Below are 72,089 nucleotides of genomic sequence, written 5' to 3' on the forward strand. Positions count from 1 at the left end.
TTGTAGAGGAAGGGGGTACAATGAACTGGGGCAATCAATTGTACAAAATTTTTTATGCTAAGGTTTATTTGTTAGATAAAAGAAAGACTCAAAATGGTAGCAGATTATGTGCATATCTGGCTGCTTTGTTTACATTTTCCCAGAACATGCCAATTGAGGAGAGTGCTGCAAAGGAGAAAGGATTACTTGGGTCTTCTAGCAAAGCAGTAGCGGTGAAGAAAGATGAGCCTTCAACTCAGAAAGTGGACTTACCAGCAATATTCAAAGATGATCAAGAGAAATTGAAGTCCTTTAAGTTTTTGGTGTAGGCAAGGTATTCAGAGGAAGAAGCCCTCAAGTGTGTGCAGACTCTAGAGATGGTGGATTCCTTGAATAATCTAGACGTATCCATTCCTAATCCTGAGTTGAAGGTGCAAACACCAACCAAATTGGGTGAGTTGTTTACTTTGTCTAAAAAGAGGAGGTAAAGCACTGAAGTGGTCAATGTGGTTAAACAGTTAGATTTTGAGGGTTCATTTGTTAAGGGAAGTGCATCAAATTGGGTGAGGTGTTTACTTTGTCTAAAAAGAGGAGGTAAAGCACTGAAGTGGTCAATGTGGTTAAACAATTAGATTTTGAGGGTCCAACTGTTAAGGAAAGTGCATCCATTGAAGATTCAAGTATGACTGTTGTAGTATCTTAGAAGAAATCCAATTTTTTTTAGAAAGCAGAAAATGCATTTGGAGAACTAGATGCAGCTAGTGGTAGGAGTAGGCGTAGCACAAGTGCTATTGTAGGAACAAATTGAAATGGCACAGAGTTTGAAGTTGCAAATGGAGGACTTGAAGACTAGCTATAAGGAAGAGGTGCAGGAGCTTTTAGTGCAGCATCAGAGTGAGGTAGCCAGGGTTAAAATGTCATTGGGGATGTTTAAGGAGTGGACTCAGACACTGGAGGAGAAGGTAAACTATGAGCTAGAGCAATTGGCTAGTAGGAATTTAGAATTGTAGGTTCAAAACCATATGCTTGACCAGAGGTTAAAGCCTTTGTTGGACTCGGAGAGGAAAGTATTGGGACATGAGGAATTGGATGTAAATGGGGTGCTTATGTATGAGGGAGATGTTCATGTTCTCAGACAGCAGTTGATCGATAGCATGCAGGATGCATGGAAATCTACGAGGGAAAGAGTGTCTATTGTGCTTAAGCATCCATATGAGTTGGTCAAAACAGGTTTGTCACTGCTTATGAATCTTATCTACTTATGCAGGTTGACCAATTAAAAAAGTAAAGGGAGTATTGGATAAAGTAAGTTCAAGAGAATATGGCAAAGAAAAAGGGGAGGAAAGTAGTGGAAGAGCAGGAGCAAGGTATAGAGCAAGTGCAGCATTGTTCAGTGCAAGGAGAGTCTTCAGAGAGATCAGTATAGGAGAAGGAAAAATAGTTGCTAGATAAAAAATAGCAGGATGTGGAGCAGGTGAAGCAGGTTTCTATATATGGAGATGGATTAGAGGAAGCTATAGTGGATGAGGCAAAGCATGAAGCTAAAAAGGATAAACATGCAAATACAATTATGAAAGTATCTAAGAAAATGGTGGATGACTTTGAAGTAAAAATTGACCATATTGTTGTTGATTCTGACGTACTGGTTACTATTCTTGTGTAAGGTTTCCAGTTTCTGAAACCTTAGAGATTGTACAAAGCCTGATCAAATTAACTTGGTTGTTAAGAAAACATTGTAGAATGATCCAACTATGGTAAATATTGATATTTTTTGGAACCGTAACCAAAGCTTTACTAGGGTTAGAATTTTTCATAACCGAATTTCGATAAAATCTGGAAAAGTTACGGGCTCTGAAAGGTTACAGTATGAATTTAATTAGTTAAGCAAAACTGAATGGTTTCAGTAATTATTACTGCTAAAGACTTTTTATCCTAAGGTTCTAGAAGTTGCAAATAATTCCAAAATTAATCATTAAAAGTCAACAAACTAGCAAAAAATCGATTATGTGTATCTGGGGGGCTGTGTGGGGTAATGATGAACTTTCTCAGACTAGATTTAGCAACAGGGGGCGTTTTTGGAGCTGTAGGGCTGTTTGGGATGCAAGTTACTGCCATTTTCCAGCCTGTGAGTGCCCAGAAACCTATAAATATGACCCTTGCTTCACAATTTCGGACAGACTCGAAGCCTTAGTACATTCTCTCTCATCTAGAGAGACCTCTACATAGAAATCACTAGAGAGCAAAGCTCTAGTTGGTTAATCAACGGTAATAATTTTTTGAAATTTCAAAAAATTGCATCAAATCTCAAGAAGAATATAAGTGCTCAAGTGATCGAGTTACGAGTCTCGATCTCTATAAACGCTATCGAAGCGCCACAAGAAATTGAAAGAAGTCAAGCGTAAGTATCTGGTCAATCAACGGCAAGCACGAAGGTAGTAAATTTTTTTTTTTTATCTGGTTTTTCGCAGTCAGTAACATGGTCATTTCCGAGACAGGCATGTGAAAATCAACAAAGTTAGCAATTGGATAACAATTCCCACGATTCAACATCAACATCAATGATTCTCTGCAGCTTCACGATATTGAAATTACCAAGGCTGATTATTTTTTATTATGTGGTTCCGATCTGTTTCCAATTGGCAACACTTTCTTTAAGATACATCTTTTCTCTTGCTAGGACAACACAAAACTGCCACGGATTTGGACATTGACATGCAGCATACGTTTGATTTTGAAAATCCTACACAAGTTTCACCTACCAATGCCCCACAGTCAGCTACTCTTACGAAGGGTACCCATGCAGCACCAGGGCCGGATGATAGCTACAAATTGCTTGGCATCCAAGAGTTTAGAGAAAATGTAAACACGCATGATTGTTTTAGAGTCTAATTTTGCAAAGCTGAATGAGAATGTCACCAAACTATCTGATATGCTTGTCCAATCCATGCAACAATCATCCAAGGTCCCAGTCAATGAGCAGAGTCAAGTTTCTACATCCCCCAACTCCGGTGGGAGCACACCTTGTTTGCATGAGCAAGGCTCCAATCTAGAGGATTTGCACCTTCTCTCCCAAAATGACTTATTGAAGAATACCAAGCCACCGATTTTTAGGTGAGAGGAGAGGGAATGCAACAAAGATACGATGAATATATTCATGAGCAAATGGGATGGGACTCACGATCTTAGACGCACTCTAGATACAATTAAGGAACTGCAAACGAATCTAACACTAGAAGGGAAGGCTTACAAACAGTGGATGTCTCTCAAGGAGAATGGCATCATAGCACAGACTTGGGAAGTCTTTGAGATTGTGCTCAAAAAATAATTTCTACCCACGAATGAAGCGAGGATAGAAATTGGTCTGCTTGGGGTAAGTGTGTTAGCATAAGATAGTGTTGGAGTATATCTCATATCATCGTGATGTAATTCTCAAGTTGGAGGGGTTAGATACCTTTCAGCAAGTGTGTGGGTTTATTTGTGGAGTGACACCATAGCTTAAGAAGCATGTCAAAGCCCAAGACCCCAAGACACTAGAGGAGTCCATAGTGCAAGTGCATATACACAACAATCCCGATGAGAAAGCATTGATGCACACGTACAGTATGGGCACGATAAAAGAAATTTTATAGTAGTTGCATCTAAGGTATCCAAGAAACCCAGGGGGTCTAGAGGCCCTCTATCTAGTGACGAGTTTGAGAAGGCTAAAAAGGAAAATTTATGTTTTACATGTTTAGGGAGCAAAAATGGCAAAAAGGATTGTCCCAAGGGAAAATTTGATGCCTAAGTTAAGGAGAAAGCAGTGCACATGGTGCAGTTGTTGCCTCTTGAGTCCTCCTCTCATTTCTCAAATGTGGAGGTAACACATATCGAAGCAGTGAACAAGTGCTATATAACAGGCGCAATGTGGCAGCCGACCTTTGGTACACATGAGTTTGTACGTATGCATGAGTTTATCCAGGTGGACGATGGTGCTTTGCACAATTTTATCAACTATAAGTTAAAAAAGCATCTCAAGTTTCCCCAAACTCCGAGTTTCCATTTTTAGAAGGTAGCAATGATGAACGATCATAACGCCTAGGTGTGGGGTACTCAAGTGAAAGATGTACCGTTGAATAATCAAGAGCATCACATATCCGTGAATTTTCAAGTCATGAATACGAAACGGGTAGATGTGGTCCTTAGTCAAGAGTGGTTACATAGTCTAGGATCATCTCTTAAATGTAATGAGTACAACAGTTTGATGTTCAAATCAAATGGCGTGCACGTGTTGTTCTTGGGAGAGAAGGATTGCCTTCTTTTCCACTCATTTGTCCATCCGAGCTTATGGAGCTCTCTTCTTAAGATAAAATAGAAGACTCTTTTTGTGTTACCCCATGTGTCATTTTCTTTCAAATATTGATAATGTTTTGAATGACAATTCCTCAATGTCACATTCTTCTATGTCTTCTCTTCTACCTATGGCTACTACTCTCTCTCTCTCTCTTGAACAAGCAAATATTGCTAATAAGTTAAAAGATTTATTAATGGAATACAAAGACGTATTACTAGATGATTTTCCACCAGGGTTATCGTTGGACACGGGTTGTGCAGCATGGCATAGACGTAGTTGCAGGCATCAAGTAAACCAGCTGTAAAGTGTGAGCTTTGTCCTAAGGTGTGAGTCAAGGAGAGGAGAGTGGATTTTTCCCACATACTGTGGAGCAATGTTGTAGAGCTACTTAAAGCTCATTTCATGAATGAATAAACAACTCTATTTTGCACTACATGCTTGTCTATGGTGAGCTTGTGCTAAGCTAAGTCAATACTCAAGATTGTGTTTATGAGTCCAAGCTAATTCTATCTTGGAACCTAATTCACTTGAGTGATAACCTTGCTGACACACACACTCACGCATTGACGCTATGTTTCTCTTTCATCCACCATAGCTAGCACGATCCAATTCCTAACATTTGATATCAGAGCCATGGTGTGCTAGCTAGGATTTTCATTATGCATTAGTGTGTGTTAATTATTAGCATCTCCATTAGACCGGTTAGCATTTCATTGTCACGGCCCATTAACATTTTTCATAACTAGTTGCATCTCACTAATTAGGCCCTAATCTAGTTATGTGTGGACATGTCCTTGGCACACCCAAGAGGCCACTACCCTCCATGGCTAGATAGGCTTGATTAGGGAGAAGATTAGCATCCAATTTTTTCTTTTCTAGTCATTTTTGTGTCAATATCCTAGTGGTTTGCACCTCCAATTAATCTCTCCACCTTTGCAATTGCCTAACAACATTGACCTCATCTCGAAGTGCTCGACGCAAGCTCTCCGTAGAGCCTTCAAGCTCTACAATCCGAGCTCAAAAGCATCTCAAACTCCATCCTCAAAATTGCCTATATTTAGGTGTGTGTGTGTGTGTGGAAAGCCTACTGAGCTTTGCTTGAGAATCAAATTTTCAGAGGGGCCTTCACAAGGAAGCCCGTGGGCTTGCTGGCTAGCCCAATTTAAACATACTATTCTTGGCATTAAGGTCGTGGGCTCAATTCGTTGTGCCTATTTTCGGAGGGCTTACTAGACGGACCTGAAGGTTGCATTCAAATCAATTTTTTGTGGAGGCGCGTCCGCAAGGAGGGAGTCACACCCCGGCCGCCCACAAGCGGACTTGAGCTGTGCGGTGAGCTGCAATTTAATCCCGCTGGCGGGTCCGCTGGGGTAGATACCCACATGCGCACGCGCCTTGACTTTTTGCCCGCTGCCCAGCACACCTGCCCGCGCCTGCCCGGCCGTGCCCACTTTGCTCTTTTCTGCCCGGCTTACCCGACCTTGTAAGAAGTCCATCCCGCGCATTACTTATCTCAGCCATCACCCATCTTGGGTCCCCCCTTCCCACGCTGCTGAGGCTTGACCAAGCCACTGCTTAGGACCCCTTTCCGCGCTGCCTCAAGGGCTTCAAGTGGCCTTGCCCACTGGCATTAGCACCAATTCCCGCGGACTAGCACCTCCAAAAGCTTTCAAAGCCTCAAAGGCATCAAAGAACTCCGAGTGGAAGAGATAAAGCAACCAAAGGCTTTGATATCAACAATTCTTGTGCGAAGAATTTCAAAAGGCTTCATCAAAATTCTCCAAAGCACTCAAAGAAAATCTTCAAAGCATCACCAAGCATCCAAAGGAGCATTACCTCATTTTGAAGAGAGGCTTCACCGACAGTGAAGAGGAGCTTCACATTGAAGCAAAAATCCAAAGTACGAATTGAAATCTTGCAGCCAAGCACAACAACTTCTTGCAATGTATGTAATTGTATTTGTCTACATGGATGACATTATGTGATTTTGTGATGGGATAGACATTGGCATTGGAGAGTCTCCAAATTGCTAAAATCTCTCCATGAGTGGAGACTTTGTGACAAATTGTATGAGAAACTCCGCATGCTTGGGCTCTCGGAGTATAACCAAGATGGAAGAGAGCATTAATTTTTGCATAAACCTTTTCATAGGATATTTTAGCATATTGTTGCATGTCATTATGACGCATGGAATAAAGCCTGATTGCACAACAAAAAGGGGGACAGAAGCACTCGTTCGAGTGGAGGATACGAAGTCAGACCATGAAGCAGTTAAAAGCAACAGCAACGAAGGCAAGAGACCTGACAGAGGATCTGCTCAGATAGTAGAAGACAAAAAGGATGAAGACAAGAGCAACGTTGTCTTTTATGAAGACCCATTTTGAAGATGCAGACTCTCTACTTGTAGGGGAGGACTTTTTCCTGTGTGGATACCAACTTATCATCCTGTGTGGACATCACCATCCTTTATTGATTTTTCTTGTGTGGATTTTACCATCCTATGTGGATATCACCATCCTTTGTGGACTTTATTTTCCTGTGTGGATATCACCATCCTATGTGGATTTTGTTAGCCTGTGTGGATCATGCATCTTCAGTATCTTGTCTTAGTCCAAACCTCAAGGGGAGGATTGTAAAGTGTGAGCTTTGTCCTAAGGTGTGAGTCAAGGAGAGGAGAGTGGATTTTTCCCACATACTGTGGAGCAAGGCTGTAGAGCTACTTAAAGCTCATTTCATGAATGAATAAACAACTCTATTTTGCACTACATGCTTGTCTATGGTGAGCATGTGCTAAGCTAAGTCAATACTCAAGATTGTGTTTATGAGTCCAAGCTAATTCTATCTTGGAACCTAATTCACTTGAGTGATAACATTGCTTACACACACACTCACGCATTGACTCTATGTTTCTCTTTCATCCACCATAGCTAGCACGATCCAATTCCTAACACCAGCCTACAGAATGAGCCATTCTAGGGCTCCAATCCAGTTCTTCGCCATGGGCCTCTCTCTCATGTTATTGGTGAAGAAAAAAATATAGTAGTATACACGTGTGTAGACTATCGGGAGTTTAATGCGGTTACTTTTAAGAACAAGTATCCATTGTCGTGAGTGGAAGAGTTATTTGATAAGATCACCCATGCTCGTAGCTTTATGAAGATTGATTTACGATCAGGGTATCATCAGGTACGCATTAGGCATGCGGATAAACCCAAGACTGCATTTCAAACACGGTTTGGACACTAAGTTTTTGGTTATGCCCTTTGGGTTAATCAATACGCCCGCAACTTTCATGACGCTTATGGAAAGTTTCTGGAAACCATATTTGGGCAAGTTTGTTATCGTTTTTCTCGATGACATTCTTGTGTATATTGTCTTTGAAGAAGAGTACTTACAACACCTAAAACAGGTATTGAATTGTTATGAGAAAATAAGTTCTATGTCATAGAAGCAAAATGTGATTTTCTTAAGGAGGAAATTCATTACTTAGGGCATGTTATTTCAATTGATGGGCTACACATGGATCAATCCAAAGTAGATGTCATTCGGAGATCATTCTGAGGTGGCCTTCTCCTAGAAACCTGAAAGAGTTACACATTTCTTGGGATTTGCAGGTTTTTATCGAAGGTTCGTTAAAAAATATGCTCATATTTTTATTTCAATAATGGACATTGATAATGCATGAAATAAAAGCCAAGGGGAAAACCTTTCAGTGGGACAAAGCTCAACAATAAAATTTTGATGCTCTTAAGGACGCATTAGCTATTGTGGATCCTTTGAATTCATTCATTTTAGAAATGGATGCTAGTAATCGTGCTATTGAAGCAGACCTTCTGTAGGAGGGAAGGCCAAGTGCATTTCAAAGCAATAAGCTTGATTCCTTCTACTTACAAAAGAGAACTCTATGCAATAGTGTGTGCTCTGAAGACATGGCCAAAAAATTAGTATGGAGCTCAGTTTGAGATTGTGTTTGATCATGACACAAAAAACAAACTTGAAGGGTCGAAAGGCCAAGTGGGTTGAAATTCTTCAAGAGTATGATGCAAAGCTTCGGTATCGTAAAGGACGATACAATATAGTAGCTGATGCTCTTAATCGTATGCCTGAGATCAACTCTCTTCTCTTTATCGAGCTTCGAAGTGAGTTTCTAGGATCTCTCAACGGCATGTGTGATCATAATAAAGCATACTCCAAAGTGTGGAGCCATGTGCAAATGAGGGATCCTTCTCACTCCAATGTTGGTAGTGTGTCTTTAACATCAACAACCAGTTCTCCTCTTTTGAGTGATGAGCTGCAGAGATGAGAGAATTTTTTCATAGATGATGGGTATCTACTCCACAAGGGGAGAGTGTGTGCACGACGGATGCAGACATTCAACGATAAATTCTTTATGAGTTTCGCAACAGATTAAGTGCAAGGCACCCATGCATTAAGAAAACTTATGCTCTTGTAAGACAACAGTTTTATATGCCAGGTTTACACGGCCATGTTCAAGACTATGTCTTGCATTGTCAAGTAAATAAAGCAGATTTCTTGAAGGTAGGAGGTCTCTTGCATCCATTGGAGATTCCTAATGGTAAATGGGAAAGTATCTCTATAGATTTTATTGTGGATTTACCAACTACTATACAAGGTCATGACTTTGTATGAGTGGTCATAGACTGATTGAGTAAACTTTAAAAGTTTATTCTAACCAAATTCACAATTAAGACATCAAAGTTAGCTAAGTTATTTGTGGACAATCTGTATAGGTTGCACCAAGTAACATTATGAGTGATCATGACCCCAAGTTTAACAGTCATTTTTGGAGGGCGGTGTTTAAACGATTGGGTACACAACTCAATATAAATACTGCAAATCATCCTTAAACGAATGGTCAAATTGAATGAGTTATCCAAGTGCTAGAGGATATGTTAGGAGCATACGCTAGCAAGAAGCAATAGGATTAGGAAGATTATCTTCCTATTCTCGAGTTTGCGTACAACAATGATAAGCATGTCACGACTAGTTCTAATCCTTCCATGGTCATGTATAGTTTTCAGCATAGGTTACCAGTTACGGTGGGGTTGGCGACTGAAAAGCTTCAATAGATCAAGGATTTCCTCCAAAACCATGTGGAAATGTTGAGACAAGCTCGTCAAAAAGTTTGACAAGCACAAGATTGGTATAAAAAGTATGCTGATGAGAAATGTTGGTAAGTTACCTTCACGGAAGAGGGAAGAGGTATTTTTGCGTGTGTCAGAGCATTCAAAAAGTATGAAGAATGAGCCAACACAAAATTGTCTTTGAGGTATTATGGGCCTTTTAAGATACTCAAGCGAGTTAGTGATATGGCCTATAGACTCTCATTTGCACACTCTTGCATTCATTCGGTGTTCATGTAAGTCGTTTACGTAAACGCTTACATAAGGACGACAATGTTATTGATTAGCAGATTCTGGTTGATTGCATTGAACCTCCAACTTAGCCGCATGAACCCGAGCACATTCTCGAGTATCATGATTTACATACCCGTCATCATGTGCATCTTCCATGTGGACTCATACTGGCGCTCGTTGGTTGTGTGATGGGGAAGAATCTCCGGTTTGAGACATCAAGTCGGTTAGTGTTAGGTGGGGCAAGCATCGAGGTGGGCCACATCACTTGCATGAAACTTTGAAAATATGATCCAAAGTTGGGCACCATTACTCTCCACACTTTACTATTAAAAAATCCCCAAATTCATGTACCCTTATTTTCATCCAAATTATAAAACCTATTGATATCCCTCCATCTTGAGGCAATTGGTGGTACCAAAAAGTGTAAAAAATGGTACCACCAATACTTGCCTTGACCCACCTACAAATTAGTACTTCCACCACACGTGTACACCCGATATTTCATGTAAGTCTTCTACGACAATGCTTATATTAGAAGAACAATGTTGTTGACCAAGATTTCTTAGTTGACTTCATTAAACCTTCGATTCTATTGCATGAACTTGAAAAGAATAATGAATTCTCATGACTTCAAACACGGCATCATGTTTGTCATCAAGTATTAGTGGAAAGACACTTGGGAAACATGGGCGTTCTTCAGAAGAAATTCTCCACTTTTTTCCCAACGGAAAAAATCTCCAAAGGGGGAATAATGTCAAGATAAGGGTCCTAAGATATGCTGAAGTCTATGCTTTAGGGCAAGGCCCGTTGGCAAAGTGCACATGGCATGCACGGGGCTTCTTGAAGATGGGTAGAACCTATAAGAGGGGATAGGTTTTTTGGAGTGCATGAGCCACCCTCTAGTTGCCTAGAGGCCTTATAGTTGCACTCATTATTGCACACTCATGTCTAAGGTTCATCACACGCGATGTCACATGAAATGCTCTAAGGTGAGGTTCACACAATCGTAGGACATAGCCCCGTTCCAACACCTACGTGTAGAATGAAGGATCTATTTGATCAGCTTCACAAGGCTAAAATCATCATAAAAATCAAAGGGAGACCATGATATATAAGATTTGAATCAAGACTCAGATGTCACATTCTAAACAAAATAAGAAATAATAATTTATGGTGTCGTCATTTGGTCTAACTAATGTAAATTATTTAATTAGCATTCAATAGTCCTATCTTTGACACTTTGTCGTAGTTAATTTGAATAATAACATCATCTTAAAAAAATCCCAAGAAAAAATTTCTACCAATCGAAAGAATACAAGTAGCCCTTCTGCATAATTATAGGTAGTAGACAATGTAGTAGATGTCTCTACTGCTTGCTCTACTTTTAAAGAAACAATCAATTAGCAATATTCCTTAAACTCCCCTCTTTCACCGCCTTCCTACCTCCTTGACCCCTAACCCCCCCCCCCCCCCCCCCCCCCCCCCCCCCCCCCAGCGCACACACACATAAGCCCCCCTTCCTCCTACACTAGTTTCTCGTCGAGAAGGTCATCACCAACCTCCTTCTGTGTTTTTGGGATGAGGCTCCACAAGCGACGCCAAGCCCAACAACCCTGCCTAGCAGTCTCATCATGAATCCCCACGCACATGCCAACTTCTCGTGCAACACCACACTCCTTCAAGGGCCATCGCTTGGAAGGGTGATCAAGTGCTCCAGAAAACTAACCGTTGCGAAAATTGCAGATGATGTCGCATGGATATGCTCCTGCAATGTCAAAACGCTTGAAAGTAAGATTATCCATGTAGTTAACTGCAACGGCAATGATTTTTTCTCATTAAGGCCGAATTTTGCTTGGAAAATTATCCACGAGCAAGAAAACCTACCAACAATCTACACCGTGCTTTCCAATTGTGGGAGCTCCAGGGAAATCTATGCAAACTCAAGGACCACCCTTCTAGTTTTAGCTAGCATTCATCAACAGTGATCCTCTGTATTGATGCTAGTTGTTGCAAGTTGTGAGAATCTCCATAGATTCCCTTGTAATTTTTATTTTCTAAAATCGTGGTGACATACATCTCATACATAGTCGATATTACCCTCAACAATAAAATTTCATATTCGATTGACTACCTTCACTATTCGTAAAAATGAATGTGCTAACATACATGTATGTAATCATCCAACCAATGGCTGATTACCAAAAGATAATTGTACCAATCTATTTTGCATCAAATCTTACACTATCATTGCTCACCCAAGCAATACTATTTTTCTTTATGCATTGATAGAACTTGTGAACACTTCGATGCATGTGCATGTGTGTGCTGTTGTTTTAAATAGGCTTCTTAAACACAAAAGAACACTTTCTTTCTAAGACAACTGGCTCTAAACAAAGAAGAAAGCGTATGCATTAAAACTTTTTTGTATTCGAAGCATTTTTATTCATTTTAGTCTGATGCAAGGGCCTATCAATGTCAACACTTAAACATGATTAGATTGACTAATGTATTATTTAGCACAAGTGTATAAAAACAAAAAGTGATTGACAAAGCAATGAATGTATGAATGCACGCGCGAGTGTGTGCGCCCATTCTAGGCATCAACGAGTCTTGACCAATTACATTAGTCTTGTAGGACACCATTGTCATTTTGAAAATGAATGTAACAGCAAAAACACAGCTTTCCTTGTGCAAGATTTGTGCCATACAACATAGTTTAAAAAAACATCTTTTCAATAGAATGTACACTAATCCCTGCAAATCCCAAGTTCATTCTATTCCTTATATATTCACACCATTTTGTGAAGTATCCCTAATACATTACTTTGACAAGCATATGCAACCTAAACCTTAACCTCAATTTTCTTTAAAAGATGTCGAGCAATTCAATCATGCAAAATAAATCCATTTGTACCGACATCTCCATCTACAATCCCTGCAACAGAGTGAAAGCTATCCAAGCCCGACTTTTCTTCTTATTCACATCAGCCAATAAACAAATTCCAGCATGCATAAATTGAAATATAGAATTTCCATGATGCTTTGATAGAACCCACAAATGCTTCCTTTCGTAGCGCTGTGGCAGTAATGATGAAAAACTTGATGCTTTATTTCACTTTACATAATAATTTGTGAGGCCCATTGGACCATTAGCAGAATAACTCCAGCAAAATGAGCTTCTACCAGCCTTCCTTGAGAGCTTTTCCAAGACTTCAGCTGCCTTGTCAAGGGGGTTATCAGGTCCAACAAATAACATGCTTGCTTGGGATCTTCTGCACACCTACATCAATACACATAATTTAAGGAAATTGACTTTCATTGTATACAACAACCAACTGGTATAACCTAGTCTAAGTGATCCTGAGGTTTGTGTGAGCTAAACATTGCTGCATAGAATCGCAAGCGATCACATTCCGACTCTGATCGAGCTAGCGGTGAGATTGTTGAAGCAGTGAGATCTATTGATGGGAGGTCCATGGCTTCATCAGCAGGAAGCTTGGCTTTCCTAGCTCGATACCGTCTCCAAGCAAGCTGAATTGTTACTACTGCCCACGTCCTCCATCCAGAGGAGTAATACCTTGCTGTTCTCTTTAGCTTCTCATTGACAAACTTATACCGAAAGTGCTCTGTTACAAACTTGAGATCTTGGGCCTCAAGGCCAAAAGCTTCTGTGGAATCCATCGATGTAAGTGTTGCGAATGATGGGGGCAGGCGCTCCACAAATGGCCTCTTAAGGCACCATGTCAAGAGCTCATCTCCACAGAAGTTTCCAGGCCCAAGACAGCAAATGCTTGACCTTCCATTGCTTAAATCATGACTGCTGAGAAGATGCCCTCGTACAATGAAAAGCATATGCTGAACAGGATCGCCCTCTCTGATAACCTAAGAAAGATGAAAATAGGAATAAGAAGGCAAAGCAATAGAAGTAAACGACTACAGATTTTCTCGTTTTCAGGTTCCCCTTTTTTAAGCTACAGAATGAAAGATATTGTAAACGCTTATATAGCTTGTGTCCATATGAAACGGCAAGAATAATTTTCATTTCCACATCTCCATCCTGTCAGATGCCCCCATCACTTAAGAAAGCAAACAATATAACATCCTCTATGACCGCTTTAGAAAGATATGGAAACCTTAACTTCTGTACTTGATGTGAATCTCCCCCCCCCCCCCCAATACATTCCAAAAGCCACTTTCAAACAGCAAGCTGCAATTTTCATATTAATTGTGCCCGATGATGAAACAAGTCTCTAAGTAACAAATGAATCATCAAGATCATCACAAACTTGGGGCGCACTATTTCGTTCGTGCATGACACTAACAAAAGATTGGGTTCTTTCTTAGGTAATTCCTTAGAACAATCTCTTGTCACTTTAATGTGAAGTTTAAAACATCTTCCTTCCTTTCCATACCTAGTTCTTTCTTCAAGAATTAACCATCCTAAAACTATTCCCTTAGCAGATTTTTCATTACGAGTCCGCAGTGTAAGGTGTGAGCATTGTCCTAGAGTCACTTGAGTATGAGTCAAGGAGAGAAAAGGTGGAATTTTATCCCACATGTAGTAGTGCAAGGCTATAGAGCTACTTAAAGCTCACTTCATGAATAAACAAAATCCATTCCATGTTTGCATTACATCTCTCTTGTTTATGGTGAGCTTGTGATGGGTTAGCAAACTACTCACGATCGTCTAATGAGTCCAAGTTAATCAATCTTGGAACCTAATTCGCTTGAGTAACAATCTAGCCTACACACACTCACTTGTGTTCATTATGTTTGTCTTCCATCCACCCTAGCTAACTTGATCCCATTCCCATCAAGTGGTATCAGAGCTGTGAAGGGATTAGTATCTCCTAATCTCACCAATTCGATCATTAGCATCTCTCTTCTACTCTCCTATTGCATATCTCATGCCTAATTAGTATTCCATTGGCTAGCATGAGCATGTTCTTGAGTTATAGATGATGAGCGCGCGGCGGTGTGTGCAAGTGAAAGAGCACCCGAGGAAGTGCAGTGTGTGCGCAGAGAGGGGAGGCGAAGAGCAGCAGGAGAGGAAGCGCTAGCAGAAGAAGAGGGAGAGAGAGAGAGCTCACGTTTTTTGGGAAAACTCAATAAGTGAGTTTTAGGTTTTCCCACTTTTATTATAAGTGACCTTTAAAAAATGTGTCCAAGTTCAATATGAACCTGGACAAAGTATAAAAATGTACAAAAAGGGGTTATTTAGGCCTTTAACCCAACAACCTCCCACTTGAAGGCATAAATGGCGCCTTTAAGCTACGTGACTCCCGCCATCTCTATGCATAGATGATGTTGTGCTTTGGGTAAGCACTTAGTGAAAGCATCGGCTGGATTTTGTGATGTATGGACCTTAACCAATGTAATAAGGCTATCCTCAAGCACTTCTCGTATGAAGTGATACCGCACATCAATATGCTTTGTGCGTGCATGAAACATGGCGTTCTTTGCCAGACATATGGCACTCTGGCTATCACAACCAAGCATAGGTGCCTTGGCAGGCAAACCAAACTCACTGCATAGGCGTGCTAACCAAATAGCTTCTTTGGAAGCTTCAGTGGTGGCTGAAATATATTCAGCCTCTGTCGTAGACAATGCAACAATCTTTTGCAATCTAGAACACCATGAAACAACACCTCCCGCAAGAGTAAATACATAGCCACTTGTGGACTTCCGTGTATCCACATCACCAGCCATGTCAGAGTCACAAAATCCCTTCAACTCCATTGGTCCTTTACCATAGCAGAGGCATTTGTTTTTAGTCCCTTTCAAGTACCTCATAATGGACTTTACTGCATCCCAATGCAACCTGCCTGGATTAGCCATAAATCAGCTCACAACTCCCTCTGCATGGGCTATGTCAGGCCTAGTAGCAACCATAGCATACATAAGTGAACCACAAGTTGAAGCATAAGGCACACTTTGCATGTCATTGGCTTCTTCCTTTGACTTGGAACAATCATCCTTGGAAATTTTAACATATGGCTGTAATGGCACACCAAGAGGCTTTGCTTCAGCCATGTTAAATCTGTCCAGCACCTTTTCAATGTACTTTTCTTCCGACAAATGCAATAGGCACTTGTGTCTTTGCCGTGTAACACGCACTCCAAGTATATGTTCAGCTATCCCAAGGTCTTTCATTGAAAACGCAGATTTCAGCTGCCCTTTAAGAGCATCTACAATGCTTCTTTTCTTTGCAGCTATCAACCTATCGTCTACATAGAGCACAAGAATGATCGGGCTGCCATCCTCATCACGTTTGGTATACAAACAATGGTCTGCATGGCTTCTTTTGTAACCATGTTTAAGCATGAAGCGATCAAACTTCTTGTACCACTGTCTACATGATTGTTTCAGTCCATACAAGCTTCTATTGAGCATACATACCAAATGTTCCTTGCCAGAGATGACAAAATCCTCGGGTTGCTTCATGTAAAGCTCTTCTTCCACATCACCATGCAAGAAAGCGGTATGCACATCCATTTGGTCCATTTCCAAATCAAGAGCAGCCACAATGGCAAACAATACACGCAAAGTGGTCATCTTCACAACATGAGAGAACACTTCCTGGAAGTCTATGCCCTTGGTTTGAACATATCCCTTTGCCACAAGCCTTGCCTTATACTTGGGTTTTGTATCAACAGTTTTGATTTTATACACCCATTTGTTAGGTATTAATAGCCTTCCTTCCTTTGGGCAATTCAACCAAATCCCAAGTATGATTAGCATGCAAAGCTTTAATCTCTTCCTGCATAGCAAGCTCCCAATTGTCGTTGTGCTCACATGTCTTTGCCTCTTTATACGTAAGAGACTCTCCCTCATCTGTCAACATAATGTAATGCAAAGAGGGGTCGTATCGACTCACAGGCCGTCTTTGACGAGTAGAACGCCTCACCCAATGATCCACATTATCCGGCAATGGGTTTACATCAGGTGGCACTACAAAATCATCAACAATGGGCTGTTGTACATCATTTTCAGCATTGTTTCTTGGCTGCAAATGCCCTTTAGGAGCCTCAATTTGCTGTCCAACATCATCTGGCTCAAACACCACTGGATCATCTACATTTTCAGCCATTTGTGGTGCATCCTGAGGGTCAAAAATAGGCCTAACAAGTGGCTGGTCATGCTGAAATTTCACCCTTTTATGGTCATGCTTTGAGGCACAATTGTTTTGAAGCACCCTTGCCTCATTAAAAACAACATCCCGGCTGTGTACAACCCTTTTGAGCTGAGGTAACCAAATCCTGTAACCCATTTCGCCTTCTTCACCATATCCCATGAAGAGGCCTTTAATGGACTTCGCATCTAGTTTACTCCTCAACTCAGGTCTAACATGCACAAAAGCTTCGCAACCAAAAATGCGTAAGTGATCATATGAAGCAGGCTTGCCAGACCAAACCTCTTCAGGGATGTCACCTTTCAAAGACATGTGAGGGGATCGATTGCATATATGCACTGCAGTTTTCAAAGCTTCTCCCTAAAATCCATGAGAGAGATTAGCTGTGGACAGCATGCATCTCACCCTCTCACAAAGTGTCCTATTGAATCTTTCAGCCACACCATTAGAAGAGGGGCTGTATGGCACAGTAAGCTCCCTCTTAATGCCCAAATTTTCACAAAACTTGTTAAATTCAACACTTGTGTACTCCCCCCCATTGTCTGTAAGCAAGCATTTTAGCTTTCTACTTGTTTGGGTGGTCACAAATGCATGAAATCTCTTAAACGCAGCAAAGGCTTCATCCTTAGACTTAAGCAAATAAAACCAAATTTTCCCAGAATGATCATCAACAAAGGAGACAAAATAGCATGCACCACCCATAGACTTAGTAGGCATGCTACATACATCGGAATGTACAAGATCAAGCACACAAGATTTACGAGAGACACCAGAGTAATAAGAACGCTTTACTTGCTTGCCATATTGACATTCATTACAAAAGTCAAGCTTTGTGCCTTTAGCATCAAGCTTGTTCAAAGTACAAAGCTTAGATAGACCCTTTTGGCTCATATGGCCAAGCCTCTTGTGCCACAACTCCATGTGAGAGTTAATTTCAGCCAATGCAATAAATTTGCCCAACACGGCCTTTCCATGCATGCAGTAAAGTGTCCCTTTCTTTGTGCCCTTTACAATCAGCCTTGAGCCTTTAGTCATTTTCCATGACCCTCTCTCAAACAAGATGTTGTAACCATGCATATCTATCTGACCAACAGAAAGCAGACTCTTCTTGATTCCCGGCACATATCGAACATCATGCAAGACAAGCTCATTTGTGCCATCTATGGAGAGATGCACAGTGCCAATACCCTCAATGGAACATGCATGATTGTTTCCAAGGTATACATGGCCACGCTTGCCCACATCAAAAGTAGAGAAACACTCCTTGATAGGAGTCACATGAAATGAAGCACCGGAATCAACAATCCAAGTCTGGGACAATGCATCATTGACAGTCAACAAAGCATCAATAAGATCACTCTTGGTGATCTGCATGTCCTGTGAATGAACATTTAGACAGGCATCAAAGTCATAAGCATCATCGTCTGACAAAGTGGCACACAAGATGTCCTCTACATCTGACAGCTCCTCAATCACGACACTAGAAGCCACATTGGCCTTCTCTTTGTCCTGTGCATCTGCCTTGACTTCCTTCTTCTCTTTCTTTTTGTCTCCGCCATTCTTTTTTCTTTCTAACTCAGCTTTTTAGTACCTGCAATCCGGTTTCTTGTGACCTTTCCTGCCACATTGATAGCGAGTAACATCACCCTTGCCTTTGCTTGCATTTCCCCTTTCTTTACTCTTACTCTTACTCCTTTGTGCATAAGCATTCTTCTTTTCTGTCCTGCCTCTAACCATGTTGGCAGAGCTGCCTCCCTCTCCACTTGCTTTCCTCCTGATTTCTTCACTCAAGATAGAACCCCTAACACCATCAAAGGTCAAATTGGGGTTATTGGACAACGAAACCACCAAAGTTTCCCATGACTCAAGTAAGGTCATAAGCAAGAAGATAGCTTTCAGCTTATCATCAAAAGGGGGCAAGCCAGAATCCTGTAACTGCGACAAAGTACCTACGAACAATGACAAGTGCTCTGCCGCGCTCTTGGACTCATCTAGTTGCATGCCAACAAGTTTTCGCATCAAGTGCGAAAAGGTTGACAGGCGTTGTATTTTCATACATTCCCTTTAACTTCTCCCACACATCAAAAGCAGTCGTGAGACCTTTCACATCAATGACGGTCTCATCTGTCATGGCCATTTTAATGTATGTAACGGCTTTCCTATTCATGCTAACCCATGCTTCATCTGTCATATTTTGTGGCTTCACCTGTTCAAGTGCCCCTTCGCAATCCTTAAGACATAGGATTCCCTGAATCCTGTCTTTCCAAAGATCAAAACCTGTACCATCAAACCTCCTAATCTCGAAGAGGTTCTTCACATCCGAAGAAGATGAGGCCATAGTTGCACGAAATAAGAGGGATAATACGCTGAATTTTTGGGCAAAATGCGCAAAAATTAGAGTATAACCTCACAGAGATGTGCACTACAGCTCCAAATGGTCACAAGAGCAATTTGGGGCAAAATAAGACGTCTTGGGCACAAAATTCAATTTCTGAAATTTATGCGCAGGAAATTTCAGCGAGCGAATTTGTGCTCGAAAACAACGAATTTAGTTGTTTTTAGCCTCAGAAGACATACATAAGGCTAATACACCGCCTTTAGAAGCATGTAAGCGCAAAACCCCCAATTTGTAGCATCAAATGGTCATACATCGACAAAATTTGTCAAATGTGCATAGATTGCATCAATTTGCACTTTCCCCAATTTGCATTTGTAGCATCAAATGGTCATACATCGACAAAATTTGTCAAATGTACATAGATTGCATCAATTTGCACTTTCCCGAATGTAATCGCACCATAAAAACACTTACAAAAACCTGCGTAAATCTGAAATTTTCTTAAAACACCTGTTTTAGGGCTTGTTTTTCGGCAATTTCAGGGTTTTCGGGTAACGGAGACTTAGCAAAAGTATTCCCACACCTTAATACATCATTTGCAAAACCTGTATTTTCGCTGTCATAACCTGTAATTTCCTGTTTTTGACCTAATTTCAGCCTGTTTTAGGTCAATTTGGGTTGCCGGGAGCTCTCTAGTGTCCGGAGACGAGTCCTTTGGCGACGAAATTGCAAAATCTCGCGATAAAGTTGACCTCCTTGACTGAAATTCAGCGTTTGCAGGTTCGGAGGCAAACCCTAGTCGGGCTCTGATACCAATTGATGAGCGCGCGGCGGTGTGTGCAAGTGAAAGAGCACGTGAGGAAGTGCAGTGTGTGTGCAGAGAGGGGAGGCGAAGAGCAGCAGGAGAGGAAGTGCTAGCAAAAGAAGAGGGAGAGAGAGAGCTCACGTTTTTGGGGAAAACTCGATGAGTTTTGGGTTTTCCCACTTTTATTATAAGTGACCTTTAAAAAATGTGTCCAGGTTCAATATGAACCTGGACAAAGTATAAAAATGTACAAAAAGGGATTATTTAGGCCTTTAACCCAACAATAGACTCTTGGACCAGTACTGATTGGCTATTTGGAAGCCTAATTAGCACTAAAGTTCATTAATTTATCATTAGGAACTTGCATTTACATTTTAGGTTACATCATATTGAAGCCTCTCCGTTGAAGACCACAGCATCGGCACACAAATTGGGAACTACACCCAAAAAAATTGGATAAACACACTTAAGTGTGCATAGCCTACGACACAAGCTTTCTAATGAGCTCATGCACACTCCATTTGATCACCATATGAAAGATTAATTGATATTGCAAATCTTGGAGAGTTTGTATTGCTATTTTTTCTGCTCTGCTCTAGAAGCTAACCTTTTTGCTAAGTTTAGGTGTGTATGCTCACCGATTTTTGGAGGAATTGAATTTTTTTTGTAGAAGAAATGTATGAAGAGCCTTATGTTTATAGGGGCTTTGACTAAAGGGAGGGGCCACCCTCACATGGCCACCCGCCGGGGTGCCGCTGGTGGTGAGTCCTGGGGAGGATCCTCGGTATCATCTACTGACAGGAAGGAGTCATCGTCAGAATCAACATGATCCAAGGTAGGTATTGGCTGCTGCTATAGAGGTCCAGGTGGAGGTGGTAGAGGTGCAGGAAGGGAGAGAGGAGTGTGAGGCTCCGATGTAGATGCCCCCTTTGAATCACCAATGAAGCACTCATCAAACACAAAATCACTACCCACCTTAGTGGCCTTGGTAACTGGGTCATGAAGGCGGAATGCGTAGAACTCCTGGCTACAGCCGATGAAGATCATCTTCTTCGACTTAGAATCCAACTTAGTCCGCTTCTCCTTCGGCACATGCACGAAGGCCGGACACCCAAACACTCGGAGGTGTGCCACAAAGGGCTTGCGTCCATGGTAAGCCTGAAAGGGAGTCATGGTGTCCACTGCTGAAGTAGGAGATATGTTCTGAAGGTAGACTGTCGTGGAACAAGCTTTTGCCCAGAAAATTCGAGCCAAAAAAAGAATGCTCTAGCATCGTCCGAGCCATCTCGATGATAGTCCGATTCTTCCACTCGACCACCCATTCTGAAATATAGTGTAAGAAGTAGTGAGTTGGTGTTGGATGCCTTCCGACTTGTAAAACTCCGTGAACTCCTTGGAGGTGAACTCATCTCCATTGTCTGAGCGGAGAGATATGACTTGGAGATCCTTTTCCTTCTCCACCATCACTTTCCAATCTTTGAAGTAAGACGGGCACTCCAACTCGAGTTTCAAGAAGTATACCCCAAGTGTACCTGGTGAAGTCATCCACGAGCACGAACATATAAACTGCTCCACTGAAGGATAGAGTGGCTTGAGTGCCACTTATGTATGTGTTTACCAATGCAGGTAGCTTCGAAGCGCACGTAGAAGCTTGCTTAGGAAAAGAATCACGATGTTGCTTGCCTGTCTGGCAAGCGCTGCAAAAACTCGAAGGAGAGCGAATGCTAGGAAGTCCCTCCCACAAGAGACTCCTGAGATGCCTGTTGCATGTAAGAATGGTTGAGATGGCCATACCGAGCATGCCACAATGAAGAGGATACCGCACCATGTGAGAGTAGGGTTGTGAGCTTGAAGAGGGCGCCGTCTTGCAGCACTGTACCAATCGCAGAGTCGGAGATAGTAACCTTACCTCCGCTGAATAACACTTGAGCCCCCTGAGAATCGAGTGAAGCCACTGATAGGAGGTTGAAAGCTAAGTCGGGTACACACAAAGCCTTCACAGTATTGTAACGAGAATAGGTTGAACAACGAAAGATGGGGATTTGGCCTGTACCGGAGACCGGAACTGTATGGGAATCACCTAGTGTGATGGGGAGCCACACTATACAATATGCATACACTGTACAACGAAAGATGGGGATTTGGCCTGGCTGTCACAAGATATGCACCACGTGCCAATAGAAAAGAACAGATTGAACACACTTTTAGCACTTCAATAACAACTGAACAGAAAGAGAGAGCACACGCGACACTAAGTGTCGGAATTCCACCCCAGAGAGTATTGGCCCCAAACCTTGGCGCCCCTTTCGGTATCTCTTTATATTGCATCAAGACAGTACAAGCAGGTACTCCAGACTTTGCACCTTCTCCAGGAAGCATGCCAGAGAATGAGCCCTAGCCTCATATTTAAAGGCCCTTGGCCTGAAAAGCAGTTACAATAAAAAGGCTTTAAAACTCAAAAGCTTCTGGTCCAAAAGCAAAGCCAAAAAGCTGCCAACGTAAATCACGGAAATCTGTACAACCTGCCACGTAAATCTCCTCGAAGGTAGGACAACAAAGCCCCATCAAACAATGGCAAGTCAAAGAATGGTCTACAACGACAAGCAATGACAAATTCCGGAAGAGAGTCATCGACAACAATCAAAAGTAGCTCACACAATGCTTCAAGATTGGTGACCTATTCCAAACAACTCAAATTACAGTGGACATTAGCATACCCAATCCAACGTAATTTTCGGAAATCTCCCTGCTTGCCCTTAGGGTTAGGGTTAGGGTTTCTGTAGTTTTAGGGTTAGGGTTTGCAGGATTTAGGGTTAGAGTTTCCAAAATTAGGGTTTGCAGGTTTTAGGGTTTTTGGCAATAATTAGGGTTAGGGTTTCTGCTCTCGGGCAGCCACGTCATCACTTTGCGACAGTTTAGGCCCCTCGGCCACACTGTAAGTTGGTCCATTCTTTAGGCTTTGACACGTCAGCAGTTTGTTACGTCTCCCTTTCTTGAAAGAGAGTAATCGTCCGCGATTACAGCATATCTGCAAAACAACTCAAGTTAGCTCAAAAATTTCCGAGGGACATTCCGAGGGACAATCAGTTTGCTCTTTTTACTAAGGAGTTAGCTTCTCCTTTCTGCTTTTTTGATGGAGGAGTTAGCTTCTCCTTTCGGCTGTTTTAATCAAGGAGTTAGCTTCTCCTTTCTGCTCTTTTGGTCAAGGAGTTAGCTTCTCCTTTCCGCTGTTTTGATCAAGGAGTTAGCTTCTCCTTTCTGCTCTTTTGATCAAGGAGTTAGCTTCTCCTTTCGTCCAGATCGAAACTCTTGATATTCCGGCGTAGTAAAATTAGCCATCACACCCAGTACGATCACACCCAGATCGTACTGATCTTCCACGGGTGTCTTAATGCACTAAAATTACATACACAGGGAATCTCATCCAAGGCAATCTCATCCAATTAGGAATATTCAATAATTGGCACATCACAATGCAACACAAATGCTTACATATGCATGTTACAAGACATAGAAACATAAAGCCGCCGATGAACACTCCTCCCGCATAACCTAACAAGGTCCAGGCCGGGAGATATTCAACGACTCCCTCATCACTCCTCCCGCATAACCTAAAAAGATATGGGCCGGGAGATATAGAGGCCTTTTACAACCAAACGCCCCCCAGACTGCAGCCTGCGTCGTTTCGAGGTGCTGAGAGTAACCACTGCTCAGACTTCTTAATACTCCTCCCGCAAAACCATCCAGGTCCGGGTCAGGAGTCACAATGACAATTATTTTACAAGCATACAACCAAACGCTCCCCAGGCATTGGCCTGCGTCGTTCAGAGGTTTTCAAACATACAACGAAACGCTCCCCAGGCATCGGCCTGGGTCGTTCCGAGGTTAAAACAATACCAAAACAGTATTTCACTTCTCCACCCGGGAGTAAAATCACCAATCATTGAAACTAGTATCAAACCAGAGTCAAACAATTCAAATCGGCACCAAAACAGGTTCAAAACAGATACCATCCATTTCAAACAAAGTCTAAACAGGATCACCAAACAAGATCAAACAGAACTCAAACTTAAAAAGCAATCTCGACCTCAGTCGAGCTCGAAAAGTCGACCGACTTTCCATCTTAGGGTTAGGTTCCTTCCATAGGGTCGTGGCCGAGCACAGCATGGTCCATTAGCTCTTGGACAAACACTATTTTTGTTGGTGGCGATGGTAGTCCCAAGATATATCAGTCACCTCGGACCTCCAAGGTCATCAGCTCGTAAAGAGACATCTACTGAGAGATGTCGAGAAATTTCAAGTTATAAACTGTTAGGGTTTCCATGGCAAGCATTTCAAGATACCCCACTCTGCCAAAAGTTGCACTCTGAAGGAAGATGTCAGAAACCATATAACTTCGGACAAAATTTTTCTTGAAACCTTGCCAAGTCCTTGGAGTGTGCTGCTTGGTAGTTGTAGACATCAACATCTGCATGGCACTGCTTCTGAGAAAAACAATGACTTAAAACAAATTGGGGATTCTTCTTTTGCAAGTGATCTTAATGGCTTATGCCTTGTAAGACATGAGCGGTGAAGACGGGAGCGCGCCCGATGCGCAATGAAGTAAGGGTGGGAGTGGCTAATAAGTCCGGGCTAGAGGGCGAAGATACCTCAAATAAAATTCCATCAATAGCTCTGTCTGCTCTTTTGTAGGACCGGTATGCTTTCAGAAAAGCATACGCCTGATGCTCTGATACCACTGTCACAAGACGGGCACCACGTGCCAATAGAAAAGATCAGACTGAACATGCTTTTAGCACTTCAATAACAACTGAACTGAAAGAGAGAGAGCACACGCGACACGGAGTGGCGGAATTCCACCCCAGAGAGTATTGGCCCCAAACCTTGGCGCCCCTTTCGGTATTTCTTTACATTGCATCAAGACAGTACAAGCCGGCACTCCAGACTCTGCACCTTCTCCAGGAAGCATGCCAGAGAATGTATTTCTTTACATTGCATCAAGACAGTACAAGCCGGTACTCCAGACTCTGCACCTTCTCCAGGAAGCATGCCAGAGAATGAGCCCATGGCCTCATATTTAAAGGCCCTTTAAATATGAGGCCATGGGCTCATTCTCTGGCATGCTTCCTGGAGAAGGTGCAGAGTCTGGAGTGCCGGCTTGTACTGTCTTGATGCAATGTAAAGAAATACCGAAAGGGGCGCCAAGGTTTGGGGGCCAATACTCTCTGGGGTGGAATTCCACCACTCCGGGTCGCGTGTTGTCTCTCTCTCTCTCTCAGTTCAGTTGTTATTGAAGTGCTAAAAGTTTGTTCAGTCTGTTCTTTTCTATTGGCACGTGGTGCCCGTCTTGTGGCAATGTGTGCTCACTCATGTGATTGTGTTGAGTGCAGGATTGAAAGACGAAATGACTGTAATATTTCGGCCTTGAGATTATATGGACATGATCGCAATAAGAATTAGTTAATCCGACATCGGTGAAGTCCGGTGTGGATCTTGATGCATGTTGCCAAGAATCATGCTCCTAAATCGTGATGGATTCTATGTGATTTGATATGAATGTGATTTGTTGTTCAGTGATTGTCCTCTTTGTGCAAGTGTTGGATTTGTGTCGTCCAGTGCATCGGTACTTAGAGTCAGTGTCTACTGAACTGGTTTATGGCTTATGTTTTTGCAAGCGTAATCGAGGGCGATTACAATTCTTTCAAGAGCGGGATATGTCACAAACTGATGACATGGCAGCCATGTATGGATGACCGAAAAATGAGTTGACATGCTGACGTGGCAAATGCAGCCATTTCGTCTATCAGTTCCTGCATTAAACAAGTCAAGAACAAATCAGTCTCATATTATCCGGAATTCCATTTCATAAAGTCATATAGCGAAATACTGTCAGCTCTCAGTATCCCTGAAGCTCAAAGAGACATCAATGACTCTAGTATTCAAAAATCAAGGCATCTGTTGACGAAAGAGCGGATTGTGCAAACCCACCGCACTAGATCTCCGGCCAAGCTGAATTCGGGGTTTCATTTGGAGTAGACTATGCTAAACCAAAAGCTTCAAGGTAAAGTTTCACAATCTGAGGAGTATCTGCTAGGTCCTCCTCCATCCACTTCGCATCCAATGCAAGATAGTTCTTGAATTTAACCAAAAACCACCTCCTGACTTTACCCTTATTCTTTATGTCCTTATGTGTCAATATCTGTTCAAGAACAAGGATCTCCTTGTTTTCCTCCACTTCGGGTTGCTCATCAGGCTCCCCATCTTCGGGCACATCACCTTTTAAAGGTTTCAAGAGACTCACATGAAATGCATTGTGAATCCTCTAAGTGTCAGGCAGTTTCAGTCGGAAGGAGACATCATTGATCTTTTCGGAGATTTGGAAAGGTCCATAGTATCGCATACTAAGCTTTAGAAAAAGCCTCTCCTTTCCCTTTTTCTTTCTCAAGCGTGCCTTCTCAAAACATAAGAGCACCCAATTATCCTTCTTCAATTTCAAATCGCGACGATGGCCATCCGCTGCCTTTTTCTATCTTTCCTGAGATTTCTGCAAAGCCTCGCGGACCTTGGCAAAAGCCAAGTCCAAATCGCGCGTGTACTCATCGGCTTCAAAAATCTTATCTTTCGTGCTTAGGAAGGGTGGAACCTTCGCAGCACCTTCAATAATCTCAAATGGCGCCTTCCCCGTCGAAGAGTGTATCGTGTTGTTCTAGGCAAATTCCACCAAAGGTAGATACTTTTCCCATTGAGTCTTCTGATCCGAGATGTAAGACTTCAATAAATCTAAAACCACTAAATTAGCAATCTCAGATTGCCCATCAATCTGCGGGTGGAAAGATGACGAGAACTGCAACCGCGTGCCAATGTTCTCCCAAATTGCCTTCCAAAACAAACTCGTAAATCTGAGGTCCTAGTCGGAGACGATCGTCTCGGACATGCCATGTAATCTAAAGATCTGGGCCGTAAACAGTCTCACTAAATGATCCGGCTTCACTGTTTTCTTCACTAGAATGAAATGAGCCTGCTTGCTAAATCTGTCAATAACAGCCCAGATACCATCGTGACCACTATGTGTTCTCAGGAGATCAAAAATGAAATCCATTGCAATACTTTCCCACGGGCGAGCGGGTATGGGCAAAAGCTATAACAATCCCTGTGCTTTATGCCTGTCAAACTTGACCTTCTGGCATACCAAGCAATTGCGCACAAACTCGTCCACATCCTTCTTGAGTCTCAGCCAAAAGAAGTATCTCTCTATCCCTTTCAAGGTGGTAGCAATGCCGCGATGGCCCGTAAACGGTGGACAGTGGCATTCAGTCATAACCTTTTCCCTCAACAGTTGTGTAATGCATAACATGGTTTTCCTCATCAAGTAGTCATCCCGAATGGAATATCCCGCTACTGTCTCCCAATCCCGTATCCGTGTGAAGATATCTCCAAAATCTGTATTTGTGGCATACTGATCGACCATATCCTCGAAGCTCCTATGATGTATCGCGGATATAGCCAGAACCAACGGCTTCCGAGACAAAGCATCTGCCACAAAATTCTTATGTCCCTGCACATGGACAATCTAGAAGTGAAACTGTGACAAGATGTTCGCCCACCGCATCTGCTTTTCCGATAGCTGCTTCTATGACAAGAAGTAGCATAAACTCTAATGGTCTGTAAAGACAGTAAGATCCGCTCCAAGTAGGTAATGTCGCCACTGAGTAAGAGCATGGATAACCGCCAAAAGCTCTTTCTCACAAGTCTGTGCTGCCAATTCCAGCCTTAAGAACAATCGGCTCTGGTAAGCAATGACATGGCCTTCTTGCATTAAGACCGCACCCAAACTACAACCACAAGCATCACAATATACTTCAAATGACTTCTACAAATACGGTAAAGTCAAAGCTGGTCCCGTAGTTGATTTCTCTTTCAATGTTTGAAAGGTAGTCACCTTTGAGGGTCCCCACGAGAAAGGGACTTCTTTTTGTGTCAAGATATGCAAAGGGGAAGCAACCTCTACAAACTTTCTAATGAACCGCCTGTAGTACAAACACAATCGCAAGAAGCTTCTAACTTCAGGGACATTCTTCAAATCGGGCCAATCACGGATAGTCTCTATCCTGCCCGGATCCATCTGCACTCCTGCTACAATGTGTCCCAAAAAGTGTATCTCTAATAGGAAAAATTCACTTTTCTTTGCATTAATCACTAACTTATGATCTCGTAATGCTTGAAAGACTTGAAGCAGATGTTCTCTATGTCCTGCCTCATCCTTGGAGAAAACAATGCCCATCTTGCAGCTGTTCAAAGATCCTTGCAAAATCTTCATCAGTATGCTACTGTTCCTTCATGGCATCCAACTCGTGATGATAAGAAATTGATACAACTGAAATTTGTGGCTTCCTTGAAAACGCATCAGCCACAACATTCTTCTTGCCTTCCACATGCATAATCTGGAAGTGGAACATAGAAAGAATGTTTGCCCATCGCATATGCTTTTCGGATAACTTTGACTTGACAATGTGTCAAGAAGTATCGCAAGGTCTGATGATTTGTTTAAAATCAGCACCTAAGAGGTAGTGCTTCCAGCTAGAAAGCGCATGAATCACGGCCAAGAGCTCTTTCTCATAGACTTGCATAGTCTTCTCTGGCCCTTGCAAAATTCGGCTTTCATAAGCTACTACCTGTCCGTCTTGCATTAGCACTGCTCCGATGCTACTGCCACACGCGTCACATTAGACCACAAATGACTTCCTGAGGTCTCGCAGAACAATTACTGGATCTGAAGTCAACTTTTCCTCTAAGAGACTAAAAGCTGAAATCTCTTTTTGGGTCCATCTGAAAGTGACCTCTTTCTTTTGCAAAGCGTGAAGAGGTGATGCTATCTCTGCAAAATTCTTGATAAACCTTCTATAGTATGAACACAATCCCAAGAAGCTTCTGACACCGTGCACAGTCTTCAAGTCTGGCCATGTCTTAATAGCTTTGACCTTTGCGGGATCCAATCTGACACCATTCTTTAAGACTATGTGGCCAAGAAAGTGGATCTCTTCCAAGAAGAATTCACTTTTCTTAGGATTGACAAGTAGCCTGTGATTGCGCAGCTCTTCGAACACAATGGTCAAGTGACGCCTATGCTCCTCTTCATTCTTCGAATAGACTATCACGTCATCGAAGAACGTCCCAAAAACTGTTGATGCGAACGAAAAATCCGGTCCATCATTCTGTTGAACGTGGCAGGAGCGTTTGTTAGACCAAACGGCATCACTAGAAACTCATAAAGACCAAATGTCGTTCTAAACGCAGTCTTGTGCACATCCTCTGGCCTTATACAAATCTGATGGTAGCCACTCTTAAGGTCTATCCTGCTGAAAATTGCAGCACTCTCTAAACGATCGAGAATATTATCAATCCTAGGAATAGGAAACCTATTCTTGATGGATTCTTATTCAACGCACGGTAATCAATACGCATGCGCCATGAGTCATCCTTTTTCTGCACTAGGAGCACTGGGGAGCAAAAGGGTGAAGAACTAGGCTGAATCGGCCCCTTCTCTAATAACTCCTCAACTTGGCCCATAATCTCTTTCTGCTGCGCCGCACTGACCCTGTAGAGAGGTCTATTTGGTGGGCTACACCCTGGCACCAAATCTATCCAATGATCCTCAGGTCTCTCGGGCGGCAATTGCGACGGTAATGAATCAGAGAAACAGTCACTAAACTTTTGCAGAAATGCTGACCTTTCTTTATCTAACACAGATAAATTTGACTGATCATTATCTGAGACATCACGTGCAAAAATCAAATACAAAGAAAGATGATTCTTTATTACAGAAGTGATAGCAGAAGCAGATACAATAGGGACAGACTCCCCTTTGAGCTTTACATCCAAAACATGAGTTTTGCCCCTATGCTGAAGGATGATCGTCTTGCCGAAGGCCCCCAACACGCCATGTACTCTGAACATCCACGGAATTCCAAGTAGCATATCGCACCCTTCTAATGGCATGATATAAAACTCTTCTGTGTCTACATATGACTGAATATGCAGACCTAGTGTTAGGTGCAGCGGAATGATTGTTTGTGCTTTGCTCAAGATGAGTGCTCCGAACTGTGGTCAAGGTTCCTTTTGTTCTTACGGAAGGTAGAGCCTTCTGTTCTTAATGAGAGAATGCTATGATCACAAACAAAGTGAATGGACACTGTGCGTGCAAGTGAATGAGACTGATAGATAGAGAGAGAAGAGATACGACACCAGAGACGACGTAAAACCCTCCTCCGAAGGCCCCACTCTCATCGGCGAGAGTGGTCTACTATTGATTGCACAAAGTGGTACAATGATGATGCATGGAAACTGATGCAACTTGGGACTATGCCAATGACGACGACGGGGACGACGACGACGATTTAGAGGCTGAAATCTGCGGTCTTCTATCTGCTGAAAATCTGCCAAACTTGGGGCTGTTTTGGGGTGACTGAAAATGCAGGTCTGGCTGCGTTTTTAGGGCTGAAAAATACTGATGGTGCTGCTGCGATTCAAGGCTGAAAACGCTGAGTATCTGCAGGGATGTGGCTGCGTTTTTGCTGCTGCACTTGAGAACTGAAAACGCTGATTGTCTGCTGCGATTAAGGGCTGAAAATGCTGGTCATGCAGCCCCGCTGAAGATAGAAAACGTTGGCAATGGCAGCTTGGCAGCAGTGATCAAAAACGGTAGGGACTTGGGACTGTTGGCGATGAAGCAAATCTGCAAACGCCGGGCTATGGTTGATGGCGATGATGAAAACCAAAAATGCTAGGCTTAGGGGGATTCTGGGCTCGCCAAGGGGAACTTGGAGAGTTCTTGCTGAGAGAGGGGAGTACCTGCTGCCTGAGGGCCTGTTGTGCTCCTTGCTAATCTGCCCAAGAGTGCTAGTCTAGGGTTGCTTATATATTAACTTAGCAAAATTGCCCTACCTACTTTTGTTGGAAAGTCACTTAAATTAATAAGTGAAAAATGTCAAAAATAGGGAAAATAGGCTAAATGCACTGGAAAAATCCCCTAACTGATTCTAATGGATTCTAATGGGATTACTGATGATCATGATGTGTGCAACGAGAGGATATGCATCTACACTAAGTGACTGGGCATGCACTGTCTACGAATAGACTCACAAAAGTGCCAGATCACTTCTAATCTAGACTGACTGAACTGATTGAACCCTTGTCATGGTCACGTGATACCTAGCTTTCCAATAATGGGAGTAACACACTCTGAGTGGCCAGGACATGCCAACCCTGCCTATGTTGTGTATCCCATTTCTTCAGCTCTGATGCCCAGCTTCATAGCTAACTCTGGTGAGATAAAGTTTGCTTTGGCACCTGGATCAAAGAAGATGAGTGCCGTCTTATCCGTGTACTCATCTGATCCCTAACTTTGCCCCATGCCCTACATAACTCACTAGCATCTGTACTGGGCATGTCACCCACCATATCTGGCACCAAACCTACAGTGGGTGTAGGCTTCTTGCCTTTCTGGTCCTCTTTATCATCTGAGTCAGTTGTTCTTTTCCTTTGTGGACAATTGGTAGCAAAGTGACCAGGCTGCTCACATATAAAGCATTTGTTTTAAGCCATTAGGACCTTCTTTTCCTCGAGTGACTTGCGCACAAAAAGCTTCCTTTTCTGTTTCTTTGCCTGCGCTCCAGAAGTCCCGGCTGAATCCTTGTCTTTGGTGGCCTTTTCTAACCCCTGTGACGCTTCAGGAGCCGTTTTCACAAAGGGCTTCTTCGCTGAATTTTCTTCTGCTGCCCTCCTTTTTCGTTGCTCGGAAACCCACTGTCCTCTCCTTTCAACAAGGCAAGACCAATGTTAGCAGCTTCCATAAGCTGAGTGAGAGTAGCCACTCTGTTCTTGGTACAGTAATCGCGAAGCCCTTTAGGTAGCCCACAACAATACTTCTCTATCTACTCTATCAATGGCACAAATCTGTAGAAGGTCACTTAGAGTAACGCTTTACAAAACCTCCGATTGTACTCCAGCAAGCTCTTGCATGTAGCCGAAGTAAGTTGGTGCCAATCTGTCATGACGTCGGCTTCAAATTCATTTGACAGCCAAGCAGATGCAAACATTTGCTTGAAGTAGACCCAAGTGGCAGGTGCCTGTCTTTGCATTAACAATGTCGTCCACCATGTAAGCGCATTGTCCTTTAAGAAAGTGGCAGCCTTCCTGACACTTTAAAATTCCCTCTTGCATAAGCTGTATCAAACTGCTGGAGGAAAGTTAGAGCCTTTGCTTTATCCTCGAAGCCACTACAAGTGTTGAACTTTACACTTGCACAACCTTCTTTGTAAGCTTTCGGCTTTTCCAGTGCCCCCAAATTGTCATAGGGAATAGTCTGAAACATAAGCACTGTAGTAGGCATCATCGGCACTTCTTCGCCATTAACATTTTGCGTCGAGGTGCCATATCTGGCTGCTGTCCAGAAAAACCAGGTATGCCGAAATGACCCTGTGGCACCCCAAACTGACCTTGGTTGCACTGAAAACCTTGCTGCATGCCGATGCCACCATACATGGGGTTTGGCATCATGCCTTGCATACCCCCAAACATTGTTCCTGGCATGAATAGCTGACTTCCAGGCGCATAACCAGCCATACTTTGGAACACAGATCCACCCCCGAAATACCTGGGTTGCTCATCAGTGCGGTCTGGGTGTGATGGCTAATTTTACTACGCCAAAATATCAAGAGTTCCGATCTGGACGAAAGGAGAAGCCAACTCCTTGATCAAAAGAGTCGAAAGGAGAAGCTAACTTCTTAACAAAAAGAGCAAACTGATTGTCTCTCGGAGATTTTTGAGCTTACTTGAGTTGTTTTGCAGATATGTTGTAATCGCGAACGATTACTCTCTTTCAAGAAGGGGAGATGTCACAAACTGCTGACGTGTCAAAGCTCTAAAGAATGGAGCCAACTTATAGATGCCGGCCGAGGAGCCTAAACCCTAAGAAGAACAAGTAACAGAAGAAGAAGTCCTCTCAACTTATGGGGACCCCGTCCGATGGGGCCCCAAGTGACATAAAGGATTAAAATAAAGCAGGACCCACATACATACAAAGAAAGACTTGCGCCAACAAATTGATAACGTGGCAGCTGTACGGGCAATTTCCGGATACTGCGCTGACAATGCTGATGTGGCAGATTTCTGCAAAACACGCTGATAGTGTTGACGTGGCAGTTGTATGGAATTCCGTGATTTATGCTGACAGCTTTTCGGCATTGCTTTTGAACCAGATTCTTTTGAGTTTGAAGGCTTTTCACTGTAAACTGCTTTTGGGGCCTAGGGCCTTTAAATATGAGGCCATGGGCTCATTCTCGTGTCACGTGACACATCCAACCCTATGTGTCCGTGGACAAGATACCGCACAACCAAGGTTCAGTTCAGTCAAATCAATCTAGAATAGGAAGTGATCTGGCACTTTTGTGAGTCTGTTCTTCGCAGACCGTGCATGACCAAACACTTAGAAAAGATGCATATCCTCTAGTTGCACATAGCATGATCATCAGATTACAGTCACAACCCATCAGTAGCATTTTTACAGTGCATAGACCTATTTTTCCTATCTTTGACATTTTTCACTTATTATTTTTAAGTGACTTTTGTTGGAAAGTAGATAGGGCAAATCTACTAAGTTTGTATCGGTAGAAACCTAGCGCTAGCACTTTCTGGCAGAAGAGGCAGCAGGAGCACTTGCTCAACGGGCAACTTCTCAACAGAACCCCTAGATGCCCTAGCGTTTTTGCTTCACAGCATAAAGCTAGCGTTTTTGGACCAGATCAGCCAGTGTTTTTGCTCTTGCAGATCCCTGGCAACAGCAGACCAAGCAGAAGCCCCAGCGTTAGCAGATTCTCCATAGCAAGACCATTTTCAGCCCTAGCGTTTTTGCATCTGCAAGACACTTCCACGTTTTTGCAGATCTTCGCAACGAAATCCCCACAAGCATCAGCGTTTTTAGTTTTCAGCATTTAGAACCCGCAGAAGAACCCCCATACCTCCCAGATCTCACCTTCCCGCAGCAGATCCTTGCCGCACGGTCAAATCCCGCAAAGTTTGCAGATTCAGCCCAGAAAACACAGATTTCAGCATCTGCGTTTTCAGCGCGTCGTCGTCGCATTGTCACCATCGACATCGTCATCGCATAGAGTAGAATTTGCAGATTTCAGCCATTGGCACTTTTAGATTTCAGCCCGTCTCGTCGTCGTCAACATCGTCGGCAAGTTCAAAGCATTGTAGAGATTTGTGCAATCATAAGTAGACCGCTCTCACCATAGAGAGTGGGGCCTTCGGAGGAGGATTTGACAACACATTCTGGTGTCGTATTTCTCTTCTCTCTCTATCTCTCAGTCTCAGCACCTTCATTCATAGTGTTCATCCACTTTGTTTGTGTCCATTGCACTCTCTCACTAAAGAAACGGAAGGCTCTCCTTTCCGTAAGTAAAAGGAACCCTTCAGCACGGTTCGGAGCACTCATCTTGAGCAAAGTTCAACATACACTTCCGCTGCACCTAACATCTCGGGCATGCTTCCTAGAGAAGGTGTAGACTTTGGAGTACCGGCTTGTACTGTGTTAATGCAATATAAAGAAATACCGAAAAGGGCGCCAAGGTTTGAGGCCAATACTCTCTGGGGTGGAATTCCGCCACTCCGTGTCGCGTGTAGTCTCTCTCTTTCAGTTCAGTTGTTATTGAAGTGCTAAAAGTCTGTTCATTCTGTTCTTTTCTATTGGCACGTGGTGCACGCCTTGTGAACAATGTCACAAACTAGTGACCTGGCACTGCCCCAGAAACACACACTCCCGGACATGACATGTGGCAGACACTGCGGTTCTCCGTAAAACGTGCCGACAGGCTGACGTAGCAGGCTGTACGGACTGCCGTATGGAATTTCCACAAATCGTGCCGCAAAAAGCGGGCTGTACGGAATTTTGCGCTGGCTAAAAATTCTTGACAACTTTTGGGCTTGTTGCTTTATTTTTAAAAGCTTTTGATATTGGGACTCTGGTTTTGGGCATCCCTTGTAACCAATAAATAAGTGGGCAGGGCCTCACTTCTCAGAGCATCTGGACGCAGAGTCTGAGAGCGAGTACCCTCCCACTCTCTTGTACTTTGAACACAAATTAATATAAAAAGAAATACCGAAAGGGACGCCAGTGAATTTTTGAATGTGATTTGTCATGTGATTTCCTGTGATGTGACTGTCAATTGGTACATGTGCTAGATGTGTTTTTCCTAGTGCGTCCGTACTAACAGTCAATGTCTGCTAAGACAGTTTATGGCTTCTGTCTCTTTTGCAGACGTAATCGAGGGCGATTATGATGCTTTCAAGAGGGGGGTATGTCACAAACCAGTGACGTGGCATGCCCATCCACATTGGCTCGACAGGCCCGGAAAAACGTTGCAAAGGCTGACATGGCAGATTCCTGGAAAACCCGCTGCTAATATTGACGTGTAGCAATGTACAGCAATCCTGGTTTTCACGCTGACATGGTGAGGTGGCAGAGCATACAGAATTCCGTGATTTGCGGGTAGCTAAACGAAATTGCTTTTGCGCTGCTGAAAAAGCCTACGCAAGCTTAATTGTGCTTTTCGGAATAGATGCTTTATTTTACAAGCTTTTAAAAGTTGGCAGCTTTTGGGGCTCTGCTTTTGGGCATCCCTTGTAACAAATAAATAGGTGGGCAGGGCCCTCACTCCTCAGAGCATCTGGACGCACAGTCTGAGAGTGAGAACCCTCCCACTCTCTTGTACTTTGAACACAGATTAATACAAAAAGAAATACCGAAAGGGGCGCCAGTCTTTGGGGCCAATATCTCTAGGCATGGAACTCCGCCGGGGCCATGTCGAATCAATTGTGAACTGTTTTGAAGTGAATCTCTGTTGTGTCGCGGTAGAATCTCGACTTAGAGTGTCCAAGTTAGTTACAGAAAAGAGTGGCTTTTTCCAAAGCTTAGCATGCGGTATTATGGCCCTTTCCAGATAAAAGAAAAGATAAATGATGTCTCCTTTCGACTCAAGCTGCCCGATACTTAGGAAGATTCACAATGCTTTTCATGTGAGTCTATTGAAGCCTTTTAAAGGCGATGTGCCCAAAGACGGGAAGCCTGATGAGCAACCCGAAGTAGAGGAAAGCGAGGAGATACTCGTTCCATAACAGATTTTGGCACACAAGGAGAAAGATAAAAGGTAAAGTGATTAGGCGGTTCTTGGTTAAATTCAAGAACTATCTTGCATTGGATGCGAAGTGGATGGAGGAGGAGGACTTAGCACATACTCCTCAGATTTTGGAACTTTACCTTGAAGCATTCGGTTTAGCATAGTCTAGTCCGATAGAACCCCGACTTCAGTGAAAGTGAATCTAGTGCAGCAGGTTTGCACAAGAAGGGAGTCACTCCGCTCCTTTGTCAACGGATAACCCCGATTTTGAATAGAGTCACTGATGTCCCCTTTGGGTTTCAGGGATACTAAAGGACTGAGTAGTATTCTGCTGTATGACTTTATAACTGGAATTCCCGAAATTGAAAATAATTGATTGTAGTTGACTTGTTTGAGTGCAGGAACTGAAAGACAAAATGACTCGGTCTCATAAATCTCTATAGACATGATCGCAATAAGGATTAGTTAATCGTGGATCAGTGAGGTCCGGAATAGATCTAGATGCGATTACTAAATACGTTGCTGGCAATCATGGTTTGAGATTTGGAATGAATTTTTCTATGATTTGTCATGTGATGTCCTATGATAGTGCTAGATGTCGTGTCTAGTGCGTCGGTAATAACAATCAGTCTCTACTAAGACAGTTTATGGCCTCTATCTGTTTTGCAGGCGTAATCGAGGGCGATTACAATTCTTTCAAGAGGGCGATATGTCACAAACTGGTGACGTGGCCCCGGACACACATACACACACTGTTGACGTGGCAGCAGACACGCTTCGTAAAATGCGCCGACAGGCTGACATGGCAAACTGTACGAACGCCCGCAATCTACGCTGACTGTTGACGTGGCAGATTCTCCGCAAAACGCGCTGGTCTATTGACGCGGCAATATGTACGGATCTTCGCAATTGACGCTAGTTGCTTTTGGATGGCACATTTTTGAGTTATTGCCTTTGGGAGCCCTTGCTTTTGAGTTTAATGTTTTTGGGGTTCTGCTTTTGGCATCCCTTGTAATGTTTATAAGTGACCCGAGGAGGCTCACTTCTCAGAGCATCTGGACGTAGAGTCTGAGAGCGAGCACCCGCGGATCGGTTGTACTTCGCTCAAAGCTCAATATAAAAGAAATACCGAAAGGGGTGCCAGTCTTTGGGGCAAGCATCTCTTGGCACAAAACTACGCCGGGCCGTGTCGAGTCTCTTTTGATCTGTGAAGTATTTTGAAGTGAATCTCTGCTGTGTCGCGGAAGAATTTTGACTTGGGGCATGTTGATCCAGCCTAACTCTACAATTGGTATCAAAGCACCCTTTTTGTGAAGCAAGGAAATATCCCTTTTATGGTTCCTTCAACCTTGTGTGAAAGCCCTTTTTAGGGGAACTTAAGGTCAAAGGCCACAAGGGCCTATCCTAATTTGGGTGCCCATTGACTTCAAGCAACGTGCTCAAGTCTAGGTGATTTGCACCTTTGGGTCCGAACGGACCTCAACCGGCCGCTTGCGCACCTGATTGCCATCCAGCGGCACCCGACCGGCCGACCAACTATTCTCCATTCCATCCGACAGATTCAGCGTCCGTGACCGACCGCTCGGCGCTGCGCATTGGATAACATCTAGGGATCAAGATATTCTAATCAGGTGGTGACGTACAATAATTTGGATTGTGCTCAAGTCTACAAAAATTTGCTCTGCCGGTAGAGCTCAATGTCACGAGACGAGCACCACGTGCCGACGGAAAAGAACAGACTAAACAGACTTTTAGCACTTCAATAACAACTAGACTGAAAGAGATGCACGACACACGAGGCGGGGAGTGGCGAAATTCCACCCCAAGAGAGCAGTGGACCCACACCTTGGCGCCCCTTTCGGTATTTCTTTATATTGCTTGAACTCAATACAACGGCGGTACTCCAGACTGCGGAAAACGATGTGTTACACAGCCTTTGAGAGAGAAGGTTTGGACAGAGTGCCATTGTCCACCTTTTTCAAGCCACCAAGGCATAGATACCACCTTGAAGGGTGTTGAGCGATACTTTTATTGGCCGAGGCTCAAAAAGGATGTGGACACATTTGTTCGCAGTTGTTTAGTATGCCAAAAGGTCAAGTTTGACAGGCTTAAGGCATCAGGACTTCTACAGCCTTTACCCATACCCGCATTGCCATGGATTTTATTTTTTATCTTCTTAAGACTCAAAGTGGGCATGATAGTATTTGGACAGGTGAGTTACACAAGAGTCTAAATAGGTATCCAAGTCATCCTAGCTTTCCATATTCTAAGGAGCCACTCTTGACCTTTGGGAGTCGCCCCTTGATCCTTGGAAAAGGTACCTTTGTGACCCTTGAGAAGCGCACCTACCCGTATGAGCTACTATATAAGTAGCAAGTTCTTGTACACACTTTCCAACCTAATCCAACCCAATGTATGCATGTTATTAGTTTCTAATCAAGTTATCAATTTTTGACTCTACACTCCTCTCTCTCTCTCTCTCTCTCTCTCTCTCTCTCTCTCTCTCTCTCTCTCTCTCGGCCGTTTTTTGACCTAGTAGACAGCAGTTCACTCTTTTGACCATAACTTGCTCATCCGAACTCCGATTTAGGTGATCTATAGCCTCAATCGAAGAGCACGAAGCCCTCTACGCATTGATGTAAAGACATAATTTTTCTGTGTAATGGAAGGCTTTGCTGTAACAGCATCTCAGAACTGAAAAAACTGTCAAAACTTTGCGTTTTTGTTGCCGACTTGAAGGCAATGTCAGACAAAACTCGCAAGGGTGGAAAAGCCACACTCGCCATGGAGAATGATGCAAAATCTCCAAGGAATTTGGATGCTAATCCAACCACATCGTCTACAACAACGGAAGCAATGATCATGGCTTACTTGATCTCGTTACAAGAAACCGTCAACAAGCAAGGTGAAGAGTTGCGCGCACTTGCAATGGAGAATGGTACTTTAAGAGTTCTCGTTGTGGAGAATGAGCACCTCAAGAAGGTTCTTGAAATGCAAACAACACGCTTGATGCATCTTGAGAATGAAGTTCAAGAATGTAAACGCTCTCTTGTGGACATGAATGTAGTGAAAGAGCGCTTGAGCAAAGTTGAGAGTGATCATGTATTGAAAGAGGAAACGATAGATACAATACGACATGATGTATGTGAGATGAGAAATGCATCCAAATCATGGGCTGATATATGTAAGGATAATGTGGTTTCTACATCTCCTATCACGCAAGCCGTTGTCCAAGCAAAGAATGTAGAGAATGTGGACACTCAAGAATTGCAAGAACGACAAAAACGCTCAAAGAACATCGTCATTCGTGGAATCAAGGAGGAAAGCATGGAAACACCCCAATCTCTTGCGGTTGCTATTGAAGAGTTTTTTGCTACACACTTTGGCATGTCAGGAATCATGGCTTATGGTGCACATCGAGTTGGAAAACAAGGAGTCCCTCGCTCGGGAGAAAGACCTATTGTATGTACCATGGCTGATGAGGTAAAAAGAAAGATCATCCTTGACAATGGTTGGATCTACCTCAAAGGAACGGGTTGTAATGTATATGAGGATCGCACTCTTATGCAACAAAATGTACGTCGCAAAGCATACGAGGAAAGAAGCAAGAAGGTTAAGGTATCATCTCAAGAAGAAAAGGCACTTGAGGAGGATGCAAGTCCACCCAACAAATAGGGACACATGATCTATGAGACCAACTCACGCTTGCGAATACGCTTTTGGAATTGTAATGGGTATCCATGGAATGCGGGAATTGGCATTGATGAGCTTACCAATGACTCCGATGTGATACTTCTTGTCGAAACATGGGAGCATGATACGCAACGAATTCTTGGATTTGACAAATACGATGTACATTCTTTGATGTGGGCCAAAAATGCAAAGCAACGAAGAGGCCAAGGAGGCGTAGCATGTATGACCAAAAAGGGTTTGAAAGATGTTTCCATTGTCAAAGAAGATAAGTATAAACGCTACTTATGGCTGAAAATCAGCCCACCAAATGGTCAAGTCATGTTTGTGGCCGGCTGCTACATTCCTCACTATGACTCCAACTTTTATGCTCGCTTGAATATGGATAGAGATCAGCCCTTTGTTGAACTAGAGGAAGACATTGCTCATTACAAGGATCAAGGTGAAGTCATTGTTTTTGGAGACATGAATGCTCTCACAAATATGTTACAACACAACACACAACAAGTCGACATGCCGCATGTATCAAGAAGAGTGGATGACTCATACATGTATAATCGAAGTTCTAATGATGCAAAAGAAGTGGATCACTATGGAAAGTCACTTCTACATATGTGCAATAGTACCGGAATGCTCATTGCAAATGGTGTATCTCTATGGCAAGGCACCAATGACTTTACATGTAGAAAGCACAATGGTGCTAGCGTCATTGACTATATGTTGTTCTCAAAAGCCACTCTAGAATGCATACAAAGCTTTACACTTGGTAAATGGAATCCGGAATCGGATCATAGGATGGTATGTATTGACCTCAAGTGTGGTAAACGGCCCGAGCATGTAGCCTCCAATCATGATGTGAATCATTTGTACCTACATCTAGACTTCAAACGAGCACTTATATATGCTGATATGGTGGACCAAATGTTAAGCATGATAGAGCATCAAGGGAGCCCAACATTAGAATGCAAGTGGAAAGTTTTCAAAGAAGTAATTTTCTCTTGTGCGAAGGAATGCTTTTCGGCGAAACACATGTCTTGCAAAAGGTCTAAGAAGGGTAGCACCAAGAAGAAATGGTTTGACATGGAATGTAGTCAGGCCCGAAAACACTTGCTAAGATTGGATGCAATCAAAGACAAGGAAGTTTACTTGGAATGTTCACACACATACAAAGCACTTGTTCAAAAGAAGAGGAGAAGGTGGGAAGTCGAAAAACAACTTCTTTTAGCACAAGAGAAAGCACATGCATGTGGCAAGTTTTGGCAAAATCTAAAAGGCAAGCGCGTTGAGAGCTTTGGTGACTTGACTCTTGAGGATATGTATATGCATTGTAAGAACCTCTATGAGCAACCCAATGTTGATAAGATGGAGGGTTGTAGCTCCCTTCCATTTATGTCTCCCTTCTTTACCATTGAAGATGTATGCCGCGCGCTTGAGAAACTTGCTACTCGCAAGGCAGGTGACCTTCAAGGTGTCAAGGCTGAAATGATTAAATGGACAAGCAAGAAAACACGATATTGGATATGCGATATGTTTAACCTTGCACTTCAGTATGGCATGCCTCATGATTGGAGTGCAAATTGGATCAAACCTTTGCACAAAGGAGGAGATGTAAACAATGTGAACAACTATCGCACTATAATGGTTGGTTCTTTGATGGCAAAGTTATTTGGATGTATCATGGAGATGAAGATAAGTGAATGGGCTGAAAAGAATGGCAAACGTGCGCTTGGCCAAGCAGGTTTTCGAAAGCATCATAGCACTATTGATCACCTTGTCACTCTTCGAGTTCTTATGGAAGCGTCTCGATTGAAAGGAAAAAAGTTGTATTGTTGTTTTGTGGATTTCAAGAAAGCTTTTGACATGGTACCACGAGGAAATCTTTGGAGACGTATGCAAAGCCTTCAAGTGCCGAGAGAATTTATGCATGCAGTCTTTCGCATCTACCAAAAAGTGATATGTCGATTACGTATGGGAGATGGAATTTCAGAATTTTTTGCAAGCACTATTGGTGTCAAACAAGGATGCCCACTTTCCCCAACCCTCTTTGGGCTACTCATTGATGAATTGGAATACATGGTTCTTGATTTTATGCAGCAAGAAGGCATAGAAGAGGTTAAGATTGGAAATGCGGTGATCATGCTTTTGCTTTATGCCGATGATGTAGTGCTCTTGGCACATACCTTAGAAGATGCACAAAAGCTTATGAGTGTCTTGGAACGCTTTTGCCTACATAGCGGGCTGATCGTGAATGGATCCAAAACCAAGGTTATGCTTGTAAAGACCCTCAATGACGAAAATCCATGCATTGTATACAACAATGAGAAACTTGAAGTGGTAGATCACTTCAAGTACCTTGGCCTTGAGGTTCCATCCAATCATAAATGGAAGGATTGTGCAATGCGTCGCTTGGAAGCCGGAAAGAGGGCTTATTATGCATTTGAGAACATGTGCAATGCAGGAGAGATCAAGTGTTGGGCTCTCAAAAAGTACCTCTTTGACACATTGGTGACACCGGTGCTTCTTTATGGAGTGGAGGTGTGGGGTGGAAGCATCGGGAAGTCTACTTGGAAAGAGTTTGAGAATGTCCAAAAGCGTTTTCTCACCAACTTTCTCCAAGTCAAGACACAAACACCCTACATGCTCTTACTTCTTGAGTCCGGATCGCTTCCCATTGAGGTCTTGGGCATGGAAAGGGTTGTGGAGTACATGCGTAAGACACAACGTAGCCCTTTGCATCGACTTCCTAGAATCGCATATGAAGCAAGTCAAAAGGTTCAAAAGACATGCAAGAGCAAAATACTAAGTTCGGGGTGGATGCTTGATATCAAGAAATGGTTTGGAAGATGGGATGCATGTCACTTGGTCAAGGATGCGTCGATCGACTCCCAAGTTAATGAGGCCTTCTTACAACGCCAATGTATCATGGCTTGGGAGAAATCCGGAGGTTCTCGCTTCAGCCATTACACCACACACGTTGCCCCAAACTACAAATCTCTCTTCTTCTCGGAACGAGGTAACCGAACCCATTCCTACATCCTTGAGCCCATCCCGTTGAGTGCGATCCGCACCATTGCCTCCATTCGTCTTAGCTCCCATTCTCTACGCTGCGAGACAGGACGTTGGGGCACTGGCGAGGAGTGTCATCGACTTTGCACCTTATGCCCTCGTCAAGTGCGAGAGAGTGAGTACCACACACTACTTGAGTGCTCAGCTTTTGACCACATTAGGTCCTCTTTTCCCCATATATTCAGCCATGAGCTCTCCCTACATACCTTCCTCTCCCAACCACGATGTGGACTCTCTATTGCGACGCTCATTTCAGCCATTTTTGAGCATCGAGAGTCACTTATGAACTCCACTCACACCACGTGACATGTTCATTTGGTCCCATAGGTCATATTTGACCTCCCAGGACGATAATAGAACTAACTATCTATCTATCTCTCTCTCTCTCTCTCTCTCTCTCTCTCTCTCTCTCTCTCTCTCTCTCTCTCTCTCTCTCTCTCTAATTACTCGTGTAATTATCAAGAATGCAAGATGAATGCTAGTCTCGTTGATCCACTTAACTCCACATGGAAATCTCAAGAAATGATATAAGACAGCAGACAAAGAGTCCCCCTAGACCACATTTATAGTGAGCCAAGGAAATATTTCTATAAAATATTGCGACCAAAAATAAAACCCTTTGCCTAAAAATAATAAAGATAGAGATGGGCAAAGTGCTAGTGCAAACCCTAAACGTACCTAAGATCCTAGAGATGGGCAAAGTGCTAGTGCAAACCCTAAACGTACCTAAGATCCTAGAGATGGGCAAAGTGCTAGTGCAAAACCTCAATGTACCTAAGATCCCTGTCCATCAAGTGTACTTGTGACCAAGGGCCAGTGCACATGAGACGAGTAGCTTGTAAGCAGGAGAAGATGAAGATAGCCCTAACTCTGCTCCAATGTGCTCACTGGATTGCTGGTATACAAGGATTGGGTGCAATTGTGTAGGTTACAGGTGGTTGCTGCTGCTTTTCCTAGATTTGATGCTGATTCCACGATGCGACAGCAAACCCCTCTGATAACAATAAGGGAGTGAGACAAAAAGGTGGATGATCCACACAATGGAGCAATTACTACACCAAGGTTGCTAACAAGACGTTGTGAGATCAACATACTTTGGACTGTAGACCCCTGCCCAGACACTCAAATTTAGGTGGGCACTGGTAGTATGGGACACAAGTCCCTATATACCTAGATGAATCCAGGATAAAAGCCCAGATTCTCCTTTGAAGGAAAGTGCAAGGTATACACTCGTGGTAGTCATTCACAAAACAATAAAATCATCAGATCCCTCATGCATAGGAAAGTGCAAGGTATACACTCATGGTAGTCATTCACAAAACAATAAAATCATCAGATCCCTCATGCATAGTATTGACTAAATACTATGACATCCCCACTAACGTTGTCAACGCCCAATAGTGGGTGTAGAACTAGGTAGCAATATGTACACACACACACACACACACACACACACACACACACGCACGCAAGCATACCTCAATACAAAGATCTATGTACTGAGTTTTAGTAATACCTCTAGAGATGCAGGGCAGACTCGACCATAATAAAGCCTAGCACTAAGAGAAGCAATAAATAGGAAAAATTAGAACAAAAGGTAGTTGATAGGGCATACGAAACACAGAAGATAGCAATTCTCCTAGGCTTGGGGGGTGTCACGTGACACATCCAAGCCTGTGTGTTCATGGACAAGCTACAGCATGACCAGGGTTCAGTTCCATCAAGTTAGTCTAAAATAGGAAGTGATCTGGCACTTTTGTGAGTCTGTTCGCTGCCCAGACACTTAGAATAGATGCATATCCTGTGGTTGCACACAGCATGACCATCAGATTCCAGTCAGAACCCATCAGTAGCATTTTTACAGTGCATAGACCTATTTTCCTATTTTTGACATTTTTCACTTATTTATTAAGTGACTTTTGTTGGGAACTAGGTAGGGCAATTTTGCTCAGATAATATATAAGCAAACCAGAACTAGCACTTTCTGGTAGAAGAGGCAGCAGGAGCACTGCTCAACAGGCACCTTCTCAGCAGGACCCCTGACTGCATGACCTAGCGTTTTTGCAACTCAACATCAAGCTAGCGTTTTTGCAAGGACAGATCAGCCTTGGCGATTTTGCATTGCAAAGGAGCTTCGGCATTGGTAGACACAGCAGAACCACTCCACGACAGCAAATCAGCCCTAGCATCAGTGGATTTTTCCCAGCAGCAGAACTCAGCCCCTAACGTTTTTGCATCAGCATCACACTTCAGCGTTTTGCAGATTCACCGCGACTAGACATCAAGGAACACCAACATTTTCAGTTTTCAGTTTTCAGCAATCAATACCCGCAGTAGAACCCCCGAACCTAGCAGATCTCACCTTCCCGCAGCAGCAGATACTCACCGCACGGTCAGATCCAGCGTAATTTGCAGTTTCAGCCCGGAAAACGCAGATTTCAGCATCTGCGTTTTCAGTGCGTCATCGTCGCATCGTTGTCATCGACATCATCACCGACAAAGTCAGAATTCAGCAGACAAAGATTTGCAAATTTCAGCCTTAGAATTTTCAGATTTCAGCGTCGTCGTCGACATCGTCAGCAAGTCCAAGCATTGTAGAGATTTGTGCAATCATAAGTAGACCGCTCTTGCCATAGAGAGTGGGGCCTTTGGAGGAGGGTTTGACAACATTCTGGTGTCGTATTCTTCTCTCTCTATCTCTCAGTCTCGTGTACCTTCATTCACAGTGTTCATCCACTTTGTTTGTGTCCATTGCACTCTCTCACTAAAGGAACGGAAGGCTCTCCCTTCTGTAAGTAAAAGGAACCCTTGAGCACAGTTCGGAGCACTCATCTTGAGCAAAGTTCAACATTCACTTCCGCTGCACCTTACAAGACGGGCACCACGTGCCAATAGAAAAGAACAGACTGAAAAGACTTTTAGCACTTCAATAACAACTGAACTGGGAGAGAGAGAGAGAGAGAGAGAGAGAGAGAGAGAGAGAGAGAGAGAGAGAGAGTGGTGGAATTCCACCCCAGAGAGTATTGGCCCCAAACCTTGGCGCCCCTTTCGGTATTTCTTTATATTGCATCAACACAGTACAAGCCAGTACTCCAGACTCTGCACCAGCATGCCAGAGAATGAGCCCTAACCTCATATTTAAAGACCCTTGGCCTAAAAAGCAGTTTACAGTAAAAAGCCTTCAAACTTAAAAGCATATGGTCCAAAAGCAAAGCCAAAAAGCTGCCAGCGTAAATCACGAAAATCCGTACAGCCTGCCACGTCGTCAGCCAACGCAAAACGCGAAAATCCGTACAGCCTACCACGTCATCATACCAGTGCAATTTTCGGAAATCTTCCACGTCATCAGTTTTTGCGTGTGTGCGGGTCCTGCTTTATTTTAATCCTTTGTCACTTGGGGCCCCATCGGACGGGGTCCCCATAAGTTTGGAGGACTTCTTCTGTTACTTGTTCTTCTTAGGGTTTAGGCCCCTCGGCAGGTAGCTCCGTTCTTCAGTAGATTGACACGTCAGCAGTTTGTTACATCTCCCCTTCTTGAAAGAGAGTAATCGTCCGCGATTACAGCATATCTGCAAAACAACTCAAGTTAGCTCAAAAATTTCCGAGGGTCATTCCCAGAGACAATCAGTTTGCTCTTTTTATTAAGGAGTTAGGTTCTCCTTTCTGCTCTTTTGATCAAGGAGTTGGCTTCTCCTTTTGGCTAATTTGATCAAGGAGTTAGCTTCTCCTTTCTGCTCTTTTGATCAAGGAGTTAGCTTCTCCTTTCATCCAAATCGGAACTCTTCATATTCTGGCGTAGTAAAATTAGCCATCACACCCAGACCGTACTGACCTTCCACGGGTGTCTTGATGCACTAAAAAAAATACATACCCAGGCAATCTCATCCAATTAGGAATATTCAAAATTTGGCACATCACAATGCAACATAAATGCTCATATATGCATGTTACAAGACAAGAAACATAAAGTCATCAATAAACACTTCTCCCGCATAACCTAACAAGGTCCGGGCCGGAAGATATTCAACGACTCCCTCGTCACTCCTCCCGCATGACCTAAAAAGATCCGGGCCGAGAGATAGAGGCCTTTTACAACCAAACGCACCCCAGACCGCAACTTGCGTCGTTTGGAGGTGCTGAGAGTAACCACTGATCAGACTTCTTAATACTCCTCCCGCATAACCATCCAGGTCCGAGCCAGGAGTCACAACAACAATTATTTTACAAGCATGCAACCAAACGCTCCCCAGGCATCGGCCTGCGTCGTTCGGAGGTTTTCAAACATACAACGAAACGCTCCCCAGGCATCGGCTTGCGTCGTTCCAAGGTTCAAACAATACCAAAACAGTATCTTTCACTTCTTCACCCGAGAGTAAAATCACCAATCAATGAAACCAGTATTAAAACCAGAGTCAAACAAATCAAATCGGCACCAAGACAGGTTCAAAACAAATACCATCTATTTCAAACAGATTCCAAACAAGATCAAACAGAAGTCAAACTTAAAGCAATCTCGACATCAGTCGAGCTCGAAAAGTCGACTGACTTTCCATCCTGGAACTTGCGCCATAAATTAGGGCTAGGCTCATTCCGTAAGGTCATAGCCAAGCACAACATGGTCCATCAGCTCTTGAACAGGCAGTGTTTCTTTGGCGGCGATGGTAGTCTCAAGATAGCAATCACACTGGACCTCCAAGGTCATCTACTCGTAAAGAGCCATCTACTGAGAGATGTCGAGAAATTTCAAGTTATAATCTGCTAGGGTTTCCATGGCAAGCATTTCAGGATATCCCACTCTACCAAAAGTTGCACTCCTAAGGAAGAAACCATATAACTTCAGGCAAAAAAAAATTTCTTGAAAGCTTGCCAAGTACTTGGAGTATGCTGCTTGGTAGCTGTAGACATCAACATCTGCATGGCACTGCTTTTGAGAAAAACAGTGACTTGAAACAAATCTGGATCCTTCTCTTGCAAGTAATCTTAATTGGCTTATGCCCTGTAAGACATGAGCAGTGAAGACGAGAGCGCGCCCGATGCGCGAAGAAGTAAGGGTGGGAGTGGCTAATAAGTCCGGGGTCGGAGGTCGAAGATACCTCAAACAATAGCTTTGTCTGCTCTTTTGTAGGACCGGTATGCTTTCAGAAAAGCACACACCTGATGCTCTGATGCCACTGTCACAAGACGAGCACCACCTGCCAATAGAAAAGAACAAACTGAAAAGACTTTTAGCACTTCAATAACAATTGAACTAAGAGAGAGAGAGAGAGAGAGAGAGAGACGACAAGCGACACGGAGTGGCAGAATTCCACCCCAGAGAGTATTGGCCTCAAACCTCGGTGCCCCTTTCGGTATTTCTTTATATTGCATCAACACAGTACAAGCCGGTACTCCAGACTCTGCACCTTCTCTAAGAAGCATGCCAGAGAATGAGCCCTAACCTCATATTTGAAGGCCCTTGGCCTATAAAGCAGTTTACAGTAAAAGGCCTTCAAACTTAAAAGCATCTGGTCCAAAAGCAAAGCCAAAAAGCTACCATCGTAAATCACCGAAATCCGTACAGCCTGCCATGTCGTCAGCCAACGCAAAACGCGGAAATCCGTGCAGCCTGCCATGTCATCATGCTAGTGCAATTTTCGAAAATCTGCCACGTCATCAGTTTTTGCGTGTGTGCGGGTCCTGCTTTATTTTAATACTTTATGTCACTTGGGGCCCCATCGGACAAGGTCCCCATAAGTTGGGAGGACTTCTTATGTTACTTGTTCTTCTTAGGGTTTAGGCCCCTCGGCCGGTAGCTCCGTTCTTAGTAGGTTGAAACGTCAGCAGTTTGTTACACGAGGTGACACAGATGTTTAGTCCTTCTATTGTCGATTGTGTGAACCTTCGAGGTTCCCTGTTGAAAGGTACAGGAAATTATAAGCTTATTAGCAGAAATTGTCATCCTTTAAAGCCCAAGGCTGTAGATCTGCACATACACAAGTTGTCTACATGAAACCACTACATGAAGAAAAATGGGATACCACTTCATCTTTGATGAAAAGATGTGGCTTCAGTCGTTCACAGATGTTTTCAAGCACTAGAGAGTCCATTTGCTCAAAAAGAGGCACCTGCAGAGATAAAAATGAAGGAAAACATGAGCTTTCCTTGATTCGTTCCGCCTTCCTTAATGCAGGAAGAATTACTGCACTTGAAAAGCTTTCAAGAGAAAAACTTGCCTGGCGAACAAGATCCAAAGACAAATGTTGCTTAATATCCCGTCTTAGCCCTTCTGGTAGACCATGAACCATGTTTACTTCATCCACACCACGTGTAGCTGCCCAATGATGACGCTCATATCTTCTAACTCTGTGTCTCAAACGTGGTGGAAGCTGCCGGCGGCGCATCCAGCACTCCAAATCCCGAAGCCTCAGCTTCATGGCTTCTTTCTTGGCTGTTATTGAATGCAGGAAAACCTGTTAACACAGGGAGAAGTAAGTAAAGATTGGAAGATCAGTGGAAAATTGATAAAAGAGAAATACAATTGGAAGAAAGCTTTAAAAACACCTGGATGTTTCCAATCAGTAAAGTGAAGAGAAGCAGCCCACAGGTAATGACGATAATACTAAATACCACCTCCACAACCTGATCGCTTGGTTGCAGTGCATTTCCAAAGGAACTACACAAAGGTACCAAGAAATGTAATGTGAGATGCATACAAAACCAGCTCATCAGTAGAAGTCTGTTAGCAGCATTTACACACCTTAGAGTCATCAAGCCCCAGAAAATGGGATACAAAAGTTTCGTAGACCATGAATGACCAGTGACCAATGGTACTGCCCATTGGAAAATACCATAGCTGTACAGTTGAGTATTTTGACTATCGAAACAAACCGAGAAGTTCATAGAATTAGTTCCTAAAGAAACTGTCTGCTCATTGGATCCTAGACCATACACAATGGGCTTCGAACAACCCAACAACTTTACAGAACAGCTGTTCCCCTCCTTACATCGATCAATCAGACAACTTCCAACCCTTTGAGAAGCCAGGAGATACCAGCAAGCACCAGCCACCTGTGGACACTCACTGGAATTAGAGCAATAAACTCAGCTCACTCACAAGCATCAGTTGCAAGACTCTTTCCAATGTACATTCTGATGTTAATTCATAATGCACTAAATTTACGAAAGAGCAAAGTCGGATCACTAAAAGAAAGATGAGAAGGGAGCTAGAGCAAATGAAGGGAAAGGCATCAGTACATCCTGCAAAGATGATGATATAAAGCAGGGCACAAAAATGACAAACTGTAAAAGTCATTTTCTACAAAAACATTGATAATTCTACCTTTGGCTATGTCTACATAGTAATACAAAAGATTGACCATCCATAACTAATTGCTTTTAAGGCAAGAATAAAATAATCAAGACCTTACAAATGACCTGTTAGGGAGTTAACACTACGGTTTCAAGAGAAGCTTACATGAGCAGCAATGAAGTAAGCAGTTAGATTTAAGGCAAACCCCCACCAAACTGTGCCGAACACAAAGCCAGTGACATGTCTGATGCGACGAGCAAGAAATACCAAGTGAACTACTTTGGGAATAAAATGAAAAAGAATTGTTGTCAAAAGGACTGTTGTAACAGATCCAACATCTCCCCTACTGATCATATGTGGTAGAACTATCCACAAGATAACCTGCAAGGCAGCGAACATGCAAATCAGGTCCTTGTAGAAAATAAGGATCGCTTCTTCCCATACATTGTTAATTACGACTTTCCAGCAAAGCGAACAAAGAAGCAGAATAGCCATGGTGTACGACCCTAATGAGCTATCACCCTGCCAGTACATGCATATTGGGTATTTAGGCATTTGGCATAGGAAGGCCTGTTACCCATATATTCCATCAGTGAACTGACCAGAAGTCACACAAAATAAAGTGTATGAAAACATAGTGATGTAGACTCAAAACCTAAACAGCATCTACCATTGATAACATATTAATGAAATGTATCTCAGAGTTGGGCTCCATGTACAACACTCCATCAACAACCACAATGTGTAGTCAAGTAGATCAAAGAAAAAAAATAAGTACATCTAGATCACCCTTTCTCTACAACCCCGGAATTATCTAGGCTAGATGAACATCATAGATTATGTTCTTGCACTCTCATGACTTTCCCTAGCAATAGAATAGACCAGTTCCACTCACAACTACAAACAGAAAAACGCCACAAACTCTACCTTACAGATAAAAACAAGGTCCACATGCAACATGATACCTGAGGTATAGGCAATATCACAAAAATATCAAACCAGAAACCTCCACCAGGCCGAAGGTAATGAAACGCTATTTCACGAGCATCCCATACAAGACTCCCTCGTCCAAGGATCAGGGATTCCTTAGAGACATATGCCAGTTTTAACTGCAACCACATTTGTAGCACATGCACTGCATCAAAAGCTGTTCTGAAGAATGTCACTATCGCAGCAAGTGTACCATCAATATATACACAAGAATCCTCTTTTCTCACTGCAACGACATAGAGGAAAAGTGGATCTATTGCCAGCGACACTGATCGAGCTAGAAGAAACAATTGATTCCACCTTTGTACAACCCTGCGCCTGGGATCTTGTACTGCACCAAAGATCCATTGCCGCCGTTTTTTTGGGATGGGCTTTACAGAGATGTAAGTGCTTACAGGATACAGGGAGGAACCTGCGTTGGCTTCCAAGAAGAGGGGATGATTCTGTTCACAGCTCACTGAATGAAAACGGGGAAGCCCCTTCTGAGTGCACTCATTGCATGGCTCTGTAATATCTCTCTTTGACGACGGTTCTGAACACTCATCACTAGAGATAATGCTTCCCTGTCGCCTAAAGGCCTTCATCGACAAACTGAAATAGGAAATGTTGTTACTAACTGTTCCAGCCCTAGACACCATTAAATGTATGCATGCCCAAACGGTTACCTGAACACATTTGCAAAAGAGACGCTCTTCATATCTCAGCTTCTCTTACAAACAACTCTTTGAATGAAAACTGTAGAACCCGCGCTCTACTATCTATTCTCCGAAGCTGCACGTGAAATAACTCAGGCATGCTGAGAAATACACGGAGAGTTGAGTACCTGAGGTTATACGCAGACAAGACAATCAGGAGTGATCAAATACAAAATGCCGCTGCAGATACATCTGAACCAAATGCCGTAGAGACATACCAGACAACCAAAGGGCCAATTGGGATGCAGGGTACGTAGTTTGCACTGCAGCTGGTGTGGCTGCATCTGCCTGAAACGCTAATTGAAAACTCGAGGAGTCCAAAAGCAGCATCCTCTGAACAAATGCATCAATTGCGGCAATCAGACCTCGAAAAGTGGTCGCTGCACCTCTACTTCTGGAAGGACAAGTGCGCAGAGTTTTGCTTGTCGGAACAACAACTGAGGGTTGCTTCGTCGGGGCAAGCGATTGGAAGATGGATGGCTTCTCCCTGCTTGGGTAATTTCTGGGTGAGCTTGCATTTGCGCGCGGCGAAACGCACGGGCGAGAAGTTCCCAAACAGACTGGACACGGCCTAAAGCTTATGAACCTTTGAATGTGACACTCTGGACGGTCCACATCTTGTCACGTGGCACTCGTCGCACCCAGCTTAGCGAGCATTTGATCGCCAGAAGTTTGAAACATTTGAATAATTTTAAGAATACGTGTTTCACCTTTGGAGGGCCAATTGAGGTGTAACACATTTTGAAAAGGAAATAAGCAGGCGAATGTTGAGAGATCCGGACCTCATTGCATAACAAAAGCATTTAAAATGAATTTAAGATCACAATTTACAAAACGATCAGCATTGAACTGCAGTTTGCATGAGGAATTATGCATTGCAAAAAATTTGGCGAGAGGGAGGGCTCTCTCTCTCTCTCTCTCTCTCTCTCTGTGCGCGCGTGCATGGCTCAGCCTGTGAAGTCACCACAGCAGTCTCTTTCTCTCTTTCAAGCCAGGTTAGCGTGCGTAAAAATGGCTTCGAGCGCTGTTTTTGAGATGCTGTTTCAGGCAGGGGACGATGCCTCGAAATTCACGCGGAGCTTGCTTTGCAATAGGTGAAGGGAGTAACAACTAACAAGGCAACAGGGCTAGCAGCAACGCTGCGTGAGCGATGTGAAAAGCAAGACTGCGACAGGAGGGGGCGAGGCCACAAGTGAGGATGAAAGAATCTTTTAACTAATAGAATTTTTTAAAAGTAGAGCGAGTAGTACGAGTAGTTTTAGAGCTTTCAAACGCTACATTTTCGTTGGTGGTGGCACACATAATCAAAGTGCATTTTTACGCACTCATAAGCAAGGCGGTTTCTTCACCATGAACATGTGTTTGGGTACCATTCATTCACACCGTGGGGCTACTAGAGGTGCTTTCGGAAGGCCCTAGAGATTCTTCAACAAAGGTTAACACAATCCCATAGCATGTCAGAATCTCGAGATATTGATGCCTGGTTTCTTTACTATAGCCACTAAAACTTTCCTAGATGTTACTTCGACCACTACCCAAACTAACGAGGCGTCGCTTAACGCATAATCCACTGATCTGTTTACCAAGAGCTAGAGGAAGATAATTCAATCAAAGATATTCTCCACTATGACCTAACTTCCTTTGGATCCTCCAATTGGTGCAATAATGTGCAACTACTTAACTCGTGTTCACATTAAGCATTTAGCGGTAGCATAGGCTTTCCCCTCCTACCCTATTTCAATCAAGGAGATCTGATAGCATTGCATTTGAGCGATCAGCCCTACATATATGCCACAAACAATAATTGATCAATTGTCCATACTACCATACGAGCTCGATTCCAACTTTTCATTACGTGAAATCTCTAGAGATTTGTTTGCTCTATGTAGAAGTCGGCATTGAATCCAGGCACTCACGTGCGAGAGTTGAGCCCTTTCCACTAACCATTCCAACGTGAGGATCTATTGGTCACTCTCGATATTAAAAAAACATGTGACCCGTCCTCTGAGGCTCTCCCCCCTAGTCCTGACGTGTGGCTCACTCACAAACATTGCTCTCAACGTCAACCTACCTCCCCTCCTTGGCTCGTGTGCCACTTGCCCACCACCTCTCCACTTCCTCTTTCCCTACTCGACCAAAAATTGGCATCTTGCCAAATTCTAGCATATTAACACCCAAATCAGTATCATAATCCCCCTAGGTATCAGAAACCCCATACTACTACTCCACCTATTTCAAGAACATGGCAAAACCAATTTTGATTAGTGAGCTCAAATCTAAGGTAGACCTTCCAAAGAAACTAAAGATACCACCCTTAGAATTTGTTTAGTATTTCTAGTTTTTAAAAGAAAGAGATAGTAGGCACGGGTAAGCTCGATAGGCTATAGCTCTATCAGCAAAGGATAAAGAAATGAGTCATTGCGACTAGTATTAAATTTTGTTGAAAGTTTGTCCAAAGGAGCTAACTTGGTTTGTTGAGCATTCGTCCTCCCTAACCCGAGTCATGGGTTCGAATGTGATCAAGCGACCCTTGTAGCCCTCACGGATGCACATTGTATCACCACGCACGGGAAAGTGTGTTCTACTATCAACAGAAGAAAAAAAAGTTGAAAGTCTAAAGAGGAATACAAGAAATTGCCTATTTGTGTGCATTCCCCTTGCCTAGAGCCCTTACTACACACTCGTCAAAAAAATGCACAGTACTTGATGGGAAAGAGTTCGAGTCAAAAACACGCACAGTGCTTGATGGGAAGGAGTTCAAGTCAAAACAAGTGAAAGGGTCATGGTTGCTTTCTAAAACAAAAGAAAGTGATAAAATCATTAGGTTGAGTTTAACTAGATTTATATAAGGCGAAGCATTGTTCGAGAATGTCTCTTTTTTTAAGTGATTGAGTATTCTCCCTCCCAAAGAAGCAAACCGGAAATACTAACAAAATTTTTGAAATTTGCAAGATTTTTGAACTAATTTCTCACATATTTCATGGAATTTTCTTCCCTTTACCATGGTTTGCTCTCTCTCTCTCTCTCTCTCTCTCTCTCTCTCTCTCTCTCTCTCTCTCTCTCTCTCTCACACACACACACACACGTGCACGCGTGTATGTATGTGTGTATAGAATTTACTAAAATTATGCAAGATGAAGCTTCAAGTTAGCATTCTAAAAGAATAGAATGCAAGAGAAGTCAAGCCATGTGAGGATGTGAAATGAACTATGAAATAAAAAGATCCATCTAATAATTAAAACAGAAATAGCATTTAAGGTAAGTCTCAATCATCACTAAAAACATTGAAAGTATGCCTAACTTCAACTCTCCTCTAAGGCTTCTTTTAGAAAGCAAAAAACGCATAGTGCTGTCTCAATACGGGATTCCAAAAACTAATCCTATTATAGGCTCGGTCTTTTAAGACCCTCTCATCCTTCTTATTATTAAAGTTTGACATTTTATAGGTAAGACTACTCAAGAAGGTTTGGGACTACCTTATAAGACATCTTGTTTAAGTTGTTTTGGCCATGAATATCCAAGTTGCATTCATTGTTTAGCTTGGTGTTAGCACTTTGAACTTGCCATTGCTTTCTCCTTTGAGTTTAGTGTCCATTTGCAACCTACTTCTTGCCCCTACATGGCCCATTGGTCCATGTTGAGCCTTTGGTTGGCCATGACCAAAAGCAATACTTGTCATAATAATCAATATCTAATTCTCCTAAATGATTTTCTCATGTTAAACTGATCATTTAATATGGGGAAGTGCCAGGGGAGAAGAAGCTAGAATATTGGTTAAGCTAGCAGACCGGCCACAGTAGTGATCCCAAGGAGGGAAAATAGGGATCCAAAGGGGGGGCCATCTGCAAAAGAGCCATGTGAAACAATGGGCTAAAAAGACCCTAAGGTTCAGCCCATTAAAACTTCCAAAATGCTAAGGTTCCAAAATTCAAAGGTTGTGTCCAAAGGTCAACCCTAGGGAAATTGGATGCTTTGTGTGTGACCAAAAAAGTCTTTGAATATCCCTACATAGGAGGGGGTGAGCCTAGCAAGTAGGGGGATGAGAGAGAAGGCCACACACACACACACACAAGCTCCCTTTACACAAAGGGAATGAGGGACACATGTCAGCTCCCTAGGCCAGATGCCCACAAGGTGTACCCAATTCCTATTGGATGACCCTTGAAGTGGACCAATGAGAATTAGGCTAGAGTAAATTTATCCTAATTAATTTTAAAACACTTAATAAAAAGAACCAATGAAAATTAAGTCTCCTGGATGATTATTGGACAGCCTGTGAAGGGGTCCAATAGGAATTGAGCAGCCCAATGGGCTACTTAATTCCTATTGGTCAGAATGAGGAAAGGTCCAATGGGGATTTAATTCATTTAAATCAATTAAGTTTAATTGATTAAGCTCTCACAAATGGGAAAAGGGGGACACATGTCAGAAGGCTATCACTTATGCTACTTAATAGCCATTGGCTTGACTTGGGGAGGTCCAATGGGGAGCTTGCAAGAGCAATTAGCAAGAGGGCTCGCCCAAGAGAGAGAGGGGGCTGATTTTTGCAAGGCATTATCACACACACACTCACACAATCTCATGTGTGAAGAAAGAGAAGACTATCTCTACCAAGCTTTAATGGAGAGCTCATCACCTACTCCAAGCTTGTGAGATAGAAGCCTACATCGACACACTCTTGGCTTGTGGATGCAAATCCAACCAAGAGCCAAGCTTCAATGCATGCTCATCTCCTCTACCAAGCTAATTACTAAGCTAAAGCTATGCTAATATGAGTGATTATGTGAGGAGATGTACATCTTTCTCGTAAGATACTCCTTCTTCCTCTCAATCTACTCTCATACCCTACTAGCTCTCACCATCTTCGAAGGTGTGTGAGGTCTTGGGTCTGAGAACGGGGATAATTAAAGTTGTGTTTACTAAGTGTTTTGCTTAGTGCATGAAGCTTTCATCTTCATTGCACTAGCTAGTCTTGAAGGAACACAAAGAATTGTATTGTACAATGTCTCTCTTGATGGGAGAAACCATAATACAAAGCCTTTTGGAGGGGGGACCGGCTCCATGCAAATCCGGTCCTCAACTGTTGTCAATAGCTTAATTTCTCTCTCTTTTGAAAGTATTGTTGATGCTATTTAACTAGGTGTTATGCTTTTTGTTGCTCTCTCCACCCAAGCACTCTTGTAATTCTCATTAAGAATCTATTCTAATGAAATGCCCACTCTGTTCATGCTAATTTCCGCTACACATAAGTTTTTAGACCATTAAATGTTACATTGGTATCAGAGCACAAGGTTTCTCTTTTCTTGCTCAAGAAGGGAGGTCCTCAAGCTAGCTATAAATGGTTGATATTATTAATTGCCTGTGAGTAAGTAGAATAGGGATTTTTCAGCCTTGCAGTGCGCTTGCCTTTGTGCAGTTAACGGGGCATCACCATCGAGAGCTATGGTCTTAATAATGGAGTCCTACGGGGCTTGCCTACGGCTTAACCACTATTGAGCTATTAGAAACTTGACAAGAGCCGGTGCTGTTTTGGTTTTGAACGACCCTTTCTTCTATTCCTTGCAATTAATGGTATTCGAGCCGCGAGTACAGTAGCTTGAATGCTTTTTGTAAAGGGTTAAAGAGGAGTAGCAACTAGGTCTTGAAGTGCCAAAGTACACCTAAAAAGTTTACACCTAAAAGTTGTTAGAATGGCTGACAATAGTAAAGAGAGTGAAATTAATGTTGATAACTTTGATTTTGCTCATGAGGAAGCTACTAATGATGCTTCAATGCTTGTTAACTATCTTGTTTCTAGGCTTCAACAAGCCATGGGCAATCCATCTCTCCAAAGTGAAGTGCAACGGCAGCTCCGTGCTCACGGGATTCTCCAAGCTCATCACCATGACGAGAGAACACCTAGGAAGCCTCCTTGTGAGACTACCAAAAGAGGTCTCTCTCCGATTCGGGAAGAAGAAAAGAATCCATACGAAGGGCTCAAGAATTTACTTCTTGATGATGCATCTCCTTCCCAAAGGAGAACTCAAGAGCCTCCACCGAAGGAACGAGAAAGAAGTGAGTCTCCCGCCACCTCGACGGAGATGGCTCCACGAAGACGGCGGGCTAAACGCTCTCCATCACCACCAGAGTGGAGAAGACCATCACACTCTTCTCCACGCCATAATTCAAAGAGGGATGATAAAAAAGCAAGAGAAGAAAAAGGTGAGAAAGAGGACACCCTCTTCTCCATCTTCTTCATCCTCTTCCTCCTATGAAAGTGATGGTGAAGCCAATGAAGATCAAGACAAGAAAAAGGCGAGAAAGAGGTCACCCTCTTCTCCACCTTCTTCAAATTCTTCACCTTCTGAAGAAAGTGATGGTGCAACCTTTGAACCATCAAAAGAAGAGGCCATAGGAAATCCTATGCCGCATGGAAGAGGTCGTCCAAGTTGAAGAAATTGAAAGAGGGAGGGAAGAGCATCTCTTTCCTTACCTATGATGGTACCTTTGGTGCTACGGACAAAGTCTTGGCTTTTATCCAGCAATTTGATGCGGCGTTTGGAGATGAGGGCTTCACGGAGTCCTCTAAGCTACGCCATGTAGCTATGCACTTTCAAAAGTCCGCCAGGCAATGGTGGTCTAGCCTACGAGCCAACGGTGAAGCTCCACGAACATGGAAAGCTTTAAGAGCTTCCATTATGAAGCAACTTTTGGCCACCGATGCCAAAGACAAAGTACTCACCGAATGGCGAAGCCTAAAGCTCTCTCCCTATGAATCCATCCACAAATATGTAGACAAGTTTTGGGACCTACAACTCAAAGCCACTGTCTTCAAAAAGTTGGATTTTGGAGAGCAAAAGCAACAATTTTGTGCGGGCTTAACCGAAGAAATGGCGGAGTATGTCAACTCCCAAAGGCCACATACCATATCGGCGGTAATACACCATACTATGGTGGCCTCTCGAATCAATTTCCAAACGGAGGCTAAAAGAAATAATAAGCCCCCAGAAAACAAGGGTTCCAACGAGCCTAAGGGGAAGGACAATGTCCAAAAGTCTCCTAAGGGCAACTCCAACAAAGCTAAAGAGAAGGGAGTTTACAAAGGTAAGAACAAACTCTCTCCTGAAGAGTTTGAGCGTTATCGCAAGGATAACCGGTGTTTCAAGTGCGGAGAACAAGGGCATGCGTACTGCGCTTGTCCCCAAAAGAACAACCGCCAAGATCCTCCTAGAGCTTCCTTGGTTGAAATCCAAGAGGAGGAGATTCACCAAACTCACCACAAAGGATCTCCTCTATGCCATGCTTGGGGAAAGGTAAGAGAACATGATGCTTTTATTCTCTTTGACCCTGGTTCTACTCACAATTTTATATCTATAGAGTTGGCCACCAAGCTAGGCATACAATCCTACGAGATGGGAGATGTCCTACCCGCAGACAGTGCCTTCAAGGGGCAAGAAGCTTCAGTCACTCCCTTAATCGGGAAATTGAGGCTTCATGTCCAAGGCTATGTGGACAAAGAGGACTTCTTTATTTCTCCTCTCAAGCATGAGGATGTAATCCTAGGGGCACCATGGTTTGACCGCCTGGCTGCCGATGTTAAATTTCCTGAAAGGAGAATCTCCTTTAAGTTTAGGGAAAAAGACATGTATATAGATGCTAAGGAAATGGGTAACACTATTCCCATTGTACATACACCAGCTTTCAACAAGTCAATAAAGAGCTCTATTTCCGTGTACATGATTTTTGTTAAAGATTCTCAAAATGAACCTAATGCTTTAGCAAAAGAAAATAAAAGCAACCAAAAGGAATTCGAGTTATCCAATTTTCTCAAGGGGTTTCAAGATGTCTTTATTGACGACATCCCTTGTGAGCTACCTCCTAAACGAGGTAATGATGACCATGCAATTGAACTTCTTCCAGGAAGTTCACCGCCTAACAAACCTCCTTATAGAGTTTCTCAAGCTCAACAAGAGGAGATTATGCGGCAAGTGCATGAGTTAGTTGAGAAGGGCATGGTTAGGCCTAGCTCATCTCCATTTTGCTCACCTGTGCTATTAGTGCAAAAGAAAGACGACACATATCGTATGTGTGTCGACTATAGAGCACTAAATAGGATCACTATCAAGAATACGTTTCCCGTTCCACGGGTAGAAGACCTATTTGATAAGCTACAAGGATCGACCTACTTCAATAGGATTGACCTAAAAAGTGGCTATCATCAAATAAGGATAGTTGGTCAAGACATTGTAAAGACCGCATTTCGCACCACATTTGGTCTTTACGAATACATTGTCATGCCTTTTGGCTTGACCAATGCACTAGCCACATTCAACCGCTTGATGGAGAAGCCGTTCAGGCCTCATCGAACCTTCACTGGAGTGTTCTTTGATGATATTATCATCTACTCTAATTCATTAGACGAACACAAGCAACACCTCCAGGTAATATTTCAAGTTTTAAGAGAGAATAAACTTTATGTTAATGGAAAGAAAAGTGAATTTTCCTTGCAAGAGATTCAGTATTTAGGTCACATTATCTCTCAAGATGGCATCCAAATGGATCCATCAAAGTTAGAGGTAATAAAAGGATGGCCTAAACCAAGGAATCTTCATGAACTAAGAAGCTTTATAGGTATGTGTGCATACTATAGACGCTTCATAGAAAAGTTCTCACAAATTGCGGGACCATTACATGACCTAACAAAGAAAAGCGTTAGGTATACATGGTATGCTAAGGAGAACAATGCTTTCGAAAAGCTTAAAGAAAAGCTTATCTCTCAACCTGTGCTTACACTACCGGATCTCTCAAAACCATTTGAGGTCCAATGTGATGCTTGTGGTGATTGCCTTGGAGCTGTTTTGCTCCAAGAAGGGCACGCCATAGGCTATGAGAGTCGAAGGCTCGACCCTGTTGAGCAAACTCTAGGCATATAGGAAAAGGAACTCCTTGCAGTTCTACATGCCTTAGAATCATGGAAGCACTATTTATTGGGGACTCCTTTCATTCTGCGAACGGATCACCAAAGTCTTAAGTACTTCATGACACAGACCAAGCTCTCCGACAAAGAAATGAGGTGGGCAAATTTCCTTTCGCAATTTCATTTTCATATTGCTCTCATTGCTGGCAAGCATAATCAAGTATCTGATGCACTCTCAAGACGGCCGAGAGTGAATGCGGTTTCCATAGCAACTCACAATGATCTATCTTTAATGATAGATGAGTACGCTATTGATCCCGATTTTAGAGATGTGATTTCAGCCCTTGCCTTAGGGAAGAAAGATGAACCATTTACTTTACAAGATGGTTATCTTCTCTATGGCAATAGACTATGCGTTACTAACTCACTACGTGAGAAAGTAATGTATGAATCTCATGCTCCACCGTATGCGGGGCATAGAGGGATTCAGTCTACCTTAAAGGGAATTGAAACATATTTCTATTGGCCTACCATGAAAGTGAACATACAAGAGTATGTTTCTAAATGTGTGGTATGCCAAAAGACAAAATTTGATAGAGGGAAGCAACTTGGATTGCTTCAACCCTTGCCAATCCCTAATTCACCATGGGAGAGCATATCCATGGATTTTATCTTTGGATTGCCTAAGTCTATCCATGGGAATACGGGAATATGGACGATAGTAGACAGGTTCAGTAAACAAGCTCATTTTATACCTGTCAAAAAGACTATCAAAGCCCATCAAATGGCAATCCTCTTCATTTCACAAATTTTCAAGTACCATGGCTTGCCAATGTCCATAGTGTCGGATAGAGATCCTAGAATGACCAGTAATTTCTGGAAGGGTCTCTTTGAGAATTTAGGAACAAGGCTAAACTTCTCTTCGGCCTATCATCCACAAACGGATGGCCAAAGTGAAATAGCTAACCTAACAATTCTTGATCTACTAAAAGCCTATGTAACGGAAGTAGATCAAAGATCCCAATGGGAGAAGTACTCACCCTTAGTGGAGTATGCTTACAATAACATTGTACATACTTCCACGGGAAAAGCACCTTTCGAGGTAATTGAGGGGAGATCAAAAAGTCCCTTGCTACTTAAGATACATGGGAAGATCTTCGCTGCAGATGAGTATAGCCGAGACCTACAAGAATCTTTTCAAAAGATTAAGGATGCTATCTCTATCTCACAGCAAAGGCAAGAGGCTGCTGCTGACCAGCACAGAAGAGCCCAAGCCTTTAAAGAAAACGATTGGGTCTTGTTAAAGTTTCCCAAGGCTCGATTAAGGCATAGGACGGGCAAGAATCCTACGGGCCACCAAAAGTACTATGCTAAACTAGCAAAAAGGTACTATGGTCCCTTCCAGATTCTTAGGCCAATCAATGAGATGGCCTATCAACTCAAGTTGCCCAATCATTGGCTCATACACAATGCTTTCCATGTGAGCCTATTAAAGCCTTACAAAGGAGAGCCACCTCAAGAACCAACTATTGAAGACCCACCGGAGATCGAGATCCAAGAGGAGGTGCTGCAGCCCGAGTCCATTCTCCGACATAAAGACAGGGTATTAAGAGGCGGTAAGACTATCCAACGATATCTTATTAAATTTAAGAATTATCCTCTTGAAGATGCTAGATGAATGCAATGCATACAATTAAAGGATAACCTAAACCTTGTCAATGCTTACAATGCTTCCCAAGAGTAAGCAATGTACAAAATGTTAAAAATGAACAAAGTTTTTTGTCTTATAAGACTCTCTTTTTCTTTATTGTGCACAAAAATGAAGTAGTATGCATGCTTAGATCAAGTTTGCGGAGACGACGTCTCCCAAACACCAAGTAGAGCTTGTCACTCTACTATGGAAGATTGATAGGACTAATGTGCAGACATGCTTGCGGCAGCCTCAGGCTCTCAAGCGCCAAATGGACTAGTCATCCATTGTGGAATGATGCCGTAGGGTAACATAGGGATCCTCTACCCGCTAAGAAAAGGACTCATGAATATGCTTTATCTTCTCTACACCATAGTCAAGGACGACTATGATTTCAAGAGAGACGTAATGTCATAATAATCAATATCTAATTCTCCTAAATGATTTTCTCATGTTAAACTGATCATTTAATATGGGGAAGTGCCAGGGGAGAAGAAGCTAGAATATTGGTTAAGCTAGCAGACCGGCCACAGTAGTGATCCCAAGGAGGGAAAATAGGGATCCAAAGGGGGGGCCATCTGCAAAAGAGCCATGTGAAACAATGGGCTAAAAAGACCCTAAGGTTCAGCCCATTAAGACTTCCAAAATGCTAAGGTTCCAAAATTCAAAGGTTGTGTCCAAAGGTCAACCCTAGGGAAATTGGATGCTTTGTGTGTGACCAAAAAAGTCTTTGAATATCCCTACATAGGAGGGGGTGAGCCTAGCAAGTAGGGGGATGAGAGAGAAGGCCACACACACACACACAAGCTCCCTTTACACAAAGGGAATGAGGGACACATGTCAGCTCCCTAGGTCAGATGCCCACAAGGTGTACCCAATTCCTATTGGATGACCCTTGAAGTGGACCAATGAGAATTAGGCTAGAGTAAATTTAGCCTAATTAATTTTAAAACACTTAATAAAAAGAACCAATGAAAATTAAGTCTCCTGGATGATTATTGGACAGTCTGTGAAGGGGTCCAATAGGAATTGAGCAGCCCAATGGGCTACTTAATTCCTATTGGTCAGAATGAGGAAAGGTCCAATGGGGATTTAATTCATTTAAATCAATTAAGTTTAATTGATTAAGCTCTCACAAATGGGAAAAGGGGGACACATGTCAGAAGGCTATCACTTATGCTGCTTAATAGCCATTGGCTTGACTTGGGGAGGTCCAATGGGGAGCTTGCAAGAGCAATTAGTAAGAGGGCTCGCCCAAGAGAGAGAGGGGGCTGATTTTTGCAAGGCATTATCACACACACACTCACACAATCTCATGCGTGAAGAAAGAGAAGACTATCTCTACCAAGCTTTAATGGAGAGCTCATCACCTACTCCAAGCTTGTGAGATAGAAGCCTACATCGACACACTCTTGGCTTGTGGATGCAAATCCAACCAAGAGCCAAGCTTCAATGCATGCTCATCTCCTCTACCAAGCTAATTACTAAGCTAAAGCTATGCTAATATGAGTGATTATGTGAGGAGATGTACATCTTTCTCGTAAGATACTCCTTCTTCCTCTCAATCTACTCTCATACCCTGCTAGCTCTCACCATCTTCGAAGGTGTGTGAGGTCTTGGGTCTGAGAACGGGGATAATTAAAGTTTTTTTTACTAAGTGTTTTGCTTAGTGCATGAAGCTTTCATCTTCATTGCACTAGCTAGTCTTGAAGGAACACAAAGAATTGTATTGTACAATGTCTCTCTTGATGGGAGAAACCATAATACAAAGCCTTTTGGAGGGGGGACCGGCTCCATGCAAACCCGGTCCTCAACTGTTGTCAATAGCTTAATTTCTCTCTCTTTTGAAAGTATTGTTGATGCTATCTAACTAGGTGTTATGCTTTTTGTTGCTCTCTCCACCCAAGCACTCTTGTAATTCTCATTAGGAATCTATTCTAATGAAATGCCCACTATGTTCATGCTAATTTCCGCTACACATAAGTTTTTAGACCATTAAATGTTACATTGGTATCAGAGCACAAGGTTTCTCTTTTCTTGCTCAAGAAGGGAGGTCCTCAAGCTAGCTATAAATGGTTGGAATTATTAATTGCTTGTGAGTGAGTAGAATAGGGATTTTTTAGCCTTGCAGTGCGCCTGCCTTCGTGCAGTTAACGGGGCATCACCATCGAGAGCTATGGTCTTAATAGTGGAGTCCTACGGGGCTTGCCTACGGCTTAACCGCTATTGAGCTATTAGAAGCTTGACAGGAGTCGGTGCTGTTTTGGTTTTGAACGACCCTTTCTTCTATTCCTTGCAATTAATGGTATTCGAGCCGCGAGTACAGTAGCTTGAGTGCTTTTTGTAAAGGGGTAAAGAGGAGTAGCAACTAGGGCTTGAAGTGCCAAAGTACACCTAAAAAGTTTACACCTAAAAGTTGTTAGAATGGCTGACAATAGTAAAGAGAGTGAAATTAATGTTGATAACTTTGATTTTTCTCATGAGGAAGCTACTAATGATGCTTCAATGCTTGTTAACTATCTTGTTTCTAGGCTTCAACAAGCCATGGGCAATCCATCTCTCCAAAGTGAAGTGCAACAGCAGCTCCGTGCTCACGGGATTCTCCAAGCTCATCACCATGACGAGAGAACACCTAGGAAGCCTCCTTGTGAGACTACCAAAAGAGGTCTCTCTCCGATTCGGGAAGAAGAAGAGAATCCATACAAAGGGCTCAAGAATTTACTTCTTGATGATGCATCTCCTTCCCAAAGGAGAACTCAAGAGCCTCCACCGAAGGAACGAGAAAGAAGTGAGTCTCCCGCCACCTCGGCGGAGATGGCTCCACGAAGACGGCGGGCTAAATGCTCTCCATCACCACCAAAGCGGAGAAGACCATCACACTCTTCTCCACGCCATAATTCAAAGAGGGCTGATAAAAAGCAAGAGAAGAAAAAGGCGAGAAAGAGGACACCCTCTTCTCCATCTTCTTCATCCTCTTCCTCTTATGAAAGTGATGGTGAAGCCAAAGAAGATCAAGACAAGAAAAAGGCGAGAAAGAGGTCACCCTCTTCTCCACCTTCTTCAAATTCTTCACCTTCTGAAGAAAGTGATGGTGCAACCTTTGAACCATCAAAAGAAGAGGCCATAGGAAATCCTATGCCGCATGGAAGAGGTCATCGAAGTTGAAGAAATTCAAAGAGGGAGGGAAGAGCATCTCTTTCCTTGGGAGTAATAACTGGAGCTTGCTTCCTTGGTTTTGTGGATAAGAATACTGGCTTTACATGCACGCGCCTGTAACTAGGCCTTACACTCACAAGGAGCCACCGTAGCCATAGGAATCTGATTGCATTTCTCTTCTAAAAAACCATCAAAAATGAAGAAAGGTTCTTAGTGCAGGTTCTCAATGTTTGTTTTTGTAAATTTCTCGTGCTTCACTGTTGAATGAAAGCATGTGTAAATGACGGGTAGTAGTGGCTGGAATTCATTATATTTATAATGAATGAGTATATGATCTGATACACAATCCTGATAATAGACAATTGTTGATGAAGGGCTTCATGTGTGACGTGCAAGGGTGCCGCGAGAATGGGAAAGGAATGGCACCAATCAACGAAAAAGATTGTGCCATTTTGAGGGAGAAAGAGCGGCAGTTTTGAGCATATGTCCTTTCAGTCGTGGAAATCATGCCACGTGTTTGTAATGGTCACTCTTTTGGCCCATGCACGTCTCTTTTCAAGTGATAAAATTACTCTAAAGTTTGTCTCTAGAATTGCAAAATAGTACAAGAATGGTGGCATTGGGCTATGTGTTGGTGATGGGATACTTGAGGGGTTAAGATCACTAAATTCAATGCAACTTTTGGCTTTCTTAAAAGCTGAGGATAAAGCTTCACTGTGGAATGAAAGCATGTGTAAATGATGGGTAGTAGTGGCTAGAATTCATTATATTTATAATGAATGAGTGTACGATCTGATACACAATCTTGATATAGACAATTGATGATGAAGGGCTTCATGTGTGATGTGCAGGGGTGCCTCGAGAGCGGGAAAGGAATGGCGCCAATCAACGAAAAAGAATGTGCCATTTTGAGGGAGAAAGAGCGGCACTTTTGAGCATATGTCCTTTCAGTCATGGCAATCATGCCACGTGTTTGTAATGGTCACTCTTTTGGACCATGCACGTCTCTTTTCAAGTGATAAAATTACTCTAAAGTTTGTCTCTAGAATTGCAAAATAGTACAAGAATGGTGGATTTGGGCTATATGTTGGCGGTGGGATACTTGAGGGGTTAAGATCACTAAATTCAATGCGACTTTTGGCTTTCTTAAAGATGAGGATAAAGCTTCACTGTTGAATGAATGCATGTGTAAATGATGGGTAGTAGTGGCTAGAATTCATTATATTTATAATGAATGAGTATACGATCTGACACACGATCTTGATAATAGACAATTGCTAATGAAGGGCTTCATGTGTGATGTGCAGGGGTGCCGCGAGAGCGAGAAAGAAAGCCAATCAACAAAAAAGAATGTGCCATTTTGAGGGAGAAAGAGCGACAGTTTTGAGCATATGTCCTTTCAGTTGTGGCAATCATGCCACGTGTTTGTAATGGTCACTCTTTTGGCCCATGCACGTCTCTTTTCAAGTGATCTCTAGAATTGCAAAATAGTACAAAAATGGTGGCATTAGGCTTAGATGTTGGTGGTGGGATACTTGAAGGGTTAAAATCACTAAATTCAATGTGACTTTTGGCTTTCTTAAAGCTGAGGATAAAGCTATGCATATATGCCTTGCTTTCTTTAGAGCCTGGTTTTAATGGCTCATAGAGACCATGCATAATGTGGCTATATATGAACAATACTCTCACTCATAATGTGACTATATATGAACAATACTCTCACTGCACCCATAATTTTCCCTCTAGCCTTTATGAAGGTTAGGATAATGTAGGATTTTCTTACTATCCTTGAGCAATCGGTTCGGAGTAGAGCTCTCACTATCTTGTTTGGGCCCGTCTTTTTATTGGCCCCTCTACCCTAGGGTGCTTTCATTAATTTACTAGCTTCATTATAATGCATTGGGGCCACCTTCGAGGGGAATCTCCTAGAGTCTGAGAGGAGGCATTCCTAACTCAAGCTTTGCATGTATTATTAGACAATGTTGAACCCTCATTGTTGAAGTTTTTTTCTTGAATATGTTAGGGCCTTCACAATGCATCTACTATGCACATATGCCTTGCTTTCTTTAGAGCCTAGTTTTAATGGCTCATAGAGACCATGCATACTGTGTCTATATATGAACAATACTCTCATTGCACCCATAGTTTTCCCTCTAGCCTTTATCAAGGTTAGGATGATGTAGGATGTTCTTACTATCCTTGAGCAATCGGTTCGGAGTAGAGCTCTCACTTTCTTGTCTGGGCCGTCTTTTTATTGGCCCCTCTACCCTAATGTGCTTTCATTAATTTACTAGCTTAACGCATTGGGGCCACTTTTGAGGGGTTTCTCCTAGAGTGTGAGAGGAAGCATGCCTAACTCAAGCTTTGCATGTATTATTAGACAATGTTGAACCCTCATTGTTGAAGTTTTTTTCTTGAATATGTTAAGGCCTTCACAATGCAGGCTATGTACCACCATGTGTGGAAAATCCATTCAAAAGCGAAAAAAAAGCTACACTTTTATGGGTTGCAACTTGATAAGCTTCCACTATTGAAAGTTTAACTTTCTTTGCCCCAAGTTTTGCATCTACATATGGAGATCTCTTCTCTCTCAAGGATGGTACTGTTTTGACATTGTTACATCTACTCTCTCTCTCTCTCACACACACACACACACACACACATTTAGAGAGGTGCCCAAGCTCCACCTATCCACACTGAGAGAGGGGTCAAACCGTAGGAAGCTGAGATTGTTCGAGCTCGTGAACGCCATAGAGCACCAAGATACCAAGCCCGGAGAGTACATCATAGGGTCATGTGGGAGATATGACTATGACATGAGCAGGTGAGAGAGAGGAAGATAGAACATGCCTTCTTCGACCCTATTGCTATTCTATGGGGACTCTTCACTCCCTACCAACCTATGCATGCCATCCGACACCCCTACTTTGGTACTAGGTGAAGCTAGTTTGTATATCGCGGTTGTACCCCCCTATACACATAGTTCCACATGCATTAGAGTTAGAGCTCCAGCCTCCTCACTCATTGTACACCCACATACACCGCCATGCCAACTTATTTGTTTTGTAGCAGGTTTATTTTAGCACTTTTGTCTTTTTGTTGAATTAGTAGAGGACATGTACGTGTACATTTTCTTCTCTCATAGGCCAAATTTGGCCTCTCTCTCTCTCTCTCTCTCTCTATATATATATATATATATATATATATAAATAAAAAGCTCTCTCTCTCTCTCTCTCTCTCTCTCTCATCTACATCGATAGGATGGTGGTACGTCATCACGATTTTAGAAGGATTTCTTTAGTGAGAATGTAGCAAGATTCCCCTTGGGTTAAGAAAAGAAAAAGCTAAAGGAAAACAAAACTTAAGGAGAAGGTGGTGGTAGGACAATCTTGGGAAGAAAAGTGCGACAGGTGGCCACAGCATCATGGAGGCGGACAGGACCGCGGGCCGGGGGGGGGGGCTTGAGGACACGCAGGCTAACACAAGGGCATGCGGATCATCGTTGCAAACGTTGCAATTGATTGACGTACAAAGAACAAAAATGTTTTTGTTTAAAGATGTATGGCTTGCTCTTGAGGCACACATGGTCTCGTGGTGGATTGGCTTACTTCAGAACGCTCTTTGGGAGAGAGACGATTGCCAATTCAACTCCGGCTTCAATTCCGTGAATTTTGAGAGCGGCCTGGCTGAAAGCCTTGCAAGTCAAATGGAATCCTATGAGATTCCAGCTAATGAATGTAAAAATGAAAAATCTATTCTATGACTTGAGCTCATTGAATAGCCTAAAGTGTGGATTCAAGCTTTTGAACTTTGATACGAGCTCTCTTTTTATGGAAGTAGATATGGACTCATGTCACATGTAATTGGAAAGCGTATAATGTTATCATCATACTCAAAGAGAAAGTTATACTTTACTCAAAAAAATCAAACATGATTCTCATGGTTTCTTGCAAGGCAAACATCTACAGAAAGCAATTGATCAATTGAATAAAGCAATTGATCAATCTTTATAGAAAAAATCTATAGGCTATGAATAAACGTGTTGAGTTTTTGTATTGACCTCTCAATGAAGAAAGTAACTTTGAAAAGGTTGTAATTTTTTCCTTAGTGCAGTATATATATTTGTCCAAACTATTCATAAGGTTCACATAAAATTTTTTTATAACGTAGTGGTAACCAATAGGGAAAAGATAAGCCATGAATACTAGCTTATGCTTGAGAGAGTATGCGTGTGGTACGCATGAATAGTTGAGCCCAAAGTCGATTCCGCACCGTTGGAATGTCTTGCTACGCATTGCTATGCGGTTTTTGAAACAAAGAAACAAAAAAGATAGTGGTTTTTACTAACTTAAACAAGGTATCTGTTGTTGAGGAATCAAAATTAAAAATTGTAACCTCTACAAGCGGCCTATTTTGGATACTTGATCTAAAAAAGCCAAGTTGCTAGTGAGGTTTCGTATCTAAAATTCCAATCAAAAAGTGCAATTTTGGCCCATGTGTCATTCCAAGAGTAGTTGAAAGGGAAAGACAAAAGTATTGTCATGATCAAGTGATTAGGATATATGTGAGGCCTTGTGTATCCACATACTCCTCTACCAAAAGTAGACAACCACTTTCCCCCAAAAGCAACAACACTAGTTGTACCAAGGGAGTTGCTAAGATGAAAGGATCAAGATAAGGATGCAACATTTAAAATCATGTGAGGCTGGGTTCATACTGAACCGACAAAAGAAACAAACCTTCCTAAATGTGCCGCCGCTTAGTGTGAACAGTGTGGAGGAGAAAAAGTGAAGGGGGCTTAGAGAGGCCATCGACTCTTCCGGGGGTGTCGGAAGAAAAATGATTTTATGCTTATACATTTTTGCCAATACAGCTCAATTGATCAATTGTGTTTGACATTTAACATCGAGAGACACGGATATGGAGAAGATAAAGAAGCATTTTAATGTCTTTTCAAGTATCTCATGAGATCTAATGGATTATAAGTAAATTTGAAGTCAACTTGTGCACGCGTATGTGTGTGTGTGTGTGTGTGTGTGAGAGAGAGAGAGAGAGAGAGAGAGAGAGAGAGAGAGAGAGAGGGAGAGAGGTAATGCATGAAGGGCTTCTCAAGGTGGGTTCAGACTAGGCGGCGGAAGAAAAATGCAAAGGGGCATCGATCCTTCATGGCGAAATTTCATTGGTTGGAGTTGAGGCACTCTTCCACCTGTTGGTGTGTGAAGCTTGCCTTGTCACTTTGGCCTTATTTTTGTTGGATTCTTGTTTGTTTTTGGACTCTTTGCTTTGATTGGTCTTTTTAACTTTGTTTTTTTTGTTGATATATTGGGGGTATTCGGATGTGCATCATGTGGAGCTCTACGCTCTCTACGAGGTTCTCTAGAGATGGACCTCTTTTGGCGGCCTCCAGAGGTCCCTCTACTATCTCCTTGGAGTATGTAGAATCTATGGAGTAAGGGAGTTGAGGTTTCGAGCAAGCTTTTTGAGCGAGCTTGAGAGGGAGCCTTTTTCAAAAATTGCACAGCCTACCAAGTACTGAAAAGAGCTCTCTCTCATTTGTCACTCAAAAAAGCTCGCTCAAATTAGGTTTAGGAATAAGCTTTCTATGTTCTCTCGTTCAATTCTATCTTTATCTCTATTTCTCACTATATTTCTATTTCTAACATCTCTCACACTATCTCTCTAGTTATATGCACTTGTACATCTCTCTCTATTTATTTCTCTGTATGCACCTATACATCTCTCTCTCTCTCTATTTCTTTTTGTCCTAAGGTAAACAATTCCATAGTGCATCGCAAAAACAATCTACTTCTCTGTCTTTCTCTCTGCATCTCCATCTCTCTCTCTCTCTCTCTCTCTCTCTCTCTCTCTCTCTCTCTCTCTCTCTCACTCACACACACACACACACACACACACACACACACACACACACACACACACTTCTTGATCAATTTAATTAAATTCAAGAAATTCAAACATTTTCAAAGCAATCTTGCAAGAACAACTCTTCATTTAATTTCAAAGTAAGGTGTGGCTGCCCACATGGGGATACAAGAATTTGAAAGATCAAGTATGGGTTGTCTCAAGTACACATTATTAATCTACTCAACGGGCAGGTGATTTGAACTCTACAATACTTAGCTTCGGCATCGTGCATGCTCCTTCTTCAGTCATATTCTCCAACTCAATCACGTGCCTCTTTCCCCTCTCTTGCATCCCTCCTAAGTGAATGGCCTGTTTGTCCAAGATCCTCTGAAGTTTGTTGGCATACTCTTCATTGTCTTCAAAAATTGTAAACGTTCGACCCATTAGCTCCCTAGCAATGACAGACTCCCACAACCTCCACCACGCAACTGTTGGGATTCAGGCCAATTGGTCGGACATCCCACTCACTACTAACCCATCTACTAACTTAACCTAGATACACTTATTCTTTAATACAAAAAGAATAAGGAGAATTACGTTGCTGTGCACTCCACCCAAA

General features: G+C 42.8%; 1 protein-coding gene across 1 annotated transcript; it reads right to left on the reverse strand.

Moving 5' to 3' along the window:
* Positions 1–12,563: 12,563 nt before the first annotated feature.
* DND1 (Cyclic nucleotide-regulated ion channel family protein) lies at positions 12,564–52,436 on the reverse strand. Its single transcript, XM_086515877.1, has 9 exons — positions 52,085–52,436; positions 51,837–51,994; positions 51,147–51,762; positions 50,347–50,562; positions 49,630–49,940; positions 49,434–49,545; positions 49,106–49,342; positions 48,911–48,997; positions 12,564–13,569 (listed from the first exon to the last, which is right to left on the reverse strand). The coding sequence occupies exons 2-9, from the start codon at positions 51,866–51,868 to the stop codon at positions 13,033–13,035; spliced, it is 2,148 nt and encodes a 715-aa protein (XP_086372003.1). The 5' UTR covers positions 51,869–51,994; positions 52,085–52,436; the 3' UTR covers positions 12,564–13,032.
* Between the last annotated feature and the right edge of the window lie 19,653 nt (positions 52,437–72,089).

The sequence above is a fragment of the Adiantum capillus-veneris genome, chromosome 7, assembly GCF_014529385.1.
Source record: "Adiantum capillus-veneris isolate H3 chromosome 7, ASM1452938v2, whole genome shotgun sequence".
In the NCBI taxonomy this organism is placed as follows: Eukaryota; Viridiplantae; Streptophyta; class Polypodiopsida; order Polypodiales; family Pteridaceae; genus Adiantum; species Adiantum capillus-veneris.

What these genes read in the sequence shown, in the direction of transcription:
- DND1 (XM_086515877.1), bottom strand. Translation starts at nt 51,868, where the DNA reads ATGAAGAGCGTCTCTTTTGCAAATGTGTTCAG. An exon ending in TCTTTTGCAAATGTGTTCAG is followed by an intron (nt 51,763 to 51,836) that starts GTAACCGTTTGG and finishes TTCCTATTTCAG; the next exon opens with TTTGTCGATGAAGGCCTTTA. An exon ending in TGATATTGCCTATACCTCAG is followed by an intron (nt 50,563 to 51,146) that starts GTATCATGTTGC and finishes GCTGCCTTGCAG; the next exon opens with GTTATCTTGTGGATAGTTCT.